This window comes from Podarcis raffonei, chromosome 3, assembly GCF_027172205.1.
Source record: "Podarcis raffonei isolate rPodRaf1 chromosome 3, rPodRaf1.pri, whole genome shotgun sequence".
NCBI lineage: Eukaryota > Metazoa > Chordata > Lepidosauria > Squamata > Lacertidae > Podarcis > Podarcis raffonei.
In genome coordinates, this window is record NC_070604.1 from 8533029 (window position 1) to 8604818 (window position 71790).

Sequence of the window (71790 nt, forward strand, 5' to 3'; positions counted from 1 at the left end):
ATCTGACTTTTGGCAATTCACTCAAAAATGGTGATAAACGGTTGCAAATGCTCCCATGAAAGCTTTGGCGGTCGAAACAGAAGGCTTTTTATCACAGGACAAGAAATCAGCCCTCGACAACTTAAGCGGCGGAAAAAGATTTTTTGAAAAAATCCCTAAGCCCCGGGGTCACAATTTCAGCAAAAATCTGACTTTTGGCAATTCACTCAAAAATGATGCCAAACTGTTGCAAATGCTCCCCTGAAAGCTTTTGCGAAGGAAACAGAAGGCTTTTTATCACAGGAGAAGAAATCAGCCCTCGACCACTTAAGCAGCGGAAAAATATTTTTTTGAAAAAATCCCTAAGCCCCGGGGTCACAATTTCAGCAAAAATCTGACTTTTGGCAATTCACTCAAAAATGGTGCTAAACGGTTGCAAATGCTCCCCTGAAAGCTTTTGCGAAGGAAACAGAAGGCTTTTTATCACAGGAGAAGAAATCAGCCCTCGACAACTAAACCGGCAGAAAAATATTTTTTGAAAAAATCCCTAAGCCCCGGGGTCACAATTTCTGAAAAAATCTGACTTTTGGGAATTCACTCAAAAATGGTGCTAAACGTTTGCAAATGCTCCCGTGAAAGGTTTGGCGGTCGAAACGGAAGGCTTTTTATCACAGGAGAAGAAATCAGCCCTCGAAAACTTAATCGACGAAAAAAGATTTTTTGAAAAAATCCCTAAGCTCCGGGGTCTCAATTTCTGAAAAAATCTGACTTTTGGCAATTCACTCAAAAATGGTGCTAAACTGTTGCAAATGCTCCCCTGAAAGCTTTTGCGAAGGAAACAGAAGGCTTTTTATCACAGGACAAGAAATCAGCCCTCGAAAACTTAAGCGGCGGAAAAATATTTTTTGAAAAAATCCCTAAGGCCCGGGGTCACAATTTCAGCAAAAATCTGACTTTTGGCAATTCACTCAAAAATGGTGCTAAACGGTTGCAAATGCTCCCCTGAAAGCTTTTGCGAAGGAAACAGAAGGCTTTTTATCAAAGGAGAAAAAATCAGCCCTCGACAACTTTACTGGCGGAAAAAGATTTTTTGAAAAAATCCCTAAGCCCCGGGGTCTCAATTTCTGAAAAAATCTGACTTTTGTTAATTCACTCAAAAATGGTGCTAAACGGTTGCAAATGCTCCCGTGAAACGTTTGGCGGTCGAAACAGAAGGCTTTTTATCACAGGAGAAGAAATCAGCCCTCGAGAACTTAACCGGCGGAAAAAGATTTTTTGAAAAAATCCCCAAGCCCCGGGGTCACAATTTCTGAAAACATCTGACTTTTGGCAATTCACTCAAAAATGATGCCAAACTGTTGCAAATGCTCCCCTGAAAGCTTTTGCGAAGGAAACAGAAGGCTTTTTATCACAGGAGAAGAAATCAGCCCTCGACAACTAAACCGGCGGAAAAAGTTTTTTTGAAAAAATCCCTAAGCTCCGGGGTCTCAATTTCTGAAAAAATCTGACTTTTGGCAATTCACTCAAAAATGTTGCTAAACGGTTGCAAATGCTCCCGTGAAAGGTTTGGTGGTCGAAACAGAAGGCTTTTTATCACAGGAGAAGAAATCAGCCCTCAACAACTTGACCGGCGGAAAAAGATTTTTTGAAAAAATCCCTAAGCCCCGGGGTCACAATTTCAGCAAAAATCTGACTTTCGGCAATTCACTCAAAAATGATGCCAAACTGTTGCAAATGCTCCCCTGAAAGCTTTTGCGAAGGAAACATAAGGCTTTTTATCACAGGAGAAGAAATCAGCCCTCGACAACTAAACCGGCAGAAAAATATTTTTTGAAAAAATCCCTAAGCCCCGGGGTCACAATTTCAGCAAAAATCTGACTTTTGGCAATTCACTCAAAAATGGTGATAAACGGTTGCAAATGCTCCCATGAAAGCTTTGGCGGTCGAAACAGAAGGCTTTTTATCACAGGACAAGAAATCAGCCCTCGACAACTTAAGCGGCGGAAAAAGATTTTTTGAAAAAATCCCTAAGCCCCGGGGTCACAATTTCAGCAAAAATCTGACTTTTGGCAATTCACTCAAAAATGATGCCAAACTATTGCAAATGCTCCCCTTAAAACTTTTGCGAAGGAAACAGAAGGCTTTTTATCACAGGAGAAGAAATCAGCCCTCGACAACTTAAGCAGCGGAAAAATATTTTTTTGAAAAAATCCCTAAGCCCAGGGGTCACAATTTCAGCAAAAATCTGACTTTTGGCAATTCACTCAAAAATGGTGCTAAACGGTTGCAAATGCTCCCGTGAAAGGTTTGGCGGTTGAAACAGAAGGCTTTTTATCACAGGAGAAGAAATCAGCCCTCGACAACTTAAGCAGCGGAAAAAGATTTTTTGAAAAAATCCCTAAGCCCCGGGGTCACAATTTCAGCAAAAATCTGACTTTTGGCAATTCACTCAAAAATGATGCCAAACTGTTGCAAATGCTCCCCTGAAAGCTTTTGCGAAGGAAACAGAAGGCTTTTTATCACAGGAGAAGAAATCAGCCCTCGACAACTAAACGGGCAGAAAAATATTTTTTGAAAAAATCCCTAAGCTCCGGGGTCACAATTTCTGAAAAAATCTGACTTTTGGAAATTCACTCAAAAATGGTGCTAAACGGTTGCAAATGCTCCCGTGACAGGTTTGGCGGTCGAAACAGAAGGCTTTTTATCACAGGACAAGAAATCAGCCCTCAACAACTTAAGCGGCGGAAAAAGATTTTTTGAAAAAATCCCTAAGCCCCGGGGTCACAATTTCTGAAAAAAACCTGACTTTTGGCAATTCACTCAAAAATGGTGCTAAGCGGTTGCAAATGCTCCCGTGAAAGGTTTGGCGGTCGAAACAGAAGGCTTTTTATCACAGGAGAAGAAATCAGCCCTCGACAATTAAACCGGCAGAAAAATATTTTTTGAAAAAATCCCTAAGCCCCGGGGTCACAATTTCAGCAAAAATCTGACTTTTGGCAATTCACTCAAAAATGATGCCAAACTGTTGCAAATGCTCCCCTGAAAGCTTTTGCGAAGGAAACATAAGGCTTTTTATCACAGGAGAAGAAATCAGCCCTCGACAACTTAACCGGCGGAAAAATATTTTTTGAAAAAATCCCTAAGCCCCGGGGTCACAATTTCAGCAAAAATCTGACTTTTGGCAATTCACTCAAAAATGGTGCTAAACGGTTGCAAATGGTCCCCTGAAAGGTTTGGCGGTCGAAACAGAAGGCTTTTTATCACAGGACAAGAAATTAGCCCTTGAAAACTTAAGCGGCAGAAAAATATTTTTTGAAAAAATCCCTAAGCCCCGGAGTCACAATTTCAGCAAAAATCTGACTTTTGGCAATTCACTCAAAAATGGTGCTAAACGGTTGCAAATGCTCCCGTGAAAGGTTTGGCGGTCGAAACAGAAGGCTTTTTATCACAGGAGAAGAAATCAGCCCTCGACAACTTAACCGGCGGAAAAAGATTTTTTGTAAAAATCCCTAAGCTCCGGGGTCACAATTTCTGAAAAAATCTGACTTTTGGAAATTCACTCAAAAATGGTGCTAAACGGTTGCAAATGCTCCCGTGAAAGGTTTGGCGGTCGAAACAGAAGGCTTTTTATCACAGGACAATAAATCAGCCCTCGACAACTTAACCGGCGGAAAAATATTTTTTGAAAAAATCCCTAAGCCCCGGGGTCACAATTTCAGCAAAAATCTGACTTTTGGCAATTCACTCAAAAATGGTGCTAAACGGTTGCAAATGCTCCCCTGAAAGCTTTTGCGAAGGAAACAGAAGGCTTTTTATCACAGGACAAGAAATCAGCCCTCGAAAACTTAAGCGGAGGAAAAATATTTTTTGAAAAAATCCCTAAGCCCCGGGGTCACAATTTCAGCAAAAATCTGACTTTTGGCAATTCACTCAAAAATGATGCCAAACTGTTGCAAATGCTCCCCTGAAAGCTTTTGCGAAGGAAACAGAAGGCTTTTTATCACAGGAGAAGAAATCAGCCCTCGACAAATAAACCGGCAGAAAAATATTTTTTGAAAAAATCCCTAAGCCCCGGGGTCACAATTTCTGAAAAAATCTGACTTTTGGCAATTCACTCAAAAATGGTGCTAAACGTTTGCAAATGCTCCCGTGAAAGGTTTGGCGGTCGAAACAGAAGGCTTTTTATCACAGGAGAAGAAATCAGCCCTCGACAACTTAACCGGCGGAAAAAGATTTTTTGAAAAAATCCCTAAGCCCCGGGGTCACAATTTCTGAAAAAATCTGACTTTTGGCAATTCACTCAAAAATGGTGCTAAACGGTTGCAAATGCTCCCGTGAAACGTTTGGCGGTCGAAACGGAAGGCTTTTTATCACAGGAGAAGAAATCAGCCCTCGAAAACTTAATCGACGAAAAAAGATTTTTTGAAAAAATCCCTAAGCTCCGGGGTCTCAATTTCTGAAAAAATCTGACTTTTGGCAATTCACTCAAAAATGGTGCTAAACTGTTGCAAATGCTCCCCTGAAAGCTTTTGCGAAGGAAACAGAAGGCTTTTTATCACAGGACAAGAAATCAGCCCTCGAAAACTTAAGCGGCGGAAAAATATTTTTTGAAAAAATCCCTAAGGCCCGGGGTCACAATTTCAGCAAAAATCTGACTTTTGGCAATTCACTCAAAAATGATGCCAAACTGTTGCAAATGCTCCCCTGAAAGCTTTTGCGAAGGAAACAGAAGGCTTTTTATCACAGGAGAAGAAATCAGCCCTCGACAACTAAACCGGCAGAAAAATATTTTTTGAAAAAATCCCTAAGCCCCGGGGTCACAATTTCTGAAAAAATCTGACTTTTGGCAATTCACTCAAAAATGGTGCTAAACGTTTGCAAATGCTCCCCTGAAAGGTTTGGCGGTCGAAATAGAAGGCTTTTTATCACAGGAGAAGAAATCAGCCCTCGACAACTTAACCGGCGGAAAAAGATTTTTTGAAAAAATCCCCAAGCCCCAGGGTCACAATTTCTGAAAACATCTGACTTTTGGCAATTCACTCAAAAATGATGCCAAACTGTTGCAAATGCTCCCCTGAAAGCTTTTGCGAAGGAAACAGAAGGCTTTTTATCACAGGAGAAGAAATCAGCCCTCGACAACTAAACCGGCGGAAAAAGTTTTTTTGAAAAAATGGCTAAGCTCCGGGGTCTCAATTTCTGAAAAAATCTGACTTTTGGCAATTCACTCAAAAATGGTGCTAAACGGTTGCAAATGCTCCCGTGAAAGGTTTGGCGGTCGAAACAGAAGGCTTTTTATCACAGGAGAAGAAATCAGCCCTCAACAACTTGACCGGCGGAAAAAGATTTTTTGAAAAAATCCCTAAGCCCCGGGGTCACAATTTCAGCAAAAATCTGACTTTTGGCAATTCACTCAAAAATGGTGCTAAACGGTTGCAAATGCTCCCGTGAAAGGTTTGGCGGTCGAAACAGAAGGCTTTTTATCACAGGACAAGAAATTAGCCCTTGAAAACTTAAGCAGTAGAAAAATATTTTTTGAAAAAATCCCTAAGCCCCGGAGTCACAATTTCAGCAAAAATCTGACTTTTGGCAATTCACTCAAAAATGATGCCAAACTGTTGCAAATGCTCCCCTGAAAGCTTTTGCGAAGGAAACAGAAGGCTTTTTATCACAGGAGAAGAAATCAGCCCTCGACAACTAAACCGGCAGAAAAATATTTTTTGAAAAAATTTCACAATTTCAGCAAAAATCTGACTTTTGGCAATTCACAAAAAAATGGTGCAAAAATGTTGCAAATGCTCCCGTGAAAGGTTTGGCGGTCGAAACAGAAGGCTTTTTATCACAGGAGAAGAAATCAGCCCTCGAAAACTTAAGCGGCGGAAAAAGATTTTTTGAAAAAATCCCTAAGCCCCGGGGTCACAATTTCAGCAAAAATCTGACTTTTGGCAATTCACTCAAAGATGATGCCAAACTGTTGCAAATGCTCCCCTGAAAGCTTTTGCGAAGGAAACAGAAGGCTTTTTATCACAGGAGAAGAAATCAGCCCTCGACAACTAAACCGGCAGAAAAATATTTTTTGAAAAAATCCCTAAGCTCCGGGGTCACAATTTCAGCAAAAATCTGACTTTTGGCAATTCACTCAAAAATGGTGATAAACGGTTGCAAATGCTCCCATGAAAGCTTTGGCGGTCGAAACAGAAGGCTTTTTATCACAGGACAAGAAATCAGCCCTCGACAACTTAAGCGGCGGAAAAATATTTTTTGAAAAAATCCCTAAGCCCCGGGGTCACAATTTCAGCAAAAATCTGACTTTTGGCAATTCACTCAAAAATGATGCCAAACTGTTGCAAATGCTCCCCTGAAAGCTTTTGCGAAGGAAACAGAAGGCTTTTTATCACAGGAGAAGAAATCAGCCCTCGACAACTTAAGCAGCGGAAAAATATTTTTTTGAAAAAATCCCTAAGCCCCGGGGACACAATTTCAGCAAAAATCTGACTTTTGGCAATTCACTCAAAAATGGTGCTAAACGGTTGCAAATGCTCCCGTGAAAGGTTTGGCGGTTGAAACAGAAGGCTTTTTATCACAGGAGAAGAAATCAGCCCTCGACAACTTAAGCAGCGGAAAAAGATTTTTTGAAAAAATCCCTAAGCCCCGGGGTCACAATTTCAGCAAAAATCTGACTTTTGGCAATTCACTCAAAAATGATGCCAAACTGTTGCAAATGCTCCCCTGAAAGCTTTTGCGAAGGAAACAGAAGGCTTTTTATCACAGGAGAAGAAATCAGCCCTCGACAACTAAACGGGCAGAAAAATATTTTTTGAAAAAATCCCTAAGCTCCGGGGTCACAATTTCTGAAAAAATCTGACTTTTGGAAATTCACTCAAAAATGGTGCTAAACGGTTGCAAATGCTCCCGTGACAGGTTTGGCGGTGGAAACAGAAGGCTTTTTATCACAGGAGAAGAAATCAGCCCTCGACAACTAAACCGGGAGAAAAAGATTTTTTGAAAAAATCCCTAAGCCCCGGGGTCACAATTTCAGCAAAAATCTGACTTTTGGCAATTCACTCAAAAATGGTGCTAAACGGTTGCAAATGCTCCCCTGAAAGCTTTTGCGAAGGAAACAGAAGGCTTTTTATCACAGGAGAAAAAATCAGCCCTCGACAACTTAACCGGCGGAAAAAGATTTTTTGAAAAAATCCCTAAGCCCCGGGGTCTCAATTTCTGAAAAAATCTGACTTTTGTTAATTCACTCAAAAATGGTGCCAAACGCTTGCAAATGCTCCCGTGAAACGTTTGGCGGTCGAAACAGAAGGCTTTTTATCACAGGAGAAGAAATCAGCCCTCGAGAACTTAACCGACGGAAAAAGATTTTTTGAAAAAATCCCTAAGCTCCGGGGTCACAATTTCTGAAAAAACCTGACTTTTGGCAATTCACTCAAAAATGGTGCTAAACGGTTGCAAATGCTCCCGTGAAAGGTTTGGCGGTCGAAACAGAAGGCTTTTTATCACAGGAGAAGAAATCAGCCCTCGACAACTTAAGCGCCGGAAAAATATTTTTTGAAAAATTCCCTAAGCCCCGGGGTCACAATTTCAGCAAAAATCTGACTTTTGGCAATTCACTCAAAAATGGTGCTAAACGGTTGCAAATGCTCCCGTGAAAGGTTTGGCGGTCGAAACAGAAGGCTTTTTATCACAGGAGAAGAAATCAGCCCTCGACAACTAAACCGGCGGAAAAATATTTTTTGAAAAAATCCCTAAGCTCCGGGGTCACAATTTCAGCAAAAATCTGACTTTTGGCAATTCACTCAAAAATGATGCCAAACTGTTGCAAATGCTCCCCTGAAAGCTTTTGCGAAGGAAACAGAAGGCTTTTTATCACAGGAGAAGAAATCAGCCCTCGACAACTAAACCGGCAGAAAAATATTTTTTGAAAAAATCCCTAAGCCCCGGGGTCACAATTTCAGCAAAAATCTGACTTTTGGCAATTCACTCAAAAATGATGCCAAACTGTTGCAAATGCTCCCCTGAAAGCTTTTGCGAAGGAAACAGAAGGCTTTTTATCACAGGAGAAGAAATCAGCCCTCGACAACTAAACCGGCGGAAAAAGATTTTTTGAAAAAATCCTTAAGCTCCGGGGTCACAATTTCAGCAAAAATCTGACTTTTGGAAATTCACTCAAAAATGGTGCTAAACGGTTGCAAATGCTCCCGTGAAAGGTTTGGTGGTCGAAACAGAAGGCTTTTTATTACAGGAGAAGAAATCAGCCCTCGAAAACTTAAGCGGCGGAAAAAGATTTTTTGAAAAAATCCCTAAGCCCCGGGGTCACAATTTCAGCAAAAATCTGACTTTTGGCAATTCACTCAAAGATGATGCCAAACTGTTGCAAATGCTCCCCTGAAAGCTTTTGCGAAGGAAACAGAAGGCTTTTTATCACAGGAGAAGAAATCAGCCCTCGACAACTAAACCGGCAGAAAAATATTTTTTGAAAAAATCCCTAAGCTCCGGGGTCACAATTTCAGCAAAAATCTGACTTTTGGCAATTCACTCAAAAATGGTGATAAACGGTTGCAAATGCTCCCATGAAAGCTTTGGCGGTCGAAACAGAAGGCTTTTTATCACAGGACAAGAAATCAGCCCTCGACAACTTAAGCGGCGGAAAAATATTTTTTGAAAAAATCCCTAAGCCCCGGGGTCACAATTTCAGCAAAAATCTGACTTTTGGCAATTCACTCAAAAATGATGCCAAACTGTTGCAAATGCTCCCCTGAAAGCTTTTGCGAAGGAAACAGAAGGCTTTTTATCACAGGAGAAGAAATCAGCCCTCGACAACTTAAGCAGCGGAAAAATATTTTTTTGAAAAAATCCCTAAGCCCCGGGGACACAATTTCAGCAAAAATCTGACTTTTGGCAATTCACTCAAAAATGGTGCTAAACGGTTGCAAATGCTCCCGTGAAAGGTTTGGCGGTTGAAACAGAAGGCTTTTTATCACAGGAGAAGAAATCAGCCCTCGACAACTTAAGCAGCGGAAAAAGATTTTTTGAAAAAATCCCTAAGCCCCGGGGTCACAATTTCAGCAAAAATCTGACTTTTGGCAATTCACTCAAAAATGATGCCAAACTGTTGCAAATGCTCCCCTGAAAGCTTTTGCGAAGGAAACAGAAGGCTTTTTATCACAGGAGAAGAAATCAGCCCTCGACAACTAAACGGGCAGAAAAATATTTTTTGAAAAAATCCCTAAGCTCCGGGGTCACAATTTCTGAAAAAATCTGACTTTTGGAAATTCACTCAAAAATGGTGCTAAACGGTTGCAAATGCTCCCGTGACAGGTTTGGCGGTGGAAACAGAAGGCTTTTTATCACAGGAGAAGAAATCAGCCCTCGACAACTAAACCGGGAGAAAAAGATTTTTTGAAAAAATCCCTAAGCCCCGGGGTCACAATTTCAGCAAAAATCTGACTTTTGGCAATTCACTCAAAAATGGTGCTAAACGGTTGCAAATGCTCCCCTGAAAGCTTTTGCGAAGGAAACAGAAGGCTTTTTATCACAGGAGAAAAAATCAGCCCTCGACAACTTAACCGGCGGAAAAAGATTTTTTGAAAAAATCCCTAAGCCCCGGGGTCTCAATTTCTGAAAAAATCTGACTTTTGTTAATTCACTCAAAAATGGTGCCAAACGCTTGCAAATGCTCCCGTGAAACGTTTGGCGGTCGAAACAGAAGGCTTTTTATCACAGGAGAAGAAATCAGCCCTCAAGAACTTAACCGACGGAAAAAGATTTTTTGAAAAAATCCCTAAGCTCCGGGGTCACAATTTCTGAAAAAACCTGACTTTTGGCAATTCACTCAAAAATGGTGCTAAACGGTTGCAAATGCTCCCGTGAAAGGTTTGGCGGTCGAAACAGAAGGCTTTTTATCACAGGAGAAGAAATCAGCCCTCGACAACTTAAGCGCCGGAAAAATATTTTTTGAAAAATTCCCTAAGCCCCGGGGTCACAATTTCAGCAAAAATCTGACTTTTGGCAATTCACTCAAAAATGGTGCTAAACGGTTGCAAATGCTCCCGTGAAAGGTTTGGCGGTCGAAACAGAAGGCTTTTTATCACAGGAGAAGAAATCAGCCCTCGACAACTAAACCGGCGGAAAAATATTTTTTGAAAAAATCCCTAAGCTCCGGGGTCACAATTTCAGCAAAAATCTGACTTTTGGCAATTCACTCAAAAATGATGCCAAACTGTTGCAAATGCTCCCCTGAAAGCTTTTGCGAAGGAAACAGAAGGCTTTTTATCACAGGAGAAGAAATCAGCCCTCGACAACTAAACCGGCAGAAAAATATTTTTTGAAAAAATCCCTAAGCCCCGGGGTCACAATTTCAGCAAAAATCTGACTTTTGGCAATTCACTCAAAAATGATGCCAAACTGTTGCAAATGCTCCCCTGAAAGCTTTTGCGAAGGAAACAGAAGGCTTTTTATCACAGGAGAAGAAATCAGCCCTCGACAACTAAACCGGCGGAAAAAGATTTTTTGAAAAAATCCTTAAGCTCCGGGGTCACAATTTCAGCAAAAATCTGACTTTTGGAAATTCACTCAAAAATGGTGCTAAACGGTTGCAAATGCTCCCGTGAAAGGTTTGGTGGTCGAAACAGAAGGCTTTTTATTACAGGAGAAGAAATCAGCCCTCGAAAACTTAAGCGGCGGAAAAAGATTTTTTGAAAAAATCCCTAAGCCCCGGGGTCACAATTTCAGCAAAAATCTGACTTTTGGCAATTCACTCAAAAATGGTGCTAAACGGTTGCAAATGGTCCCCTGAAAGGTTTGGCGGTCGAAACAGAAGGCTTTTTATCACAGGAGAAGAAATCAGCCCTCAACAACTTAACCGGCGGAAAAAGATTTTTTGAAAAAATCCTTAAGCTCTGGGGTCACAATTTCAGCAAAAATCTGACTTGTGGAAATTCACTGAAAAATGGTGCTAAACGGTTGCAAATGCTCCCGTGAAAGCTTTTGCGAATTAAACAGAAGGCTTTTTATCACAGGAGAAGAAATCAGCCCTCGACAACTAAACCGCCAGAAAAATATTTTTTGAAAAAATCCCTAAGCCCCGGGGTCACAATTTCAGCAAAAATCTGACTTTTGGCAATTCACTCAAAAATGGTGCTAAACGGTTGCAATTGCTCCCGTGAAAGGTTTGGCGGTCGAAACAGAAGGCTTTTTATCACAGGAGAAGAAATCAGCCCTCGACAACTAAACCGGGAGAAAAAGATTTTTTGAAAAAATCCCTAAGGCCCGGGGTCACAATTTCAGCAAAAATCTGACTTTTGGCAATTCACTCAAAAATGATGCCAAACTGTTGCAAATGCTCCCCTGAAAGCTTTTGCGAAGGAAACAGAAGGCTTTTTATCACAGGAGAAGAAATCAGCCCTCGACAACTAAACCGGCAGAAAAATATTTTTTGAAAAAATCCCTAAGCCCCGGGGTCACAATTTCTGAAAAAATCTGACTTTTGGCAATTCACTCAAAAATGGTGCTAAACGTTTGCAAATGCTCCCCTGAAAGGTTTGGCGGTCGAAATAGAAGGCTTTTTATCACAGGAGAAGAAATCAGCCCTCGACAACTTAACCGGCGGAAAAAGATTTTTTGAAAAAATCCCCAAGCCCCAGGGTCACAATTTCTGAAAACATCTGACTTTTGGCAATTCACTCAAAAATGATGCCAAACTGTTGCAAATGCTCCCCTGAAAGCTTTTGCGAAGGAAACAGAAGGCTTTTTATCACAGGAGAAGAAATCAGCCCTCGACAACTAAACCGGCGGAAAAAGTTTTTTTGAAAAAATCCCTAAGCTCCGGGGTCTCAATTTCTGAAAAAATCTGACTTTTGGCAATTCACTCAAAAATGGTGCTAAACGGTTGCAAATGCTCCCGTGAAAGGTTTGGCGGTCGAAACAGAAGGCTTTTTATCACAGGAGAAGAAATCAGCCCTCAACAACTTGACCGGCGGAAAAAGATTTTTTGAAAAAATCCCTAAGCCCCGGGGTCACAATTTCAGCAAAAATCTGACTTTTGGCAATTCACTCAAAAATGGTGCTAAACGGTTGCAAATGCTCCCGTGAAAGGTTTGGCGGTCGAAACAGAAGGCTTTTTATCACAGGACAAGAAATTAGCCCTTGAAAACTTAAGCAGTAGAAAAATATTTTTTGAAAAAATCCCTAAGCCCCGGAGTCACAATTTCAGCAAAAATCTGACTTTTGGCAATTCACTCAAAAATGATGCCAAACTGTTGCAAATGCTCCCCTGAAAGCTTTTGCGAAGGAAACAGAAGGCTTTTTATCACAGGAGAAGAAATCAGCCCTCGACAACTAAACCGGCAGAAAAATATTTTTTGAAAAAATTTCACAATTTCAGCAAAAATCTGACTTTTGGCAATTCACAAAAAAATGGTGCAAAAATGTTGCAAATGCTCCCGTGAAAGGTTTGGCGGTCGAAACAGAAGGCTTTTTATCACAGGAGAAGAAATCAGCCCTCGAAAACTTAAGCGGCGGAAAAAGATTTTTTGAAAAAATCCCTAAGCCCCGGGGTCACAATTTCAGCAAAAATCTGACTTTTGGCAATTCACTCAAAGATGATGCCAAACTGTTGCAAATGCTCCCCTGAAAGCTTTTGCGAAGGAAACAGAAGGCTTTTTATCACAGGAGAAGAAATCAGCCCTCGACAACTAAACCGGCAGAAAAAGATTTTTTGAAAAAATCCCTAAGCGCCGGGGTCACAATTTCAGCAAAAATCTGACTTTTGGCAATTCACTCAAAAATGGTGCTAAACGGTTGCAAATGCTCCCGTGAAAGGTTTGGCGGTTGAAACAGAAGGCTTTTTATCACAGGAGAAGAAATCAGCCCTCGACAACTTAAGCTCTCTCTTATTCAAACCTTTATTAGGCATTATACAAATAAAACGATAAAAGAGAAAGTAACATATAAAAGCCTTGAGATGTATACAGAAAGGCAGCAGTTGGCTACATACATATATATATATATACATATAAAATCAGTGGTTTTCCTTGCTAACCCACTCCTTGGAGGGCTACTACCAAAAACTCGGCTACCCCCGCCGTTACCCTTTGGTCAACGTCGGATAGGCAGAATCCCACACATTCACCTTGTTGGGGCTCCAGACCACCCAAAAGAGGGGACAGCACGCGTTGACGGAGCGTACTGTACAATGGGCACTGAAAGAGAATGTGCTCTACCGTGTCCGGGACATTCATAAAACATCTGCAGAATCTCTTGTTTCTGGGGATGTTTTGATATCTTCCCCTGACAAATGCTGAGGGAAAAACATTCAAACGGGCCAGCATAAAGGCCCTACGTTGGGCTGGAATTATTAATTTGGTGACGTAATTGGCTCTGCTATCTAAGATATTTAAATCATAGAATATGGGCGAACAAATTTTGTTTACAGCTGCCATAATATTTTGCCTCTCGACATCCTCTAGTCTAGTTAGGATATTATGGAAAATGTATTGCTCATTAGAATTGTACAGGGGCTCCAGCTCGATGCCTAAAGATTCAATCTTTTTTTCGAGGTACTGATACCATCTTGATTTGTAGGAGTCTTTGAGCAAATCAGCGAGCAGACTTGATGGAGGGCAGCGAAAATGGCAGCGTAACCAGTACTTTATTGAGGTGGACCAGGCCCAATATTCCATTGTGTGTATGCCTATTTCTGCACACATTGTTTCATATTTGATCACAGTTGGGAGTCCAAGAATACGTCTCAGAAAGCTGGAGTGAATCTTTTTTAGATCACTATTATATGCTTGGACCCATAGCGGGATTCCATAGAATATCTGGGATTGCACTTTTGTTTGGAATATCTGATTGGCCGCAGGAATAAATTGATTGCCTTTCTGATAATAAAAACGGGCAACAGCTGATGAGGTGCACTTTGCCTGTTTTATGGCATTTGTGCGATGATTTGCCCACCCTAAATTGCTCTGGAATAAGATTCCCAGATACCTATAGATTTTCACTTGTTGGATTTCCTGCCCTCTTATTTTCCATTTCTCTAATTTCCAACCATTCGAGAAGACCAAAATTTTTGTCTTCTCATAATTTATAGAGAGCTTGTTACATTCGCAGTAAAGGATCAGAGAAGATATAAGACGTTTCAGACCCAAGCTCGTTAATGATAGTAGAACAGCATCGTCTGCGTATAATAACAGAGAAACTGGTTTCTGATTAAGTTTAGGGGCATGTGATTCTATTTTTTGAAGGTGATCTGGCAAGTCTGATAAAAATAAATTAAATAGGAAGGGGGCAAGAATACACCCTTGTTTTACCCCTTTCGAGTTTGGGATGTCTGGTGAGAGGTGACCTTTGGTGTTAAGTTTGACTTGACAGATATTGGAAGAGTATAAATTTTTTATTAGGATCAATAAGCGCTGATCAATTTTTAATTCTGTGAGTTTCCTCCACAGCTTTGGGCGGTCAATTGAATCAAATGCACCACGAAAATCTACAAAAGCAGCATATATCTTAGATTGCCTTTGAGATCTGTATTTTTCAACCAAGTGCATAAGTATAAGGCAGTGGTCTAATGTAGAGCAACCTTTGGAGAAACCTATTTGTTCTTTCCCTGGTAAATTTAGATTTTTCATCCAGGTAAGGAGTTTAGATAAAAGGTGCTTAGCGTAGATTTTCCCTATCACTGATAATAGGCTTATCGGTCTATAATTCCTTGGTTCTTTTGGGTCGCCACTTTTAAAGATTGGGATAATTATTGATCTTAACCATATCTCAGGTATGATCCCATATTTATCTATGAGAGTAAACAATTGAGCTAAGGGTTCTGCCCACCAATCTATATAGGTCTTGAATAATTCTATTGGTAGACCGTCTGGCCCAGGAGATTTCCCCGATTTGAAATTTTTAACTATCTCTCTAATTTCCTCTTCTTCTACCCTTGGCCACTCCTGGAGTTTATTGATTTTATTTTTAGTGGTTTCATTTCCTTTAAGCTCACTGTGTAGATTGTTAAATACCGATGTAAAATATTGGGACCATTTGGATTCTGCAATTGGTGGTAGAGTTAGTTGATTTTCGGCTTTCAATCCTCCGTACACTAGGTTCCAGAACGCTTTGTTATTTTTACTCTGAATTGAGTCGAGTAATTGTAGCCATTTTTGGGTTGCATATTTCTGTTTCTTTTCGGCCAGAATGTAATGATATTTTCTTTTTTCATCAAGATAAGAGGGCTCTAGTTTAGTACGATTATTTTTAAATGTTTGGCGCAGTTTTCTTTTTAGCTGGAAACATTCATCGTCAAACCAAGGGCTAGCGCTATGTTTAAGTACCCAAACTTTAGGTGGAGTACTAAGTTCTACGAACATTTGGAAGATTTCATTATAAATTTTCGGAATATCGCTGTAGGAATTAGTGGTCTTTAAGTTGGATAATACTTGTTTTCTCAGGTTGGCTGTAAGTTTTTGCCCCACTACTGCACTCATTTCCTGGGACCATTTTAATTGGGTCATTTGTTTGTATTGAGAGGGTTCTATAATATTGTGCTTGGTTATTTTGGTTTCGTCCTTTAAGTTAATAGACAACAATAATGGCTGATGGTCGCTTTCAGTACGCGTTCCAATTTTGAGGTCCATGATCGAATTTATAATATTATAAGGGACAAGAATATAGTCGATGACACTGCATCCTCGGGGGGAGAAGTATGTAAACTCCCCGCTTCTATCGCCTTTTGTTGAACCGTTCACAATCTGCAAATTAAAGTTGTTACATAATTCAAGTAGGCGTAAGCCTTCGGTGTTTACAACCCTATCTCTGGAGAATCGTCCTATTTTCAGGGCATGTGCGATATCATTATCAGTATTCCAATTTAGTTTGCTACATAGTTGTTCATTGTTGGTTCCCACTCTGGCATTAAAATCACCTGCTATTATCAATGAGGTGTTTGGGTATTTATCGGTCAAATTTTCTATATAAAAGGTTAGTTGTGACCAATTTTCACTGTTGCTGTTGTTTTTGGATGGGGGGATATAGACATTTACAAGTAGCAAAGTATCGTCTTTTTGGGTTAAAAGTAGGGCTTGTGCAAGTGGCAAGCATTTTTCTAACTGCTTGATTTCAAACCCTAAGTTGTCTTTGATCATACAACAGAACCCTGCTTTCGGCCGGCCCTTCGTGTTCGTTTTCAATGCGGGTTTCATATAGGAGGAGAATCCATTGATTTTAATATCTCTAGTTGACCATGTTTCCTGTAGAAGTATTAATTCAAAATCTTTGAAGAAGTTCATTAGGTCTGGGTCTCCGTCTTTGTTTCCCCACCCTGCAATATTCCAGGACAGCAAGCGTAGGATCCGTTTTTGAGTTGGTGGCTGGTTGACAGCTTTTAGTCATTCTAATTCTGTTATTGAGTCCAGCGAGGGATTTTGTCTTGTGCCGATACAGCCATTTGTCGCTACTTTCGGTGGGGAACATAATGATGGATCTTTTAGATTCTTTTTTAAAGTGCGGGAAATTAGAATTTCCTCCCTTTCTTGATATTCTTCCTTAGCTGTTCCTTGCTCCTGAGAAATTTCTGTAGTTGGTGGACTATTATGGACAGTAGGATTGTTTTCGGTCTCTACTTCCATTTCTTTGATTTCATTTGATGTTGAGCTCAGTGTGTCAGGTCTGTTGGAGGTCATCTTTTGTTCGGCAATGTTAGAACCCTTTGTAGTACTTAAATAAGGGGTACCTATTTCGTTTGGAGCTAGTATTTGATATCTCAGCCAGGAATTTGTGGTCTCATTGCTGGAGTTTTTCCTTGTCATTTCATATTTTAAAGGAGGCTGGATTTGGAGCTCTGCATCTATACATTTGAAAGTTCCATTAGTAGCTCTCTTTTTGACTATGCATTTTGGGGAGAGGGCTGGTAGGTGTGAAGTTTGATTGTGTATTGTTTCTACTGCATTTTGTTGACCTTGTTGGTGAATTTCGGTCAATCTGGCCTGTAGTTTCGTCAGTTTACTGAGTATGCTTATTTGTTCTTTATCTGGTAAGTTGGTAAAGTTACTCAGCAGATCTTCTTCTTCTGGGACTGTCCAGTCTGTTGTGTCAAGGGCGAGGCTGTTGATTGATGCTACAATCGCATGGTTTGGGAACTTGGGTTTTTCTTGCGTGATTTCCGGGGTAGCTGGCAGCGATTTCTCCCATCTACTGGGTTCTTCCACGGGAGTAGGGCAGATATCGGCTTCTGTTGGAATGGCCTTGTTCATCTTGTTCTGTCTTTTAGATGCGATCAGTGGTCTGAGTGATATATCTTCAAAGTGTCGATGTGGAATAATTCCTTTCTGGGCTAAATGAGCCTTTTCCCTTAAGATTTTGGTTGGGATTCTATGACTACCAAATCTTAGTAGTACTTTTTTGGAATATCCATCGTTAGTGAGCCTCTTGGCTGCTTTTAAGTCAATCCTTCCCCCCTCAAGGCCTAGGAGCAGATCTAGATGGTGTCTGGCCCAGAAGGCTGACTCCCAGTAAGGTAGAGGCCCTCTGTATGGAAAAATGTGGAGAACAATCTCACATGGCCTCAGTATCAAGTTAACTGAGTGAGGGGGGCTTCCTCTGGTTTTTAGCTGGTTTAGAGGTATAAATTTGTATTTGTTCTGTTTATCTCCAGGGCTTGTTAAGGATGGCAAAAAGGGAGTGAGTTGCCTCCTTTCATCTGGGTTATCCAGCTTCTTGAAGATGTTTTGTAATTGTTCAAAGATTTTTTGAACTGTTTGAGCAGTCAGTAGGCAGCATTCCTCCAGCAGCTCCACCTTTCTATCAATTAGTACTTGTGCCTCGGTTATGGGAGTAGTGGCCTTGTCCTCATTTATTCCTAGGGATATCTCTTCAACTGTCTTTCCATGTAAAGAGTTGAGGGAGTTTTTGGGAGGAGATATATGCTGTTTTTGAGGTAGCAGATACTTATCTAGATTACTCTGTTTGAAACCAGAGGGCTCTGCGTCAGTTTCTGTGTCAAGACACCTGAGTCTTTTGGCTCTTCTCATTGCAGATTCTTCTTAAATCAATGAGATCAGACTTCTAAACAGAGTGATTAAGTATTAAAGTATTAAAGTTCTCAGGTCGCAATCTCGTTCAATTTTCGTTCCGTCCTAGGTGGGCTGCTGCGAGGAGTTTAAAAACTGGGTCCAATTAGAGCACTCCTTTGCAGTATCCCCCCCCCTTCTTCTCAGTTTGTTAAAAACAGCTGAGATGTTTGGGGGTCCACGAAATTGGAGGTGGTGGGAGGAATTTGTGGTTTTATAAATTTGTAGTTTTTAGGGTTAAGAGCCCATTAGAAGTCCTTCAAAATCCTTGGAGTAAGTTTGTCACGCGGAGTCAACGAGAAACTGGGAGGGAGTGCCTTAAAGCCCGGGAGGGAATGAGCTAGCAGCAATTATAAAAAGCTTCAAAGACTGAGTGGGTCAGTTAAGATAAAATATAGAGGATTAAAAGAAGATTAAAAGAAATCTGAAGAGCACCGGTAAGCGTGTCTTACCTCGGCGCCATGTTGAAAACTTAAGCAGCGGAAAAAGATTTTTTGAAAAAATCCCTAAGCCCCGGGGTCACAATTTCAGCAAAAATCTGACTTTTGGCAATTCACTCAAAAATGATGCCAAACTGTTGCAAATGCTCCCCTGAAAGCTTTTGCGAAGGAAACAGAAGGCTTTTTATCACAGGAGAAGAAATCAGCCCTCGACAACTAAACGGGCAGAAAAATATTTTTTGAAAAAATCCCTAAGCTCCGGGGTCACAATTTCTGAAAAAATCTGACTTTTGGAAATTCACTCAAAAATGGTGCTAAACGGTTGCAAATGCTCCCGTGACAGGTTTGGCGGTGGAAACAGAAGGCTTTTTATCACAGGAGAAGAAATCAGCCCTCGACAACTAAACCGGGAGAAAAAGATTTTTTGAAAAAATCCCTAAGCCCCGGGGTCACAATTTCAGCAAAAATCTGACTTTTGGCAATTCACTCAAAAATGGTGCTAAACGGTTGCAAATGCTCCCCTGAAAGCTTTTGCGAAGGAAACAGAAGGCTTTTTATCACAGGAGAAAAAATCAGCCCTCGACAACTTAACCGGCGGAAAAAGATTTTTTGAAAAAATCCCTAAGCCCCGGGGTCTCAATTTCTGAAAAAATCTGACTTTTGTTAATTCACTCAAAAATGGTGCTAAACGGTTGCAAATGCTCCCGTGAAACGTTTGGCGGTCGAAACAGAAGGCTTTTTATCACAGGAGAAGAAATCAGCCCTCGAGAACTTAACCGACGGAAAAAGATTTTTTGAAAAAATCCCTAAGCTCCGGGGTCACAATTTCTGAAAAAACCTGACTTTTGGCAATTCACTCAAAAATGGTGCTAAACGGTTGCAAATGCTCCCGTGAAAGGTTTGGCGGTCGAAACAGAAGGCTTTTTATCACAGGAGAAGAAATCAGCCCTCGACAACTTAAGCGCCGGAAAAATATTTTTTGAAAAATTCCCTAAGCCCCGGGGTCACAATTTCAGCAAAAATCTGACTTTTGGCAATTCACTCAAAAATGGTGCTAAACGGTTGCAAATGCTCCCGTGAAAGGTTTGGCGGTCGAAACAGAAGGCTTTTTATCACAGGAGAAGAAATCAGCCCTCGACAACTAAACCGGCGGAAAAATATTTTTTGAAAAAATCCCTAAGCTCCGGGGTCACAATTTCAGCAAAAATCTGACTTTTGGCAATTCACTCAAAAATGATGCCAAACTGTTGCAAATGCTCCCCTGAAAGCTTTTGCGAAGGAAACAGAAGGCTTTTTATCACAGGAGAAGAAATCAGCCCTCGACAACTAAACCGGCGGAAAAAGATTTTTTGAAAAAATCCTTAAGCTCCAGGGTCACAATTTCAGCAAAAATCTGACTTTTGGAAATTCACTCAAAAATGGTGCTAAACGGTTGCAAATGCTCCCGTGAAAGGTTTGGTGGTCGAAACAGAAGGCTTTTTATTACAGGAGAAGAAATCAGCCCTCGAAAACTTAAGCGGCGGAAAAAGATTTTTTGAAAAAATCCCTAAGCCCCGGGGTCACAATTTCAGCAAAAATCTGACTTTTGGCAATTCACTCAAAAATGGTGCTAAACGGTTGCAAATGCTCCCGTGAAAGGTTTGGCGGTCGAAACAGAAGGCTTTTTATCACAGGAGAAGAAATCAGCCCTCAACAACTTAACCGGCGGAAAAAGATTTTTTGAAAAAATCCTTAAGCTCTGGGGTCACAATTTCAGCAAAAATCTGACTTGTGGAAATTCACTGAAAAATGGTGCTAAACGGTTGCAAATGCTCCCGTGAAAGCTTTTGCGAATTAAACAGAAGGCTTTTTATCACAGGAGAAGAAATCAGCCCTCGACAACTAAACCGCCAGAAAAATATTTTTTGAAAAAATCCCTAAGCCCCGGGGTCACAATTTCAGCAAAAATCTGACTTTTGGCAATTCACTCAAAAATGGTGCTAAACGGTTGCAATTGCTCCCGTGAAAGGTTTGGCGGTCGAAACAGAAGGCTTTTTATCACAGGAGAAGAAATCAGCCCTCGACAACTAAACCGGGAGAAAAAGATTTTTTGAAAAAATCCCTAAGCCCCGGGGTCACAATTTCAGCAAAAATCTGACTTTTGGCAATTCACTCAAAAATGGTGCTAAACGGTTGCAAATGCTCCCCTGAAAGCTTTTGCGAAGGAAACAGAAGGCTTTTTATCAAAGGAGAAAAAATCAGCCCTCGACAACTTTACTGGCGGAAAAAGATTTTTTGAAAAAATCCCTAAGCCCCGGGGTCTCAATTTCTGAAAAAATCTGACTTTTGTTAATTCACTCAAAAATGGTGCTAAACGGTTGCAAATGCTCCCGTGAAACGTTTGGCGGTCGAAACAGAAGGCTTTTTATCACAGGAGAAGAAATCAGCCCTCGACAACTTTACTGGCGGAAAAAGATTTTTTGAAAAAATCCCTAAGCCCCGGGGTCTCAATTTCTGAAAAAATCTGACTTTTGTTAATTCACTCAAAAATGGTGCTAAACGGTTGCAAATGCTCCCGTGAAACGTTTGGCGGTCGAAACAGAAGGCTTTTTATCACAGGAGAAGAAATCAGCCCTCAACAACTTAACCGGCGGAAAAATATTTTTTGAAAAAATCCCTAAGCTCCGGGGTCACAATTTCTGAAAAAACCTGACTTTTGGCAATTCATTCAAAAATGGTGCTAAACGGTTGCAAATGCTCCCGTGAAAGGTTTGGCGGTCGAAACAGAAGGCTTTTTATCACAGGAGAAGAAATCAGCCCTCAACAACTTAAGCGGCGGAAAAATATTTTTTGAAAAAATCCCTAAGCTCCGGGGTCACAATTTCTGAAAAAATCTGAATTTTGGAAATTCAATCAAAAATGGTGCTAAACGGTTGCAAATGCTCCCGTGAAAGGTTTGGCAGTCGAAACAGAAGGCTTTTTATCACAGGAGAAGAAATTAGCCCTCGACAACTAAACCGGCAGAAAAAGATTTTTTGAAAAAATCCCTAAGCCCCGGGGTCACAATTTCTGAAAAAATCTGACTTTTGGCAATTCACTCAAAAATGGTGCTAAACGGTTGCAAATGCTCCCGTGAAAGGTTTGGTGGTCGAAACAGAAGGCTTTTTATTACAGGAGAAGAAATCAGCCCTCGAAAACTTAAGCGGCGGAAAAAGATTTTTTGAAAAAATCCCTAAGCCCCGGGGTCACAATTTCAGCAAAAATCTGACTTTTGGCAATTCACTCAAAAATGGTGCTAAACGGTTGCAAATGGTCCCCTGAAAGGTTTGGCGGTCGAAACAGAAGGCTTTTTATCACAGGAGAAGAAATCAGCCCTCGACAACTTAACCGGCGGAAAAAGATTTTTTGAAAAAATCCTTAAGCTCCGGGGTCACAATTTCAGCAAAAATCTGACTTTTGGAAATTCACAAAAAAATGGTGCTAAACGGTTGCAAATGCTCCCGTGAAAGGTTTGGCGGTTGAAACAGAAGGCTTTTTATCACAGGAGAAGAAATCAGCCCTCGACAACTTAAGCAGCGGAAAAAGATTTTTTGAAAAAATCCCTAAGCCCCGGGGTCACAATTTCAGCAAAAATCTGACTTTTGGCAATTCACTCAAAAATGATGCCAAACTGTTGCAAATGCTCCCCTGAAAGCTTTTGCGAAGGAAACAGAAGGCTTTTTATCACAGGAGAAGAAATCAGCCCTCGACAACTAAACGGGCAGAAAAATATTTTTTGAAAAAATCCCTAAGCTCCGGGGTCACAATTTCAGCAAAAATCTGACTTTTGGCAATTCACTCAAAAATGGTGCTAAACGGTTGCAAATGCTCCCGTGAAAGGTTTGGCGGTCGAAACAGAAGGCTTTTTATCACAGGAGAAGAAATCAGCCCTCGACAAATAAACCGGGAGAAAAAGATTTTTTGCAAAAATCCCTAAGCCCCGGGGTCACAATTTCAGCAAAAATCTGACTTTTGGCAATTCACTCAAAAATGGTGCTAAACGGTTGCAAATGCTCCCCTGAAAGCTTTTGCGAAGGAAACAGAAGGCTTTTTATCACAGGAGAAAAAATCAGCCCTCGACAACTTAACCGGCGGAAAAAGATTTTTTGAAAAAATCCCTAAGCCCCGGGGTCTCAATTTCTGAAAAAATCTGACTTTTGTTAATTCACTCAAAAATGGTGCTAAACGGTTGCAAATGCTCCCGTGAAACGTTTGGCGGTCGAAACAGAAGGCTTTTTATCACAGGAGAAGAAATCAGCCCTCGAGAACTTAACCGACGGAAAAAGATTTTTTGAAAAAATCCCTAAGCTCCGGGGTCTCAATTTCTGAAAAAATCTGACTTTTGGCAATTCACTCAAACATGGTGCTAAACGTTTGCAAATGCTCCCGTGAAAGGTTTGGCGGTTGAAACAGAAGGCTTTTTATCACAGGAGAAGAAATCAGCCCTCGACAACTTAACCGGCGGAAAAATATTTTTTGAAAAAATCCTTAAGCTCTGGGGTCACAATTTCAGCAAAAATCTGACTTGTGGAAATTCACTGAAAAATGGTGCTAAACGGTTGCAAATGCTCCCGTGAAAGCTTTTGCGAATTAAACAGAAGGCTTTTTATCACAGGAGAAGAAATCAGCCCTCGACAACTAAACCGCCAGAAAAATATTTTTTGAAAAAATCCCTAAGCCCCGGGGTCACAATTTCAGCAAAAATATGACTTTTGGCAATTCACTCAAAAATGATGCCAAACTGTTGCAAATGCTCCCCTGAAAGCTTTTGCGAAGGAAACATAAGGCTTTTTATCACAGGATAAGAAATCAGCCCTCGACAACTTAACCGGCTGAAATTTTTTTTTTGAAAAAATCCCTAAGCCCCGGGGTCACAATTTCAGCAAAAATCTGACTTTTGGCAATTCACTCAAAAATGGTGCTAAACGGTTGCAAATGCTCCCGTGAAAGGTTTGGCGGTCGAAACAGAAGGCTTTTTATCACAGGAGAAGAAATCAGCCCTCGACAACTAAACCGGGAGAAAAAGATTTTTTGAAAAAATCCCTAAGCCCCGGGGTCACAATTTCAGCAAAAATCTGACTTTTGGCAATTCACTCAAAAATGGTGCTAAACGGTTGCAAATGCTCCCCTGAAAGCTTTTGCGAAGGAAACAGAAGGCTTTTTATCACAGGAGAAAAAATCAGCCCTCGACAACTTAACCGGCGGAAAAAGATTTTTTGAAAAAATCCCTAAGCCCCGGGGTCTCAATTTCTGAAAAAATCTGACTTTTGTTAATTCACTCAAAAATGGTGCTAAACGGTTGCAAATGCTCCCGTGAAACGTTTGGCGGTCGAAACAGAAGGCTTTTTATCACAGGAGAAGAAATCAGCCCTCGAGAACTTAACCGACGGAAAAAGATTTTTTGAAAAAATCCCTAAGCTCCGGGGTCTCAATTTCTGAAAAAATCTGACTTTTGGCAATTCACTCAAAAATGGTGCTAAACGTTTGCAAATGCTCCCGTGAAAGGTTTGGCGGTCGAAACAGAAGGCTTTTTATCACAGGAGAAGAAATCAGCCCTCGACAACTTAACCGGCGGAAAAAGATTTTTTGAAAAAATCCTTAAGCTCTGGGGTCACAATTTCAGCAAAAATCTGACTTGTGGAAATTCACTGAAAAATGGTGCTAAACGGTTGCAAATGCTCCCGTGAAAGCTTTTGCGAATTAAACAGAAGGCTTTTTATCACAGGAGAAGAAATCAGCCCTCGACAACTAAACCGCCAGAAAAATATTTTTTGAAAAAATCCCTAAGCCCCGGGGTCACAATTTCAGCAAAAATATGACTTTTGGCAATTCACTCAAAAATGATGCCAAACTGTTGCAAATGCTCCCCTGAAAGCTTTTGCGAAGGAAACATAAGGCTTTTTATCACAGGATAAGAAATCAGCCCTCGACAACTTAACCGGCTGAAATTTTTTTTTTGAAAAAATCCCTAAGCCCCGGGGTCACAATTTCAGCAAAAATCTGACTTTTGGCAATTCACTCAAAAATGGTGCTAAACGGTTGCAAATGCTCCCGTGAAAGGTTTGGCGGTCGAAACAGAAGGCTTTTTATCACAGGAGAAGAAATCAGCCCTCGACAACTAAACCGGGAGAAAAAGATTTTTTGAAAAAATCCCTAAGCCCCGGGGTCACAATTTCAGCAAAAATCTGACTTTTGGCAATTCACTCAAAAATGGTGCTAAACGGTTGCAAATGCTCCCCTGAAAGCTTTTGCGAAGGAAACAGAAGGCTTTTTATCACAGGAGAAAAAATCAGCCCTCGACAACTTAACCGGCGGAAAAAGATTTTTTGAAAAAATCCCTAAGCCCCGGGGTCTCAATTTCTGAAAAAATCTGACTTTTGTTAATTCACTCAAAAATGGTGCTAAACGGTTGCAAATGCTCCCGTGAAACGTTTGGCGGTCGAAACAGAAGGCTTTTTATCACAGGAGAAGAAATCAGCCCTCGAGAACTTAACCGGCGGAAAAATATTTTTTGAAAAAATCCCTAAGCTCCGGGGTCACAATTTCTGAAAAAACCTGACTTTTGGCAATTCACTCAAAAATGGTGCTAAACGGTTGCAAATGCTCCCGTGAAAGGTTTGGCGGTCGAAACAGAAGGCTTTTTATCACAGGACAAGAAATCAGCCCTCGACAACTTAAGCGGCGGAAAAATATTTTTTGAAAAAATCCCTAAGCTCCGGGGTCACAATTTCTGAAAAAATCTGACTTTTGGAAATTCAATCAAAAATGGTGCTAAACGGTTGCAAATGCTCCCGTGAAAGGTTTGGCAGTCGAAACAGAAGGCTTTTTATCACAGGAGATGAAATCAGCCCTCGACAACTTAAGCAGCAGAAAAATATTTTTTGAAAAAATCCCTAAGCCCCGGGGTCACAATTTCTGAAAAAATCCGACTTTTGGCAATTCACTCAAAAATGATGCCAAACTGTTGCAAATGCTCCCCTGAAAGCTTTTGCGAAGGAAACAGAAGGCTTTTTATCACAGGAGAAGAAATCAGCCCTCGACAACTAAACCGGCAGAAAAAGATTTTTTGAAAAAAATCCCTAAGCCCCGGGGTCACAATTTCAGCATAAATCTGACTTTTGGCAATTCACTCAAAAATGGTGCTAAACGGTTGCAAATGCTCCCCTGAAAGCTTTTGCGAAGGAAACAGAAGGCATTTTATCACAGGAGAAGAAATCAGCCCTCGACAACTTAACCGGCGGAAAAAGATTTTTTGAAAAAATCCCTAAGCTCCGGGGTCTCAATTTCTGAAAAAATCTGACTTTTGGCAATTCACTCAAAAATGGTGCTAAACGGTTGCAAATGCTCCCGTGAAAGCTTTTGCGAATTAAACAGAAGGCTTTTTATCACAGGAGAAGAAATCAGCCCTCGACAACTAAACCGCCAGAAAAATATTTTTTGAAAAAATCCCTAAGCCCCGGGGTCACAATTTCAGCAAAAATCTGACTTTTGGCAATTCACTCAAAAATGGTGCTAAACGGTTGCAAATGGTCCCCTGAAAGGTTTGGCGGTCGAAACAGAAGGCTTTTTATCACAGGAGAAGAAATCAGCCCTCAACAACTTAACCGGCGGAAAAATATTTTTTGAAAAAAATCCCTAAGCTACGGGGTCACAATTTCTGAAAAAACCTGACTTTTGGCAATTCACTCAAAAATGATGCCAAACTGTTGCAAATGCTCCCCTGAAAGCTTTTGCGAAGGAAACATAAGGCTTTTTATCACAGGAGAAGAAATCAGCCCTCGACAACTTAAGCGCCGGAAAAATATTTTTTGAAAAAATCCCTAAGCCCCGGGGTCACAATTTCAGCAAAAATCTGACTTTTGGCAATTCACTCAAAAATGATGCCAAACTGTTGCAAATGCTCCCGTGAAAGGTTTGGCGGTCGAAACAGAAGGCTTTTTATCACAGGACAAGAAATCAGCCCTCGACAACTTAAGCGGCGGAAAAATATTTTTTGAAAAAATCCCTAAGCTCCGGGGTCACAATTTCTGAAAAAATCTGACTTTTGGAAATTCACTCAAAAATGGTGCTAAACGGTTGCAAATGCTCCCGTGAAAGGTTTGGCGGTCGAAACAGAAGGCTTTTTATCACAGGACAAGAAATCAGCCCTCGACAACTTAAGCAGCGGAAAAATATTTTTTGAAAAAATCCCTAAGCTACGGGGTCACAATTTCTGAAACAACCTGACTTTTGGCAATTCACTCAAAAATGGTGCTAAACGGTTGCAAATGCTCCCGTGAAAGGTTTGGCGGTCGAAACAGAAGGCTTTTTATCACAGGACAAGAAATCAGCCCTCGACAACTTAAGCGGCGGAAAAATATTTTTTGAAAAAATCCCTAAGCTCCGGGGTCACAATTTCTGAAAAAATCTGACTTTTGGAAATTCAATCAAAAATGGTGCTAAACGGTTGCAAATGCTCCCGTGAAAGGTTTGGCAGTCGAAACAGAAGGCTTTTTATCACAGGAGATGAAATCAGCCCTCGACAACTTAAGCAGCAGAAAAATATTTTTTGAAAAAATCCCTAAGCCCCGGGGTCACAATTTCTGAAAAAATCCGACTTTTGGCAATTCACTCAAAAATGATGCCAAACTGTTGCAAATGCTCCCCTGAAAGCTTTTGCGAAGGAAACAGAAGGCTTTTTATCACAGGAGAAGAAATCAGCCCTCGACAACTAAACCGGCAGAAAAAGATTTTTTGAAAAAAATCCCTAAGCCCCGGGGTCACAATTTCAGCATAAATCTGACTTTTGGCAATTCACTCAAAAATGGTGCTAAACGGTTGCAAATGCTCCCCTGAAAGCTTTTGCGAAGGAAACAGAAGGCATTTTATCACAGGAGAAGAAATCAGCCCTCGACAACTTAACCGGCGGAAAAAGATTTTTTGAAAAAATCCCTAAGCTCCGGGGTCTCAATTTCTGAAAAAATCTGACTTTTGGCAATTCACTCAAAAATGGTGCTAAACGGTTGCAAATGCTCCCGTGAAAGCTTTTGCGAATTAAACAGAAGGCTTTTTATCACAGGAGAAGAAATCAGCCCTCGACAACTAAACCGCCAGAAAAAGATTTTTTGAAAAAATCCCTAAGCCCCGGGGTCACAATTTCAGCAAAAATCTGACTTTTGGCAATTCACTCAAAAATGGTGCTAAACAGTTGCAAATGGTCCCCTGAAAGGTTTGGCGGTCGAAACAGAAGGCTTTTTATCACAGGAGAAGAAATCAGCCCTCAACAACTTAACCGGCGGAAAAATATTTTTTGAAAAAAATCCCTAAGCTACGGGGTCACAATTTCTGAAAAAACCTGACTTTTGGCAATTCACTCAAAAATGATGCCAAACTGTTGCAAATGCTCCCCTGAAAGCTTTTGCGAAGGAAACATAAGGCTTTTTATCACAGGAGAAGAAATCAGCCCTCGACAACTTAAGCGCCGGAAAAAGATTTTTTGAAAAAATCCCTAAGCCCCGGGGTCACTATTTCAGCAAAAATCTGACTTTTGGCAATTCACTCAAAAATGGTGCTAAACGGTTGCAAATGCTCCCGTGAAAGGTTTGGCGGTCGAAACAGAAGGCTTTTTATCACAGGACAAGAAATCAGCCCTCGACAACTTAAGCGGCGGAAAAATATTTTTTGAAAAAATCCCTAAGCTCCGGGGTCACAATTTCTGAAAAAATCTGACTTTTGGAAATTCAATCAAAAATGGTGCTAAACGGTTGCAAATGCTCCCGTGAAAGGTTTGGCAGTCGAAACAGAAGGCTTTTTATCACAGGAGAAGAAATCAGCCCTCGACAACTTAAGCAGCAAAAAAATATTTTTTGAAAAAATCCCTAAGCCCCGGGGTCACAATTTCTGAAAAAATCCGACTTTTGGCAATTCACTCAAAAATGATGCCAAATTGTTGCAAATGCTCCCCTGAAAGCTTTTGCGAAGGAAACAGAAGGCTTTTTATCACAGGAGAAGAAATCAGCCCTCGACAACTAAACCGGCAGAAAAAGATTTTTTGAAAAAATCCCTAAGCCCCGGGGTCACAATTTCTGAAAAAATCTGACTTTTGGCAATTCACTCAAAAATGGTGCTAAACGGTTGCAAATGCTCCCGTGAAAGGTTTGGTGGTCGAAACAGAAGGCTTTTTATTACAGGAGAAGAAATCAGCCCTCGAAAACTTAAGCGGCGGAAAAAGATTTTTTGAAAAAATCCCTAAGCCCCGGGGTCACAATTTCAGCAAAAATCTGACTTTTGGAAATTCACTCAAAAATGGTGCTAAACGGTTGCAAATGCTCCCGTGAAAGCTTTTGCGAATTAAACAGAAGGCTTTTTATCACAGGAGAAGAAATCAGCCCTCGACAACTAAACCGCCAGAAAAATATTTTTTGAAAAAATCCCTAAGCCCCGGGGTCACTATTTCAGCAAAAATCTGACTTTTGGCAATTCACTCAAAAATGGTGCTAAACGGTTGCAAATGCTCCCGTGAAAGGTTTGGCTGTCGAAACAAAAGGCTTTTTATCACAGGACAAGAAATCAGCCTTCGACAACTTAAGCGGCGGAAAAATATTTTTTGAAAAAATCCCTAAGCTCCGGGGTCACAATTTCTGAAAAAATCTGACTTTTGGAAATTCAATCAAAAATGGTGCTAAACGGTTGCAAATGCTCCCGTGAAAGGTTTGGCAGTCGAAACAGAAGGCTTTTTATCACAGGAGATGAAATCAGCCCTCGACAACTTAAGCAGCAGAAAAATATTTTTTGAAAAAATCCCTAAGCCCCGGGGTCACAATTTCTGAAAAAATCCGACTTTGGGCAATTCACTCAAAAATGATGCCAAACTGTTGCAAATGCTCCCCTGAAAGCTTTTGCAAAGGAAACAGAAGGCTTTTTATCACAGGAGAAGAAATCAGCCCTCGACAACTAAACCGGCAGAAAAAGATTTTTTGAAAAAAATCCCTAAGCCCCGGGGTCACAATTTCAGCATAAATCTGACTTTTGGCAATTCACTCAAAAATGGTGCTAAACGGTTGCAAATGCTCCCCTGAAAGCTTTTGCGAAGGAAACAGAAGGCATTTTATCACAGGAGAAGAAATCAGCCCTCGACAACTTAACCGGCGGAAAAAGATTTTTTGAAAAAATCCCTAAGCTCCGGGGTCTCAATTTCTGAAAAAATCTGACTTTTGGCAATTCACTCAAAAATGGTGCTAAACGGTTGCAAATGCTCCCGTGAAAGCTTTTGCGAATTAAACAGAAGGCTTTTTATCACAGGAGAAGAAATCAGCCCTCGACAACTAAACCGCCAGAAAAAGATTTTTTGAAAAAATCCCTAAGCCCCGGGGTCACAATTTCAGCAAAAATCTGACTTTTGGCAATTCACTCAAAAATGGTGCTAAACAGTTGCAAATGGTCCCCTGAAAGGTTTGGCGGTCGAAACAGAAGGCTTTTTATCACAGGAGAAGAAATCAGCCCTCAACAACTTAACCGGCGGAAAAATATTTTTTGAAAAAAATCCCTAAGCTACGGGGTCACAATTTCTGAAAAAACCTGACTTTTGGCAATTCACTCAAAAATGATGCCAAACTGTTGCAAATGCTCCCCTGAAAGCTTTTGCGAAGGAAACATAAGGCTTTTTATCACAGGAGAAGAAATCAGCCCTCGACAACTTAAGCGCCGGAAAAAGATTTTTTGAAAAAATCCCTAAGCCCCGGGGTCACTATTTCAGTAAAAATCTGACTTTTGGCAATTCACTCAAAAATGGTGCTAAACGGTTGCAAATGCTCCCGTGAAAGGTTTGGCGGTCGAAACAGAAGGCTTTTTATCACAGGACAAGAAATCAGCCCTCGACAACTTAAGCGGCGGAAAAATATTTTTTGAAAAAATCCCTAAGCTCCGGGGTCACAATTTCTGAAAAAATCTGACTTTTGGAAATTCAATCAAAAATGGTGCTAAACGGTTGCAAATGCTCCCGTGAAAGGTTTGGCAGTCGAAACAGAAGGCTTTTTATCACAGGAGAAGAAATCAGCCCTCGACAACTTAAGCAGCAAAAAAATATTTTTTGAAAAAATCCCTAAGCCCCGGGGTCACAATTTCTGAAAAAATCCGACTTTTGGCAATTCACTCAAAAATGATGCCAAACTGTTGCAAATGCTCCCCTGAAAGCTTTTGCGAAGGAAACAGAAGGCTTTTTATCACAGGAGAAGAAATCAGCCCTCGACAACTAAACCGGCAGAAAAAGATTTTTTGAAAAAATCCCTAAGCCCCGGGGTCACAATTTCTGAAAAAATCTGACTTTTGGCAATTCACTCAAAAATGGTGCTAAACGGTTGCAAATGCTCCCGTGAAAGGTTTGGTGGTCGAAACAGAAGGCTTTTTATTACAGGAGAAGAAATCAGCCCTCGAAAACTTAAGCGGCGGAAAAAGATTTTTTGAAAAAATCCCTAAGCCCCGGGGTCACAATTTCAGCAAAAATCTGACTTTTTGCAATTCACTCAAAAATGGTGCTAAACGGTTGCAAATGCTCCCGTGAAAGCTTTTGCGAATTAAACAGAAGGCTTTTTATCACAGGAGAAGAAATCAGCCCTCGACAACTAAACCGCCAGAAAAATATTTTTTGAAAAAATCCCTAAGCCCCGGGGTCACTATTTCAGCAAAAATCTGACTTTTGGCAATTCACTCAAAAATGGTGCTAAACGGTTGCAAATGCTCCCGTGAAAGGTTTGGCTGTCGAAACAGAAGGCTTTTTATCACACGACAAGAAATCAGCCCTCGACAACTTAAGCGGCGGAAAAATATTTTTTGAAAAAATCCCTAAGCTCCGGGGTCACAATTTCTGAAAAAATCTGACTTTTGGAAATTCAATCAAAAATGGTGCTAAACGGTTGCAAATGCTCCCGTGAAAGGTTTGGCAGTCGAAACAGAAGGCTTTTTATCACAGGAGAAGAAATCAGCCCTCGACAACTTAAGCAGCAAAAAAATATTTTTTAAAAAAATCCCTAAGCCCCGGGGTCACAATTTCTGAAAAAATCCGACTTTTGGCAATTCACTCAAAAATGATGCCAAACTGTTGCAAATGCTCCCCTGAAAGCTTTTGCGAAGGAAACAGAAGGCTTTTTATCACAGGAGAAGAAATCAGCCCTCGACAACTAAACCGGCAGAAAAAGATTTTTTGAAAAAATCCCTAAGCCCCGGGGTCACAATTTCTCAAAAAATCTGACTTTTGGCAATTCACTCAAAAATGGTGCTAAACGGTTGCAAATGCTCCCGTGAAAGGTTTGGTGGTCGAAACAGAAGGCTTTTTATTACAGGAGAAGAAATCAGCCCTCGAAAACTTAAGCGGCGGAAAAAGATTTTTTGAAAAAATCCCTAAGCCCTGGGGTCACAATTTCAGCAAAAATCTGACTTTTGGAAATTCACTCAAAAATGGTGCTAAACGGTTGCAAATGCTCCCGTGAAAGCTTTTGCGAATTAAACAGAAGGCTTTTTATCACAGGAGAAGAAATCAGCCCTCGACAACTAAACCGCCAGAAAAATATTTTTTGAAAAAATCCCTAAGCCCCGGGGTCACAATTTCAGCAAAAATCTGACTTTTGGCAATTCACTCAAAAATGGTGCTAAACGGTTGCAAATGCTCCCGTGAAAGGTTTGGCGGTCGAAACAGAAGGCTTTTTATCACAGGAGAAGAAATCGGCCCTCGACAACTAAACCGGGAGAAAAAGATTTTTTGAAAAAATCCCTAAGCCCCGGGGTCACAATTTCAGCAAAAATCTGACTTTTGGCAATTCACTCAAAAATGGTGCTAAACGGTTGCAAATGCTCCCCTGAAAGCTTTTGTGAAGGAAACAGAAGGCTTTTTATCACAGGAGAAAAAATCAGCCCTCGACAACTTAACCGGCGGAAAAAGATTTTTTGAAAAAATCCCTAAGCTCCGGGGTCTCAATTTCTGAAAAAATCTGACATTTGGCAATTCACTCAAAAATGGTGCTAAACGGTTGCAAATGCTCCCGTGAAAGGTTTGGCGGTCGAAACAGAAGGCTTTTTATCATAGGAGAAGAAATCAGCCCTCAACAACTTGACCGGCGGAAAAATATTTTTTGAAAAAATCCCTAAGCCCCGGGGTCACAATTTCAGCAAAAATCTGACTTTTGGCAATTCACTCAAAAATGATGCCAAACTGTTGCAAATGCTCCCCTGAAAGCTTTTGCGAATTAAACAGAAGGCTTTTTATCACAGGAGAAGAAATCAGCCCTCGACAACTAAACTGGCAGAAAAATATTTTTTGAAAAAATCCCTAAGCCCCAGGGTCAAAATTTCGGCAAAAATCTGACTTTTGGCAATTCACTCAAAAATGGTGCTAAACGGTTGCAAATGCTCCCGTGAAAGATTTGGCGGTTGAAACAGAAGGCTTTTTATCAGAGGAGAAGAAATCAGCCCTCGACAACTAAACCGGCAGAAAAATATTTTTTGAAAAAATCCCTAAGCCCCGGGGTCACAATTTCTGAAAAAATCTGACTTTTGGCAATTCACTCAAAAATGGTGCTAAACGGTTGCAAATGCTCCCGTGAAAGATTTGGCGGTTGAAACAGAAGGCTTTTTATCAGAGGAGAAGAAATCAGCCCTCGACAACTAAACCGGCAGAAAAATATTTTTTGAAAAAATCCCTAAGCCCCGGGGTCACAATTTCAGCAAAAATCTGACTTTTGTCAATTCACTCAAAAATGATGCCAAGCTGTTTTAAATGCTCCCCTGAAAGCTTTTGCGAAGGAAACAGAAGGCTTTTTATCAGAGGAGAAGAAATCAGCCCTCGACAACTAAACCGGCAGAAAAAGATTTTTTTAAAAAATCCCTAAGCCCCGGGGTCACAATTTCAGCAAAAATCTGACTTTTGGCAATTCACTCAAAAATGGTGCTAAACGATTGCAAATGCTCCCGGGAAAGGTTTGGCGGTCGAAACAGAAGGCTTTTTATCACAGGAGAAGAAATCAGCCCTCGACAACTAAACCGGCGGAAAAAGATTTTTTGAAAAAATCCCTAAGCCCCGAGGTCACAATTTCAGCAAAAATCTGACTTTTGGCAATTCACTCAAAAATGATGCCAAACTGTTGCAAATGCTCCCGTGAAAGGTTTGGCGGTCGAAACAGAAGGCTTTTTATCACAGGAGAAGAAATCAGCCCTCGACAACTAAACCGGCGGAAAAAGATTTTTTGAAAAAATCCCTAAGCTCCGGGGTCACAATTTCAGCAAAAATCTGACTTTTGGCAATTCACTCAAAAATGGTGCTAAACGGTTGCAAATGCTCCCCTGAAAGCTTTTGCGAAGGAAACAGAAGGCTTTTTATCACAGGACAAGAAATCAGCGCTCGACAAGTTAACCGGCGGAAAAAGATTTTTTGAAAAAATCCCTAAGCCCCGGGGTCACAATTTCTGAAAAAATCTGACTTTTGGCAATTCACTCAAAAATGATGCCAAACTGTTGCAAATGCTCCCCTGAAAGCTTTTGCGAAGGAAACAGAAGGCTTTTTATCACAGGAGAAGAAATCAGCCCTCGACAACTAAACCGGCAGAAAAAGATTTTTTTAAAAAATCCCTAAGCCCCGGGGTCACAATTTCTGAAAAAATCTGACTTTTGGGTATTCACTGAAAAATGGTGCTAAACGATTGCAAATGCTCCCGTGAAAGGTTTGGAGGTTGAAACAGAAGGCTTTTTATCACAGGAGAAGAAATCAGCCCTCGACAACTTAACCGGCGGAAAAAGATTTTTTGAAAAAATCCCTAAGCTCCGGGGTTTCAATTTCTGAAAAAATCTGACTTTTGGTAATTCACTCAAAAATTTTGCCAAACTGTTGCAAATGCTCCCGTGAAAGCTTTTGCGAAGGAAACAGAAGGCTTTTTATCACAGGAGAAGAAATCAGCCCTCGACAACTAAACCGGCAGAAAAATATTTTTTGAAAAAATCCCTAAGCCCCGGGGTCACAATTTCAGCAAAAATCTGACTTTTGGCAATTCACTCAAAAATGGTGCTAAACGGTTGCAAATGCTCCCATGAAAGGTTTGTCGGTCGAAACAGAAGGCTTTTTATCACAGGACAAGAAATCAGCCCTCGACAACTTAACCGGCGGAAAAAGATTTTTTGAAAAAATCCCTAAGCCCCGGGGTCACAATTTCAGCAAAAATCTGACTTTTGGCAATTCACTCAAAAATGATGCCAAACTGTTGTAAATGCTCCCCTGAAAGCTTTTGCGAAGGAAACAGAAGGCTTTTTATCAGAGGAGAAGAAATCAGCCCTCGACAACTAAACCGGCAGAAAAATATTTTTTGAAAAAATCCCTCAGCCCCGGGGTCACAATTTCAGCAAAAATCTGACTTTTGGCAATTCACTCAAAAATGGTGCTAAACGGTTGCAAATGCTCCCGTGAAAGGTTTGGCGGTCGAAACAGAAGGCTTTTTATCACAGGAGAAGAAATCGGCCCTCGACAACTAAACCGGGAGAAAAAGATTTTTTGAAAAAATCCCTAAGCCCCGGGGTCACAATTTCAGCAAAAATCTGACTTTTGGCAATTCACTCAAAAATGGTGCTAAACGGTTGCAAATGCTCCCCTGAAAGCTTTTGTGAAGGAAACAGAAGGCTTTTTATCACAGGAGAAAAAATCAGCCCTCGACAACTTAACCGGCGGAAAAAGATTTTTTGAAAAAATCCCTAAGCTCCGGGGTCTCAATTTCTGAAAAAATCTGACATTTGGCAATTCACTCAAAAATGGTGCTAAACGGTTGCAAATGCTCCCGTGAAAGGTTTGGCGGTCGAAACAGAAGGCTTTTTATCATAGGAGAAGAAATCAGCCCTCAACAACTTGACCGGCGGAAAAATATTTTTTGAAAAAATCCCTAAGCCCCGGGGTCACAATTTCAGCAAAAATCTGACTTTTGGCAATTCACTCAAAAATGATGCCAAACTGTTGCAAATGCTCCCCTGAAAGCTTTTGCGAATTAAACAGAAGGCTTTTTATCACAGGAGAAGAAATCAGCCCTCGACAACTAAACTGGCAGAAAAATATTTTTTGAAAAAATCCCTAAGCCCCAGGGTCAAAATTTCGGCAAAAATCTGACTTTTGGCAATTCACTCAAAAATGGTGCTAAACGGTTGCAAATGCTCCCGTGAAAGATTTGGCGGTTGAAACAGAAGGCTTTTTATCAGAGGAGAAGAAATCAGCCCTCGACAACTAAACCGGCAGAAAAATATTTTTTGAAAAAATCCCTAAGCCCCGGGGTCACAATTTCTGAAAAAATCTGACTTTTGGCAATTCACTCAAAAATGGTGCTAAACGGTTGCAAATGCTCCCGTGAAAGATTTGGCGGTTGAAACAGAAGGCTTTTTATCAGAGGAGAAGAAATCAGCCCTCGACAACTAAACCGGCAGAAAAATATTTTTTGAAAAAATCCCTAAGCCCCGGGGTCACAATTTCAGCAAAAATCTGACTTTTGTCAATTCACTCAAAAATGATGCCAAGCTGTTTTAAATGCTCCCCTGAAAGCTTTTGCGAAGGAAACAGAAGGCTTTTTATCAGAGGAGAAGAAATCAGCCCTCGACAACTAAACCGGCAGAAAAAGATTTTTTTAAAAAATCCCTAAGCCCCGGGGTCACAATTTCAGCAAAAATCTGACTTTTGGCAATTCACTCAAAAATGGTGCTAAACGATTGCAAATGCTCCCGGGAAAGGTTTGGCGGTCGAAACAGAAGGCTTTTTATCACAGGAGAAGAAATCAGCCCTCGACAACTAAACCGGCGGAAAAAGATTTTTTGAAAAAATCCCTAAGCCCCGAGGTCACAATTTCAGCAAAAATCTGACTTTTGGCAATTCACTCAAAAATGATGCCAAACTGTTGCAAATGCTCCCGTGAAAGGTTTGGCGGTCGAAACAGAAGGCTTTTTATCACAGGAGAAGAAATCAGCCCTCGACAACTAAACCGGCGGAAAAAGATTTTTTGAAAAAATCCCTAAGCTCCGGGGTCACAATTTCAGCAAAAATCTGACTTTTGGCAATTCACTCAAAAATGGTGCTAAACGGTTGCAAATGCTCCCCTGAAAGCTTTTGCGAAGGAAACAGAAGGCTTTTTATCACAGGACAAGAAATCAGCGCTCGACAAGTTAACCGGCGGAAAAAGATTTTTTGAAAAAATCCCTAAGCCCCGGGGTCACAATTTCTGAAAAAATCTGACTTTTGGCAATTCACTCAAAAATGATGCCAAACTGTTGCAAATGCTCCCCTGAAAGCTTTTGCGAAGGAAACAGAAGGCTTTTTATCACAGGAGAAGAAATCAGCCCTCGACAACTAAACCGGCAGAAAAAGATTTTTTTAAAAAATCCCTAAGCCCCGGGGTCACAATTTCTGAAAAAATCTGACTTTTGGGTATTCACTGAAAAATGGTGCTAAACGATTGCAAATGCTCCCGTGAAAGGTTTGGAGGTTGAAACAGAAGGCTTTTTATCACAGGAGAAGAAATCAGCCCTCGACAACTTAACCGGCGGAAAAAGATTTTTTGAAAAAATCCCTAAGCTCCGGGGTTTCAATTTCTGAAAAAATCTGACTTTTGGTAATTCACTCAAAAATTTTGCCAAACTGTTGCAAATGCTCCCGTGAAAGCTTTTGCGAAGGAAACAGAAGGCTTTTTATCACAGGAGAAGAAATCAGCCCTCGACAACTAAACCGGCAGAAAAAGATTTTTTGAAAAAATCCCTAAGCCCCGGGGTCACAATTTCAGCAAAAATCTGACTTTTGGCAATTCACTCAAAAATGGTGCTAAACGGTTGCAAATGCTCCCATGAAAGGTTTGTCGGTCGAAACAGAAGGCTTTTTATCACAGGACAAGAAATCAGCCCTCGACAACTTAACCGGCGGAAAAAGATTTTTTGAAAAAATCCCTAAGCCCCGGGGTCACAATTTCAGCAAAAATCTGACTTTTGGCAATTCACTCAAAAATGATGCCAAACTGTTGTAAATGCTCCCCTGAAAGCTTTTGCGAAGGAAACAGAAGGCTTTTTATCAGAGGAGAAGAAATCAGCCCTCGACAACTAAACCGGCAGAAAAATATTTTTTGAAAAAATCCCTCAGCCCCGGGGTCACAATTTCAGCAAAAATCTGACTTTTGGCAATTCACTCAAAAATGATGCCAAACTGTTGCAAATGCTCCCCTGAAAGCTTTTGCGAAGGAAACAGAAGGCTTTTTATCACAGGACAAGAAATCAGCGCTCGACAAGTTAACCGGCGGAAAAAGATTTTTTGAAAAAATCCCTAAGCTCCGGGGTCACAATTTCTGAAAAAATCTGACTTTTGGCAATTCACTCAAAAATGGTGCTAAACGTTCGCAAATGCTCCCGTGAAAGGTTTGGCGGTCGAAAGAGAAGGCTTTTTATAACAGGACAAGAAATCAGCGCTCGACAACTTAAGTGACGGAAAAATATTTTTTGAAAAAATCCCTAAGCCCCGGGGTCACAATTTCTGAAAAAATCTGACTTTTGGCAATTCACTAAAAATGGTGCTAAACGGTTGCAAATGCTCCCGTGAAAAGTTTGGCGGTCGAAACAGAAGGCTTTTTATCACAGGAGAAGAAATCAGCCCTCGAGAACTTAACCGACGGAAAAATATTTTTTGAAAAAATCCCTAAGCTCCGGGGTCACAATTTCAGCAAAAATCTGACTTTTGGCAATTCACTCAAAAATGGTGCTAAACGCTTGCAAATGCTCCCGTGAAAGGTTTGGTGGTCGAAACAGAAGGCTTTTTATCACAGGAGAAGAAATCAGCCCTCGAAAACTTAAGCGGCGGAAAAATATTTTTTGAAAAAATCCCTAAGCCCCGGGGTCACAATTTCAGCAAAAATCTGACTTTTGGCAATTCACTCAAAAATGATGCCAAACTGTTGCAAATGCTCCCCTGAAAGCTTTTGCGAAGGAAACAGAAGGCTTTTTATCACAGGAGAAGAAATCAGCCCTCGACAACTAAACCGGCAGAAAAATATTTTTTGAAAAAATTTCACAATTTCAGCAAAAATCTGACTTTTGGCAATTCACAAAAAAATGGTGCAAAACGGTTGCAAATGCTCCCGTGAAAGGTTTGGCGGTCGAAACAGAAGGCTTTTTATCACAGGAGAAGAAATCAGCCCTCGAAAACTTAAGCGGCGGAAAAATATTTTTTGAAAAAATCCCTAAGCCCCGGGGTCACAATTTCAGCAAAAATCTGACTTTTGGCAATTCACTCAAAGATGATGCCAAACTGTTGCAAATGCTCCCCTGAAAGCTTTTGCGAAGGAAACAGAAGGCTTTTTATCACAGGAGAAGAAATCAGCCCTCGACAACTTAAGCAGCGGAAAAATATTTTTTTGAAAAAATCCCTAAGCCCCGGGGTCACAATTTCAGCAAAAATCTGACTTTTGGCAATTCACTCAAAAATGGTGCTAAACGGTTGCAAATGCTCCCGTGAAAGGTTTGGCGGTTGAAACAGAAGGCTTTTTATCACAGGAGAAGAAATCAGCCCTCGACAACTTACGCGGCGGAAAAAGATTTTTTGAAAAAATCCCTAAGCCCCGGGGTCACAATTTCAGCAAAAATCTGACTTTTGGCAATTCACTCAAAAATGATGCCAAACTGTTGCAAATGCTCCCCTGAAAGCTTTTGCGAAGGAAACAGAAGGCTTTTTATCACAGGAGAAGAAATCAGCCCTCGACAACTAAACGGGCAGAAAAATATTTTTTGAAAAAATCCCTAAGCTCCGGGGTCACAATTTCTGAAAAAATCTGACTTTTGGAAATTCACTCAAAAATGGTGCTAAACGGTTGCAAATGCTCCCGTGACAGGTTTGGCGGTCGAAACAGAAGGCTTTTTATCACAGGAGAAGAAATCAGCCCTCGACAACTAAACCGGGAGAAAAAGATTTTTTGAAAAAATCCCTAAGCCCCGGGGTCACAATTTCAGCAAAAATCTGACTTTTGGCAATTCACTCAAAAATGGTGCTAAACGGTTGCAAATGCTCCCCTGAAAGCTTTTGCGAAGGAAACAGAAGGCTTTTTATCACAGGAGAAGAAATCAGCCCTCGACAACTTAACCGGCGGAAAAAGATTTTTTGAAAAAATCCCTAAGCCCCGGGGTCTCAATTTCTGAAAAAATCTGACTTTTGTTAATTCACTCAAAAATGGTGCTAAACGGTTGCAAATGCTCCCGTGAAACGTTTGGCGGTCGAAACAGAAGGCTTTTTATCACACGACAAGAAATCAGCCCTCGACAACTTAAGCGGCGGAAAAATATTTTTTGAAAAAATCCTTAAGCCCCGGGGTCACAATTTCAGCAAAAATCTGACTTTTGGCAATTCACTCAAAAATGATGCCAAACTGTTGCCAATGCTCCCCTGAAAGCTTTTGCGAAGGAAACAGTAGGCTTTTTATCACAGGAGAAGAAATCAGCCCTCGACAACTAAACCGGCGGAAAAAGATTTTTTGAAAAAATCCTTAAGCTCCGGGGTCACAATTTCAGCAAAAATCTGACTTTTGGAAATTCACTCAAAAATGGTGCTAAACGGTTGCAAATGCTCCCGTGAAAGGTTTGGTGGTCGAAACAGAAGGCTTTTTATTACAGGAGAAGAAATCAGCCCTCGAAAACTTAAGCGGCGGAAAAAGATTTTTTGAAAAAATCCCTAAGCCCCGGGGTCACAATTTCAGCAAAAATCTGACTTTTGGCAATTCACTCAAAAATGGTGCTAAACGGTTGCAAATGGTCCCCTGAAAGGTTTGGCGGTCGAAACAGAAGGCTTTTTATCAAAGGAGAAGAAATCAGCCCTCAACAACTTAACCGGCGGAAAAAGATTTTTTGAAAAAATCCTTAAGCTCTGGGGTCACAATTTCAGCAAAAATCTGACTTTTGGAAATTCACTGAAAAATGGTCCTAAACGGTTGCAAATGCTCCCGTGAAAGCTTTTGCGAATTAAACAGAAGGCTTTTTATCACAGGAGAAGAAATCAGCCCTCGACAACTAAACCGCCAGAAAAATATTTTTTGAAAAAATCCCTAAGCCGCGGGGTCACAATTTCAGCAAAAATCTGACTTTTGGCAATTCACTCAAAAATGGTGCTAAACGGTTGCAATTGCTCCCGTGAAAGGTTTGGCGGTCGAAACAGAAGGCTTTTTATCACAGGAGAAGAAATCAGCCCTCGACAACTAAACCGGGAGAAAAAGATTTTTTGAAAATATCCCTAAGCCCCGGGGTCACAATTTCAGCAAAAATCTGACTTTTGGCAATTCACTCAAAAATGGTGCTAAACGGTTGCAAATGCTCCCCTGAAAGCTTTTGCGAAGGAAACAGAAGGCTTTTTATCAAAGGAGAAAAAATCAGCCCTCGACAACTTTACTGGCGGAAAAAGATTTTTTGAAAAAATCCCTAAGCCCCGGGGTCTCAATTTCTGAAAAAATCTGACTTTTGTTAATTCACTCAAAAATGGTGCTAAACGGTTGCAAATGCTCCCGTGAAACGTTTGGCGGTCGAAACAGAAGGCTTTTTATCACAGGAGAAGAAATCAGCCCTCGAGAACTTAACCGACGGAAAAAGATTTTTTGAAAAAATCCCTAAGCTCCGGGGTCTCAATTTCTGAAAAAATCTGACTTTTGGCAATTCACTCAAAAATGGTGCTAAACGTTTGCAAATGCTCCCGTGAAAGGTTTGGCGGTCGAAACAGAAGGCTTTTTATCACAGGAGAAGAAATCAGCCCTCAACAACTTAACCGGCGGAAAAATATTTTTTGAAAAAATCCCTAAGCTCCGGGGTCACAATTTCTGAAAAAATCTGACTTTTGGCAATTCATTCAAAAATGGTGCTAAACGGTTGCAAATGCTCCCGTGAAAGGTTTGGCGGTCGAAACAGAAGGCTTTTTATCACAGGAGAAGAAATCAGCCCTCGACAACTTAAGCGGCGGAAAAATATTTTTTGAAAAAATCCCTAAGCTCCGGGGTCACAATTTCTGAAAAAATCTGACTTTTGGAAATTCAATCAAAAATGGTGCTAAACGGTTGCAAATGCTCCCGTGAAAGGTTTGGCAGTAGAAACAGAAGGCTTTTTATCACAGGAGAAGAAATCAGCCCTCGACAACTAAACCGGCAGAATAAGATTTTTTGAAAAAATCCCTAAGCCCCGGGGTCACAATTTCTGAAAAAATCTGACTTTTGGCAATTCACTCAAAAATGGTGCTAAACGGTTGCAAATGCTCCCGTGAAAGGTTTGGTGGTCGAAACAGAAGGCTTTTTATTACAGGAGAAGAAATCAGCCCTCGAAAACTTAAGCGGCGGAAAAAGATTTTTTGAAAAAATCCCTAAGCCCCGGGGTCACAATTTCAGCAAAAATCTGACTTTTGGCAATTCACTCAAAAATGGTGCTAAACGGTTGCAAATGGTCCCCTGAAAGGTTTGGCGGTCGAAACAGAAGGCTTTTTATCACAGGAGAAGAAATCAGCCCTCGAAAACTTACGCGGCGGAAAAAGATTTTTTGAAAAAATCCCTAAGCCCCGGGGTCACAATTTCAGCAAAAATCTGACTTTTGGCAATTCACTCAAAAATGATGCCAAACTGTTGCAAATGCTCCCCTGAAAGCTTTTGCGAAGGAAACAGAAGGCTTTTTATCACAGGAGAAGAAATCAGCCCTCGACAACTAAACGGGCAGAAAAATATTTTTTGAAAAAATCCCTAAGCTCCGGGGTCACAATTTCTGAAAAAATCTGACTTTTGGAAATTCACTCAAAAATGGTGCTAAACGGTTGCAAATGCTCCCGTGACAGGTTTGGCGGTCGAAACAGAAGGCTTTTTATCACAGGAGAAGAAATCAGCCCTCGACAACTAAACCGGGAGAAAAAGATTTTTTGAAAAAATCCCTAAGCCCCGGGGTCACAATTTCAGCAAAAATCTGACTTTTGGCAATTCACTCAAAAATGGTGCTAAACGGTTGCAAATGCTCCCCTGAAAGCTTTTGCGAAGGAAACAGAAGGCTTTTTATCACAGGAGAAGAAATCAGCCCTCGACAACTTAACCGGCGGAAAAAGATTTTTTGAAAAAATCCCTAAGCCCCGGGGTCTCAATTTCTGAAAAAATCTGACTTTTGTTAATTCACTCAAAAATGGTGCTAAACGGTTGCAAATGCTCCCGTGAAACGTTTGGCGGTCGAAACAGAAGGCTTTTTATCACACGACAAGAAATCAGCCCTCGACAACTTAAGCGGCGGAAAAATATTTTTTGAAAAAATCCCTAAGCTCCGGGGTCACAATTTCTGAAAAAATCTGACTTTTGGAAATTCAATCAAAAATGCTGCTAAACGGTTGCAAATGCTCCCGTGAAAGGTTTGGCAGTCGAAACAGAAGGCTTTTTATCACAGGAGAAGAAATCAGCCCTCGACAACTTAAGCGGCGGAAAAATATTTTTTGAAAAAATCCTTAAGCCCCGGGGTCACAATTTCAGCAAAAATCTGACTTTTGGCAATTCACTCAAAAATGATGCCAAACTGTTGCCAATGCTCCCCTGAAAGCTTTTGCGAAGGAAACAGTAGGCTTTTTATCACAGGAGAAGAAATCAGCCCTCGACAACTAAACCGGCGGAAAAAGATTTTTTGAAAAAATCCTTAAGCTCCGGGGTCACAATTTCAGCAAAAATCTGACTTTTGGAAATTCACTCAAAAATGGTGCTAAACGGTTGCAAATGCTCCCGTGAAAGGTTTGGTGGTCGAAACAGAAGGCTTTTTATTACAGGAGAAGAAATCAGCCCTCGAAAACTTAAGCGGCGGAAAAAGATTTTTTGAAAAAATCCCTAAGCCCCGGGGTCACAATTTCAGCAAAAATCTGACTTTTGGCAATTCACTCAAAAATGGTGCTAAACGGTTGCAAATGGTCCCCTGAAAGGTTTGGCGGTCGAAACAGAAGGCTTTTTATCAAAGGAGAAGAAATCAGCCCTCAACAACTTAACCGGCGGAAAAAGATTTTTTGAAAAAATCCTTAAGCTCTGGGGTCACAATTTCAGCAAAAATCTGACTTTTGGAAATTCACTGAAAAATGGTCCTAAACGGTTGCAAATGCTCCCGTGAAAGCTTTTGCGAATTAAACAGAAGGCTTTTTATCACAGGAGAAGAAATCAGCCCTCGACAACTAAACCGCCAGAAAAATATTTTTTGAAAAAATCCCTAAGCCGCGGGGTCACAATTTCAGCAAAAATCTGACTTTTGGCAATTCACTCAAAAATGGTGCTAAACGGTTGCAATTGCTCCCGTGAAAGGTTTGGCGGTCGAAACAGAAGGCTTTTTATCACAGGAGAAGAAATCAGCCCTCGACAACTAAACCGGGAGAAAAAGATTTTTTGAAAAAATCCCTAAGCCCCGGGGTCACAATTTCAGCAAAAATCTGACTTTTGGCAATTCACTCAAAAATGGTGCTAAACGGTTGCAAATGCTCCCCTGAAAGCTTTTGCGAAGGAAACAGAAGGCTTTTTATCAAAGGAGAAAAAATCAGCCCTCGACAACTTTACTGGCGGAAAAAGATTTTTTGAAAAAATCCCTAAGCCCCGGGGTCTCAATTTCTGAAAAAATCTGACTTTTGTTAATTCACTCAAAAATGGTGCTAAACGGTTGCAAATGCTCCCGTGAAACGTTTGGCGGTCGAAACAGAAGGCTTTTTATCACAGGAGAAGAAATCAGCCCTCGAGAACTTAACCGACGGAAAAAGATTTTTTGAAAAAATCCCTAAGCTCCGGGGTCTCAATTTCTGAAAAAATCTGACTTTTGGCAATTCACTCAAAAATGGTGCTAAACGTTTGCAAATGCTCCCGTGAAAGGTTTGGCGGTCGAAACAGAAGGCTTTTTATCACAGGAGAAGAAATCAGCCCTCAACAACTTAACCGGCGGAAAAATATTTTTTGAAAAAATCCCTAAGCTCCGGGGTCACAATTTCTGAAAAAACCTGACTTTTGGCAATTCATTCAAAAATGGTGCTAAACGGTTGCAAATGCTCCCGTGAAAGGTTTGGCGGTCGAAACAGAAGGCTTTTTATCACAGGAGAAGAAATCAGCCCTCGACAACTTAAGCGGCGGAAAAATATTTTTTGAAAAAATCCCTAAGCTCCGGGGTCACAATTTCTGAAAAAATCTGACTTTTGGAAATTCAATCAAAAATGGTGCTAAACGGTTGCAAATGCTCCCGTGAAAGGTTTGGCAGTAGAAACAGAAGGCTTTTTATCACAGGAGAAGAAATCAGCCCTCGACAACTAAACCGGCAGAATAAGATTTTTTGAAAAAATCCCTAAGCCCCGGGGTCACAATTTCTGAAAAAATCTGACTTTTGGCAATTCACTCAAAAATGGTGCTAAACGGTTGCAAATGCTCCCGTGAAAGGTTTGGTGGTCGAAACAGAAGGCTTTTTATTACAGGAGAAGAAATCAGCCCTCGAAAACTTAAGCGGCGGAAAAAGATTTTTTGAAAAAATCCCTAAGCCCCGGGGTCACAATTTCAGCAAAAATCTGACTTTTGGCAATTCACTCAAAAATGGTGCTAAACGGTTGCAAATGGTCCCCTGAAAGGTTTGGCGGTCGAAACAGAAGGCTTTTTATCACAGGAGAAGAAATCAGCCCTCGACAACTTAACCGGCGGAAAAAGATTTTTTGAAAAAATCCTTAAGCTCCGGGGTCACAATTTCAGCAAAAATCTGACTTTTGGAAATTCACTGAAAAATGGTGTTAAACGGTTGCAAATGCTCCCGTGAAAGCTTTTGCGAATTAAACAGAAGGCTTTTTATCACAGGAGAAGAAATCAGCCCTCGACAACTAAACCGCCAGAAAAATATTTTTTGAAAATATCCCTAAGCCCCGGGGTCACAATTTCAGCAAAAATATGACTTTTGGCAATTCACTCAAAAATGATGCCAAACTGTTGCAAATGCTCCCCTGAAAGCTTTTGCGAAGGAAACATAAGGCTTTTTATCACAGGAGAAGAAATCAGCCCTCGACAACTTAACCGGCTGAAATTTTTTTTTTGAAAAAATCCCTAAGCCCCGGGGTCACAATTTCAGCAAAAATCTGACTTTTGGCAATTCACTCAAAAATGGTGCTAAACGGTTGCAAATGCTCCCGTGAAAGGTTTGGCGGTCGAAACAGAAGGCTTTTTATCACAGGAGAAGAAATCAGCCCTCGACAAATAAACCGGGAGAAAAAGATTTTTTGCAAAAATCCCTAAGCCCCGGGGTCACAATTTCAGCAAAAATCTGACTTTTGGCAATTCACTCAAAAATGGTGCTAAACGGTTGCCAATGCTCCCCTGAAAGCTTTTGCGAAGGAAACAGAAGGCTTTTTATCACAGGAGAAAAAATCAGCCCTCGACAACTTAACCGGCGGAAAAAGATTTTTTGAAAAAATCCCTAAGCCCCGGGGTCTCAATTTCTGAAAAAATCTGACTTTTGTTAATTCACTCAAAAATGGTGCTAAACGGTTGCAAATGCTCCCGTGAAAGGTTTGGCGGTCGAAACAGAAGGCTTTTTATCACAGGAGAAGAAATCAGCCCTCGAGAACTTAACCGACGGAAAAAGATTTTTTGAAAAAATCCCTAAGCTCCGGGGTCTCAATTTCTGAAAAAATCTGACTTTTGGCAATTCACTCAAAAATGGTGCTAAACGTTTGCAAATGCTCCCGTGAAAGGTTTGGCGGTTGAAACAGAAGGCTTTTTATCACAGGAGAAGAAATCAGCCCTCGACAACTTAACCGGCGGAAAAATATTTTTTGAAAAAATCCCTAAGCTCCGGGGTCACAATTTCTGAAAAAACCTGACTTTTGGCAATTCACTCAAAAATGGTGCTAAACGGTTGCAAATGCTCCCGTGAAAGGTTTGGCGGTCGAAACAGAAGGCTTTTTATCACAGGAGAAGAAATCAGCCCTCGACAACTTAAGCGGCGGAAAAATATTTTTTGAAAAAATCCCTAAGCCCCGGGGTCACTATTTCAGCAAAAATCTGACTTTTGGCAATTCACTCAAAAATGGTGCTAAACGGTTGCAAATGCTCCCGTGAAAGGTTTGGCGGTCGAAACAGAAGGCTTTTTATCACAGGACAAGAAATCAGCCCTCGACAACTTAAGCGGCGGAAAAATATTTTTTGAAAAAATCCCTAAGCTCCGGGGTCACAATTTCTGAAAAAATCTGACTTTTGGAAATTCAATCAAAAATGGTGCTAAACGGTTGCAAATGCTCCCGTGAAAGGTTTGGCAGTCGAAACAGAAGGCTTTTTATCACAGGAGAAGAAATCAGCCCTCGACAACTTAAGCAGCGGAAAAATATTTTTTGAAAAAATCCCTAAGCTACGGGGTCACAATTTCTGAAAAAAACTGACTTTTGGCAATTCACTCGAAAATGGTGCTAAACGGTTGCAAATGCTCCCGTAAAAGGTTTGGCGGTCGAAACAGAAGGCTTTTTATCACAGGACAAGAAATCAGCCCTCGACAACTTAAGCGGCGGAAAAATATTTTTTGAAAAAATCCCTAAGCTCCGGGGTCACAATTTCTGAAAAAATCTGACTTTTGGAAATTCAATCAAAAATGGTGCTAAACGGTTGCAAATGCTCCCGTGAAAGGTTTGGCAGTCGAAACAGAAGGCTTTTTATCACAGGAGAAGAAATCAGCCCTCGACAACTTAAGCAGCAGAAAAATATTTTTTGAAAAAATCCCTAAGCCCCGGGGTCACAATTTCTGAAAAAATCCGACTTTTGGCAATTCACTCAAAAATGATGCCAAACTGTTGCAAATGCTCCCCTGAAAGCTTTTGCGAAGGAAACAGAAGGCTTTTTATCACAGGAGAAGAAATCAGCCCTCGACAACTAAACCGGCAGAAAAAGATTTTTTGAAAAAAATCCCTAAGCCCCGGGTTCACAATTTCAGCATAAATCTGACTTTTGGCAATTCACTCAAAAATGGTGCTAAACGGTTGCAAATGCTCCCCTGAAAGCTTTTGCGAAGGAAACAGAAGGCTTTTTATCACAGGAGAAGAAATCAGCCCTCGACAACTTAACCGGCGGAAAAAGATTTTTTGAAAAAATCCCTAAGCTCCGGGGTCTCAATTTCTGAAAAAATCTGACTTTTGGCAATTCACTCAAAAATGGTGCTAAACGGTTGCAAATGCTCCCGTGAAAGCTTTTGCGAATTAAACAGAAGGCTTTTTATCACAGGAGAAGAAATCAGCCCTCGACAACTAAACCGCCAGAAAAATATTTTTTGAAAAAATCCCTAAGCTCCGGGGTCACAATTTCTGAAAAAATCTGACTTTTGGAAATTCAATCAAAAATGGTGCTAAACGGTTGCAAATGCTCCCGTGAAAGGTTTGGCAGTCGAAACAGAAGGCTTTTTATCACAGGAGAAGAAATCAGCCCTCGACAACTTAAGCAGCAAAAAAATATTTTTTGAAAAAATCCCTAAGCCCCGGGGTCACAATTTCTGAAAAAATCCGACTTTTGGCAATTCACTCAAAAATGATGCCAAACTGTTGCAAATGCTCCCCTGAAAGCTTTTGCGAAGGAAACAGAAGGCTTTTTATCACAGGAGAAGAAATCAGCCCTCAACAACTAAACCGGCAGAAAAAGATTTTTTGAAAAAATCCCTAATCCCCGGGGTCACAATTTCTGAAAAAATCTGACTTTTGGCAATTCACTCAAAAATGGTGCTAAACGGTTGCAAATGCTCCCGTGAAAGGTTTGGTGGTCGAAACAGAAGGCTTTTTATTACAGGAGAAGAAATCAGCCCTCGAAAACTTAAGCGGCGGAAAAAGATTTTTTGAAAAAATCCCTAAGCCCCGGGGTCACAATTTCAGCAAAAATCTGACTTTTGGAAATTCAATCAAAAATGCTGCTAAACGGTTGCAAATGCTCCCGTGAAAGCTTTTGCGAATTAAACAGAAGGCTTTTTATCACAGGAGAAGAAATCAGCCCTCGACAACTAAACCGCCAGAAAAATATTTTTTGAAAAAATCCCTAAGCCCCGGGGTCACAATTTCAGCAAAAATCTGACTTTTGGCAATTCACTCAAAAATGGTGCTAAACGGTTGCAAATGCTCCCGTGAAAGGTTTGGCGGTCGAAACAGAAGGCTTTTTATCACAGGAGAAGAAATCAGCCCTCGACAACTAAACCGGGAGAAAAAGATTTTTTGAAAAAATCCCTAAGCCCCGGGGTCACAATTTCTGAAAAAATCTGACTTTTGGCAATTCACTCAAAAATGGTGCTAAACGGTTGCAAATGCTCCCGTGAAAGGTTTGGTGGTCGAAACAGAAGGCTTTTTATTACAGGAGAAGAAATCAGCCCTCGAAAACTTAAGCGGCGGAAAAAGATTTTTTGAAAAAATCCCTAAGCCCCGGGGTCACAATTTCAGCAAAAATCTGACTTTTGGCAATTCACTCAAAAATGGTGCTAAACGGTTGCAAATGGTCCCCTGAAAGGTTTGGCGGTCGAAACAGAAGGCTTTTTATCACAGGAGAAGAAATCAGCCCTCGACAACTTAACCGGCGGAAAAAGATTTTTTGAAAAAATCCTTAAGCTCCGGGGTCACAATTTCAGCAAAAATCTGACTTTTGGAAATTCACTCAAAAATGGTGCTAAACGGTTGCAAATGCTCCCGTGACAGCTTTAGCGAATTAAACAGAAGGCTTTTTATCACAGGAGAAGAAATCAGCCCTCGACAAGTTAACCGGCGGAAAAATATTTTTTGAAAACATCCCTAAGCCCCGGGGGTCACAATTTCAGCAAAAATCTGACTTTTGGCAATTCACTCAAAAATGGTGATAAACGGTTGCAAATGCTCACGTGAAAGGTTTGGCGATCGAAACAAAAGGCTTTTTATCACAGGAGAAGAAATCAGCCCTCGAGAACTTCACCGACGGAAAAAGATTTTTTGAAAAAATCCCTAAGGCCCGGGGTCTCAATTTCAGCAAAAATCTGACTTTTGGCAATTCACTCAAAAATGGTGCTAAACGGTTGCAAATGCTCCCGTGAATGGTTTGGAGGTCGAAACAGAAGGCTTTTTATCACAGGACAAGAAATCAGCCCTCAACAACTTGACCGGCGGAAAAAGATTTTTTAAAAAATCCCTTAGCCCCCGGGTCACAATTTCAGCAAAAATCTGACTTTTGGCAATTCACTCAAAAATGGTGCTAAACGGTTGCAAATGCTCCCGTGAAAGGTTTGGCGGTCGAAACAGAAGGCTTTTTATCACAGGAGAAGAAATCAGCCCTCGAAAACTTAAGTGGCGGAAAAATATTTTTTGAAAAAATCCCTAAGCCCCGGGGTCACAATTTCAGCAAAAATCTGACTTTTGGCAATTCACTCAAAAATGGTGCTAAACGGTTGCAAATGCTCCCCTGAAAGCTTTTGCGAAGGAAACAGAAGGCTTTTTATCACAGGAGAAAAAATCAGCCCTCGACAACTTAAACGGCGGAAAAAGATTTTTTGAAAAAATCCCTAAGCCCCGGGGTCACAATTTCAGCAAAAATCTGACTTTTGGCAATTCACTCAAAAATGATGCCAAACTGTTGTAAATGCTCCCCTGAAAGCTTTTGCGAAGGAAACAGAAGGCTTTTTATCACAGGAGAAGAAATCAGCCTTCGAAAACTTAAGCGGAGGAAAAAGATTTTTTGAAAAAATCCCTAAGCCCCGGGGTCACAATTTCAGCAAAAATCTGACTTTTGGCAATTCACTCAAAAATGGTGCTAAACGGTTGCAAATGCTCCCGTGACAGGTTTGGCGGTCGAAACAGAAGGCTTTTTATCACAGGACAAGAAATCAGCCCTCAACAACTTAAGCGGCGGAAAAAGATTTTTTGAAAAAATCCCTAAGCTCCGGGGTCACAATTTCAGCAAAAATCTGACTTTTGGCAATTCACTCAAAAATGGTGCTAAACGGTTGCAAATGCTCCCGTGAAAGGTTTGGCGGTCGAAACAGAAGGCTTTTTATCACAGGAGAAGAAATCAGCCCTCAACAACTTGACCGGCGGAAAAAGATTTTTTGAAAAAATCCCTAAGCCCCCGGGTCACAATTTCAGCAAAAATCTGACTTTTGGCAATTCACTCAAAAATGGTGCTAAACGGTTGCAAATGCTCCCGTGAAAGGTTTGGCGGTCGAAACAGAAGGCTTTTTATCACAGGAGAAGAAATCAGCCCTCGAAAACTTAAGCGGCGGAAAAATATTTTTTGAAAAAATCCCTAAGCCCCGGGGTCACAATTTCAGCAAAAATCTGACTTTTGGCAATTCACTCAAAAATCTTGCCAAACTGTTGCAAATGCTCCCGTGAAAGCTTTTGCGAAGGAAACAGAAGGCTTTTTATCAGAGGAGAAGAAATCAGCCCTCGACAACTAAACCGGCAGAAAAATATTTTTTGAAAAAATCCGTAAGCCCCGGGGTCACAATTTCTGAAAAAATCTGACTTTTGGCAATTCACTCAAAAATGATGCCAAACTGTTGCAAATGCTCCCCTGAAAGCTTTTGCGAAGGAAACAGAAGGCTTTTTATCACAGGAGAAGAAATCAGCCCTCGACAACTAAACCGGCAGAAAAATATTTTTTGAAAAAATCCCTAAGCCCCGGGGTCACAATTTCAGCAAAAGTCTGACTTTTGGCAATTCACTCAAAAATGGTGCTAAATGGTTGCAAATGCTCCCGTGAAAGGTTTGGCGGTCGAAACCGAAGGCTTTTTATCACAGGAGAAGAAATCAGCCCTCGAAAACTTAAGCGGCGGAAAAATATTTTTTGAAAAAATCCCTAAGCCCCGGGGTCACAATTTCAGCAAAAATCTGACTTTTGGCAATTCACTCAAAAATGATGCCAAACGCTTGCAAATGCTCCCGTGAAAGGTTTGTCAGTCGAAACAGAAGGCTTTTTATCACAGGAGAAGAAATCAGCCCTCGACAACTAAACCGGCAGAAAAATATTTTTTGAAAAAATCCCCAAGCTCCGGGGTCACAATTTCAGCAAAAATCTGACTTTTGGCAATTCACTCAAAAATGGTGCTAAACGGTTGCAAATGCTCCCGTGAAAGGTTTGGCGGTCGAAACAGAAGGCTTTTTATCACAGGAGAAGAAATCAGCCCTCGAAAACTTAAGCGGCGGAAAAATATTTTTTGAAAAAATCCCTAAGCCCCGGGGTCACAATTTCTGAAAAAATCTGACTTTTGGCAATTCACTCAAAAATGGTGCTAAACGGTTGCAAATGCTCCCGTGAAAGCTTTTGCGAATTAAACAGAAGGCTTTTTATCAGAGGAGAAGAAATCAGCCCTCGACAACTAAACCGCCAGAAAAATATTTTTTGAAAAAATCCCTAAGCCCCGGGGTCACAATTTCAGCAAAAATCTGACTTTTGGCAATTCACTCAAAAATGGTGCAAAACGGTTGCAAATGCTCCCCTGAAAGCTTTTGCGAAGGAAACAGAAGGCTTTTTATCACAGGAGAAAAAATCAGCCCTCGACAACTTAAACGGCGGAAAAAGATTTTTTGAAAAAATCCCTAAGCCCCGGGGTCACAATTTCAGCAAAAATCTGACTTTTGGCAATTCACTCAAAAATGATGCCAAACTGTTGTAAATGCTCCCCTGAAAGCTTTTGCGAAGGAAACAGAAGGCTTTTTATCACAGGAGAAGAAATCAGCCTTCGAAAACTTAAGCAGAGGAAAAAGATTTTTTGAAAAAATCCCAAAGCCCCGGGGTCACAATTTCTGAAAAAATCTGACTTTTGGCAATTCACTCAAAAATGGTGCTAAACTGTTGCAAATGCTCCCGTGAAAGGTTTGGCGGTCGAAACAGAAGGCTTTTTATCACAGGAGAAGAAATCAGCCCTCGACAACTTAACCGGCGGAAAAAGATTTTTTGAAAAAATCCCTAAGCCCCGGGGTCACAATTTCAGCAAAAATCTGCCTTTTGGCAATTCACTCAAAAATGGTGCTAAACGGTTGCAAATGCTCCCGTGACAGGTTTGGCGGTCGAAACAGAAGGCTTTTTATCACAGGACAAGAAATCAGCCCTCAACAACTTAAGCGGCGGAAAAAGATTTTTTGAAAAAATCCCTAAGCCCCGGGGTCACAATTTCAGCAAAAATCTGACTTTTGGCAATTCACTCAAAAATGGTGCTAAATGGTTGCAAATGCTCCCGTGAAAGGTTTGGCGGTCGAAACCGAAGGCTTTTTATCACAGGAGAAGAAATCAGCCCTCGAAAACTTAAGCGGCGGAAAAATATTTTTTGAAAAAATCCCTAAGCCCCGGGGTCACAATTTCAGCAAAAATCTGACTTTTGGCAATTCACTCAAAAATGATGCCAAACGCTTGCAAATGCTCCCGTGAAAGGTTTGGCAGTCGAAACAGAAGGCTTTTTATCACAGGAGAAGAAATCAGCCCTCGACAACTAAACCGGCAGAAAAATATTTTTTGAAAAAATCCCCAAGCTCTGGGGTCACAATTTCAGCAAAAATCTGACTTTTGGCAATTCACTCAAAAATGGTGCTAAACGGTTGCAAATGCTCCCGTGAAAGGTTTGGCGGTCGAAACAGAAGGCTTTTTATCACAGGAGAAGAAATCAGCCCTCGAAAACTTAAGCGGCGGAAAAATATTTTTTGAAAAAATCCCTAAGCCCCGGGGTCACAATTTCAGCAAAAATCTGACTTTTGGCAATTCACTCAAAAATGATGCCAAACTGTTGCAAATGCTCCCGTGAACGCTTTTGCGAATTAAACAGAAGGCTTTTTATCACAGGAGAAGAAATCAGCCCTCTACAACTAAACCGGCAGAAAAATATTTTTTGAAAAAATCCCTAAGCCCCGGGGTCACAATTTCTGAAAAAATCTGACTTTTGGCAATTCACTCAAAAATGGTGCTAAACGGTTGCAAATGCTCCCGTGAAAGATTTGGCGGTTGAGACAGAAGGCTTTTTATCAGAGGAGAAGAAATCAGCCCTCGACAACTAAACCGGCAGAAAAATATTTTTTGAAAAAATCCCTAAGCCCCGGGGTCACAATTTCACCAAAAATCTGACTTTTGGCAATTCACTCAAAAATGGTGCAAAACGGTTGCAAATGCTCCCCTGAAAGCTTTTGCGAAGGAAACAGAAGGCTTTTTATCACAGGAGAAAAAATCAGCCCTCGACAACTTAAACGGCGGAAAAAGATTTTTTGAAAAAATCCCTAAGCCCCGGGGTCACAATTTCAGCAAAAATCTGACTTTTGGCAATTCACTCAAAAATGATGCCAAACTGTTGTAAATGCTCCCCTGAAAGCTTTTGCGAAGGAAACAGAAGGCTTTTTATCACAGGAGAAGAAATCAGCCTTCGAAAACTTAAGCGGAGGAAAAAGATTTTTTGAAAAAATCCCAAAGCCCCGGGGTCACAATTTCAGCAAAAATCTGACTTTTGGCAATTCACTCAAAAATGGTGCTAAACGGTTGCAAATGCTCCCGTGACAGGTTTCGCGGTTGAAACAGAAGGCTTTTTATCACAGGACAAGAAATCAGCCCTCAACAACTTAAGCGGCGGAAAAATATTTTTTGAAAAAATCCCTAAGCCCCGGGGTCACAATTTCAGCAAAAATCTGACTTTTGGCAATTCACTCAAAAATGGTGCTAAACGGTTGCAAATGCTCCCGTGAAAGGGTTGGCGGTCGAAACAGAAGGCTTTTTATCACAGGAGAAGAAATCAGCTCTCAACAACTTGACCGGCGGAACAAGATTTTTTGAAAAAATCCCTAAGCCCCCGGGTCACAATTTCAGCAAAAATCTGACTTTTGGCAATTCACTCAAAAATGGTGCTAAACGGTTGCAAATGCTCCCGTGAAAGGTTTGGCGGTCGAAACAGAAGGCTTTTTATCACAGGAGAAGAAATCAGCCCTCGAAAACTTAAGCGGCGGAAAAATATTTTTTGAAAACATCCCTAAGCCCCGGGGTCACAATTTCAGCAAAAATCTGACTTTTGGCAATTCACTCAAAAATGGTGCTAAACGGTTGCAAATGCTCCCGTGACAGGTTTCGCGGTTGAAACAGAAGGCTTTTTATCAGAGGAGAAGAAATCAGCCCTCGACAACTAAACCGGCAGAAAAATATTTTTTGAAAAAATCCGTAAGCCCCGGGGTCACAATTTCTGAAAAAATCTGACTTTTGGCAATTCACTCAAAAATGATGCCAAACTGTTGCAAATGCTCCCCTGAAAGCTTTTGCGAAGGAAACAGAAGGCTTTTTATCACAGGAGAAGAAATCAGCCCTCGACAACTAAACCGGCAGAAAAATATTTTTTGAAAAAATCCCTAAGCCCCGGGGTCACAATTTCAGCAAAAATCTGACTTTTGGCAATTCACTCAAAAATGGTGCTAAATGGTTGCAAATGCTCCCATGAAAGGTTTGGCGGTCGAAACAGAAGGCTTTTTATCACAGGAGAAGAAATCAGCCCTCGAAAACTTAAGCGGCGGAAAAATATTTTTTGAAAAAATCCCTAAGCCCCGGGGTCACAATTTCAGCAAAAATCTGACTTTTGGCAATTCACTCAAAAATGATGCCAAACTGTTGCAAATGCTCCCGTGAAAGGTTTGGCAGTCGAAACAGAAGGCTTTTTATCACAGGAGAAGAAATCAGCCCTCGACAACTAAACCGGCAGAAAAATATTTTTTGAAAAAATCCCCAAGCTCCGGGGTCACAATTTCAGCAAAAATCTGACTTTTGGCAATTCACTCAAAAATGGTGCTAAACGGTTGCAAATGCTCCCGTGAAAGGTTTGGCGGTCGAAACAGAAGGCTTTTTATCACAGGAGAAGAAATCAGCCCTCGAAAACTTAAGCGGCGGAAAAATATTTTTTGAAAAAATCCCTAAGCCCCGGGGTCACAATTTCAGCAAAAATCTGACTTGGCAATTCACTCAAAAATGATGCCAAACTGTTGCAAATGCTCCCGTGAACGCTTTTGCGAATTAAACAGAAGGCTTTTTATCACAGGAGAAGAAATCAGCCCTCTACAACTAAACCTGCAGAAAAATATTTTTTGAAAAAATCCCTAAGCCCCAGGGTCACAATTTCTGAAAAAATCTGACTTTTGGCAATTCACTCAAAAATGGTGCTAAACGGTTGCAAATGCTCCCCTGAAAGCTTTTGCGAAGGAAACAGAAGGCTTTTTATCAGAGGAGAAGAAATCAGCCCTCGACAACTAAACCGGCAGAAAAATATTTTTTGAAAAAATCCCTAAGCCCCGGGGTCACAATTTCAGCAAAAATCTGACTTTTGGCAATTCACTCAAAAATGGTGCTAAACGGTTGCAAATGCTCCCCTGAAAGCTTTTGCGAAGGAAACAGAAGGCTTTTTATCACAGGAGAAGAAATCAGCCTTCGAAAACTTAAGCGGAGGAAAAAGATTTTTTGAAAAAATCCCAAAGCCCCGGGGTCACAATTTCAGCAAAAATCTGACTTTTGGCAATTCACTCAAAAATGGTGCTAAACGGTTGCAAATGCTCCCGTGACAGGTTTCGCGGTTGAAACAGAAGGCTTTTTATCACAGGACAAGAAATCAGCCCTCAACAACTTAAGCGGCGGAAAAAGATTTTTTGAAAAAATCCCTAAGCCCCGGGGTCACAATTTCAGCAAAAATCTGACTTTTGGCAATTCACTCAAAAATGGTGCTAAACGGTTGCAAATGCTCCCGTGACAGGTTTGGCGGTCGAAACAGAAGGCTTTTTATCACAGGACAAGAAATCAGCCCTCAACAACTTAAGCGGCGGAAAAAGATTTTTTGAAAAAATCCCTAAGCCCCGGGGTCACAATTTCAGCAAAAATCTGACTTTTGGCAATTCACTCAAAAATGGTGCTAAATGGTTGCAAATGCTCCCTTGAAAGGTTTGGCGGTCGAAACAGAAGGCTTTTTATCACAGGAGAAGAAATCAGCCCTCGAAAACTTAAGCGGCGGAAAAATATTTTTTGAAAACATCCCTAAGCCCCGGGGTCACAATTTCAGCAAAAATCTGACTTTTGGCAATTCACTCAAAAATGGTGCTAAACGGTTGCAAATGCTCCCGTGACAGGTTTCGCGGTTGAAACAGAAGGCTTTTTATCAGAGGAGAAGAAATCAGCCCTCGACAACTAAACCGGCAGAAAAATATTTTTTGAAAAAATCCGTAAGCCCCGGGGTCACAATTTCTGAAAAAATCTGACTTTTGGCAATTCACTCAAAAATGATGCCAAACTGTTGCAAATGCTCCCCTGAAAGCTTTTGCGAAGGAAACAGAAGGCTTTTTATCACAGGAGAAGAAATCAGCCCTCGACAACTAAACCGGCAGAAAAATATTTTTTGAAAAAATCCCTAAGCCCCGGGGTCACAATTTCAGCAAAAATCTGACTTTTGGGAATTCACTCAAAAATGGTGCTAAACGTTTGCAAATGCTCCCGTGAAAGGTTTGGTGGTCAAATAGAAGGCTTTTTATCACAGGAGAAGAAATCAGCCATCGAAAACTTAAGCGGCGGAAAAATATTTTTGAAAAAATCCCTAAGCCCCGGGGTCACAATTTCAGCAAAAATCTGACTTTTGGCAATTCACTCAAAAATGATGCCAAACTGTTGCAAATGCTCCCGTGAAAGGTTTGGCAGTCGAAACAGAAGGCTTTTTATCACAGGAGAAGAAATCAGCCCTCGACAACTAAACCGGCAGAAAAATATTTTTTGAAAAAATCCCCAAGCTCCGGGGTCACAATTTCAGCAAAAATCTGACTTTTGGCAATTCACTCAAAAATGGTGCTAAACGGTTGCAAATGCTCCCGTGAAAGGTTTGGCGGTCGAAACAGAAGGCTTTTTATCACAGGAGAAGAAATCAGCCCTCGAAAACTTAAGCGGCGGAAAAATATTTTTTGAAAAAATCCCTAAGCCCCGGGGTCACAATTTCAGCAAAAATCTGACTTGGCAATTCACTCAAAAATGATGCCAAACTGTTGCAAATGCTCCCGTGAACGCTTTTGCGAATTAAACAGAAGGCTTTTTATCACAGGAGAAGAAATCAGCCCTCTACAACTAAACCTGCAGAAAAATATTTTTTGAAAAAATCCCTAAGCCCCAGGGTCACAATTTCTGAAAAAATCTGACTTTTGGCAATTCACTCAAAAATGGTGCTAAACGGTTGCAAATGCTCCCCTGAAAGCTTTTGCGAAGGAAACAGAAGGCTTTTTATCAGAGGAGAAGAAATCAGCCCTCGACAACTAAACCGGCAGAAAAATATTTTTTGAAAAAATCCCTAAGCCCCGGGGTCACAATTTCAGCAAAAATCTGACTTTTGGCAATTCACTCAAAAATGGTGCTAAACGGTTGCAAATGCTCCCCTGAAAGCTTTTGCGAAGGAAACAGAAGGCTTTTTATCACAGGAGAAGAAATCAGCCTTCGAAAACTTAAGCGGAGGAAAAAGATTTTTTGAAAAAATCCCAAAGCCCCGGGGTCACAATTTCAGCAAAAATCTGACTTTTGGCAATTCACTCAAAAATGGTGCTAAACGGTTGCAAATGCTCCCGTGACAGGTTTCGCGGTTGAAACAGAAGGCTTTTTATCACAGGACAAGAAATCAGCCCTCAACAACTTAAGCGGCGGAAAAAGATTTTTTGAAAAAATCCCTAAGCCCCGGGGTCACAATTTCAGCAAAAATCTGACTTTTGGCAATTCACTCAAAAATGGTGCTAAACGGTTGCAAATGCTCCCGTGACAGGTTTGGCGGTCGAAACAGAAGGCTTTTTATCACAGGACAAGAAATCAGCCCTCAACAACTTAAGCGGCGGAAAAAGATTTTTTGAAAAAATCCCTAAGCCCCGGGGTCACAATTTCAGCAAAAATCTGACTTTTGGCAATTCACTCAAAAATGGTGCTAAATGGTTGCAAATGCTCCCTTGAAAGGTTTGGCGGTCGAAACAGAAGGATTTTTATCACAGGAGAAGAAATCAGCCCTCGAAAACTTAAGCGGCGGAAAAATATTTTTTGAAAAAATCCCTAAGCCCCGGGGTCACAATTTCAGCAAAAATCTGACTTTTGGCAATTCACTCAAAAATGATGCCAAACGCTTGCAAATGCTCCCGTGAAAGGTTTGGCAGTCGAAACAGAAGGCTTTTTATCACAGGAGAAGAAATCAGCCCTCGACAACTAAACCGGCAGAAAAATATTTTTTGAAAAAATCCCCAAGCTCCGGGGTCACAATTTCAGCAAAAATCTGACTTTTGGCAATTCACTCAAAAATGGTGCTAAACGGTTGCAAATGCTCCCGTGAAAGGTTTGGCGGTCGAAACAGAAGGCTTTTTATCACAGGAGAAGAAATCAGCCCTCGAAAACTTAAGCGGCGGAAAAATATTTTTTGAAAAAATCCCTAAGCCCCGGGGTCACAATTTCAGCAAAAATCTGACTTTTGGCAATTCACTCAAAAATGATGCCAAACTGTTGCAAATGCTCCCGTGAACGCTTTTGCGAATTAAACAGAAGGCTTTTTATCACAGGAGAAGAAATCAGCCCTCTACAACTAAACCGGCAGAAAAATATTTTTTGAAAAAATCCCTAAGCCCCGGGGTCACAATTTCTGAAAAAATCTGACTTTTGGCAATTCACTCAAAAATGGTGCTAAACGGTTGCAAATGCTCCCGTGAAAGATTTGGCGGTTGAGACAGAAGGCTTTTTATCAGAGGAGAAGAAATCAGCCCTCGACAACTAAACCGGCAGAAAAATATTTTTTGAAAAAATCCCTAAGCCCCGGGGTCACAATTTCAGCAAAAATCTGACTTTTGGCAATTCACTCAAAAATGGTGCTAAATGGTTGCAAATGCTCCCATGAAAGGTTTGGCGGTCGAAACCGAAGGCTTTTTATCACAGGAGAAGAAATCAGCCCTCGAAAACTTAAGCGGCGGAAAAATATTTTTTGAAAAAATCCCTAAGCCCCGGGGTCACAATTTCAGCAAAAATCTGACTTTTGGCAATTCACTCAAAAATGATGCCAAACTGTTGCAAATGCTCCCGTGAAAGCTTTTGCGAATTAAACAGAAGGCTTTTTATCAGAGGAGAAGAAATCAGCCCTCGACAACTAAACCGGCAGAAAAATATTTTTTGAAAAAATCCCTAAGCCCCGGGGTCACAATTTCAGCAAAAATCTGACTTTTGGCAATTCACTCAAAAATGATGCCAAACGCTTGCAAATGCTCCCGTGAAAGGTTTGGCAGTCGAAACAGAAGGCTTTTTATCACAGGAGAAGAAATCAGCCCTCGACAACTAAACCGGCAGAAAAATATTTTTTGAAAAAATCCCCAAGCTCCGGGGTCACAATTTCAGCAAAAATCTGACTTTTGGCAATTCACTCAAAAATGGTGCTAAACGGTTGCAAATGCTCCCGTGAAAGGTTTGGCGGTCGAAACAGAAGGCTTTTTATCACAGGAGAAGAAATCAGCCCTCGAAAACTTAAGCGGCGGAAAAATATTTTTTGAAAAAATCCCTAAGCCCCGGGGTCACAATTTCAGCAAAAATCTGACTTTTGGCAATTCACTCAAAAATGATGCCAAACTGTTGCAAATGCTCCCGTGAACGCTTTTGCGAATTAAACAGAAGGCTTTTTATCACAGGAGAAGAAATCAGCCCTCTACAACTAAACCTGCAGAAAAATATTTTTTGAAAAAATCCCTAAGCCCCAGGGTCACAATTTCTGAAAAAATCTGACTTTTGGCAATTCACTCAAAAATGGTGCTAAACGGTTGCAAATGCTCCCCTGAAAGCTTTTGCGAAGGAAACAGAAGGCTTTTTATCAGAGGAGAAGAAATCAGCCCTCGACAACTAAACCGGCAGAAAAATATTTTTTGAAAAAATCCCTAAGCCCCGGGGTCACAATTTCAGCAAAAATCTGACTTTTGGCAATTCACTCAAAAATGGTGCTAAACGGTTGCAAATGCTCCCCTGAAAGATTTTGCGAAGGAAACAGAAGGCTTTTTATCACAGGAGAAGAAATCAGCCCTCGACAACTTAAACGGCAGAAAAATATTTTTTGAAAAAATCCCTAAGCCCCGGGGTCACAATTTCAGCAAAAATCTGACTTTTGGCAATTCACTCAAAAATGGTGCTAAACGGTTGCAAATGCTCCCGTGACAGGTTTGGCGGTCGAAACAGAAGGCTTTTTATCACAGGACAAGAAATCAGCCCTCAACAATTTAAGCGGCGGAAAAAGATTTTTTGAAAAAATCCCTAAGCTCCGGGGTCACAATTTCAGCAAAAATCTGACTTTTGGCAATTCACTCAAAAATGGTGCTAAACGGTTGCAAATGCTCCCCTGAAAGGTTTGGCGGTCGAAACAGAAGGCTTTTTATCACAGGAGAAGAAATCAGCGCTCGACAAGATAACCGGCGGAAAAAGATTTTTTGAAAAAATCCCTAAGCCCCGGGGTCACAATTTCAGCAAAAATCTGACTTTTGGCAATTCACTCAAAAATGGTGCTAAACGGTTGCAAATGCTCCCGTGAAAGGTTTGGCGGTCGAAACAGAAGGCTTTTTATCACAGGACAAGAAATCAGCCCTCAAAAACTTAACCGACGAAAAAAGATTTTTTGAAAAAATCCCTAAGCTCCGGGGTCTCAATTTCTGAAAAAATCTGACTTTTGGCAATTCACTCAAAAATGGTGCTAAACGGTTGCAAATGCTCCCGTGAAAGGTTTGGCGGTCGAAACAGAAGGCTTTTTATCACAGGACAAGAAATCAGCCCTCGAAAACTTAAGCGGCGGAAAAATATTTTTTGAAAAAATCCCTAAGCCCCGGGGTCACAATTTCAGCAAAAATCTGACTTTTGGCAATTCACTCAAAAATGATGCCAAACTATTGCAAATGCTCCCGTGAAAGGTTTGGCAGTCGAAACTAAAGGCTTTTTATCACAGGAGAAGAAATCAGCCCTCAACAACTTGACCGGCGGAAAAAGATTTTTTGTAAAAATCCCTAAGCCCCGGGGTCACAATTTCAGCAAAAATCTGACTTTTGGCAATTCACTCAAAAATGGTGCTAAACGGTTGCAAATGCTCCCGTGAAAGATTTGGCGGTTGAGACAGAAGGCTTTTTATCACAGGAGAAGAAATCAGCCCTCGACAACTAAACCGGCGGAAAAAGATTTTTTGAAAAAATCCCTAAGCCCCGGGGTCACAATTTCAGCAAAAATCTGACTTTTGGCAATTCACTCAAAAATAATGCCAAATTGTTGCAAATGCTCCCCTGAAAGCTTTTGCGAAGGAAACTGAAGGCTTTTTATCACAGGAGAAGAAATCAGCCCTCGACAACTAAACCGGCAGAAAAATATTTTTTGAAAAAATCCCTAAGCCCCGGGGTCACAATTTCTGAAAAAATCTGACTTTTGGCAATTCACTCAAAAATGGTGCTAAACGGTTGCAAATGCTCCCGTGTCAGGTTTGGCGGTCGAAACAGAAGGCTTTTTATCACAGGACAAGAAATCAGCCCTCGACAACTAAACCGGCGGAAAAAGATTTTTTGAAAAAATCCCTAAGCTCCGGGGTCTCAATTTCTGAAAAAATCTGACTTTTGGCAATTCACTCAAAAATGGTGCTAAACGTTTGCAAATGCTCCCGTGAAAGGTTTGGCGGTCGAAATAGAAGGCTTTTTATCACAGGAGAAGAAATCAGCGATCGACAACTTAACCGGCGGAAAAAGATTTTTTGAAAAAATCCCTAAGCCCCGGGGTCACAATTTCTGAAAAAATATGACTTTTGGCAATTCGATAAAAAATGGTGCTAAATGATTGCAAATGCTCCCGTGAAAGGTTTGGCGGTCGAAACAGAAGGCTTTTTATCACAGGACAAGAAATCAGCCCTCGACAACTAAACCGGCGGAAAAAGATTTTTTGAAAAAATCCCTAAGCCCCGGGGTCACAGTTTCTGAAAACATCTGACTTTTGGCAATTCACTCAAAAATGATGCCAAACTGTTGCAAATGCTCCCCTGAAAGCTTTTGCGAAGGAAACAGAAGGCTTTTTATCACAGGAGAAGAAATCAGCCCTCGACAACTAAACCGGCGGAAAAAGATTTTTTGAAAAAATCCCTAAGCCCCGGGGTCACAATTTCAGCAAAAATCTGACTTTTGGCAATTTACTCAAAAATGGTGCTAAACGGTTGCAAATGCTCCCCTGAAAGGTTTGGCGGTCGAAATAGAAGGCTTTTTATCACAGGAGAAGAAATCAGCCATCGACAACTTAACCGGAGGAAAAAGATTTTTTGAAAAAATCCCTAAGCCCCGGGGTCACAATTTCTGAAAAAAATGACTTTTGGCAATTCAATCAAAAATGGTGCTAAACGATTGCAAATGCTCCCGTGAAAGGTTTGGCGGTCGAAACAGAAGGCTTTTTATCACAGGAGAAGAAATCAGCCCTCAAAAACTTAAGCGGCGGAAAAATATTTTTTGAAAAAATCCCTAAGCCCCGGGGTCACAGTTTCAGCAAAAATCTGACTTTTGGCAATTCACTCAAAAATGATGCCAAACTGTTGCAAATGCTCCCCTGAAAGCTTTTGCGAAGGAAACCGAAGGCTTTTTATCACAGGAGAAGAAATCAGCCCTCGACAACTAAACCGGCAGAAGAAGATTTTTTGAAAAAATCCCTAAGCCCCGGGGTCACAATTTCAGCAAAAATCTGACTTTTGGCAATTCACTCAAAAATGGTGCTAAACGGTTGCAAATGCTCCCCTGAAAGGTTTGGCGGTCGAAACAGAAGGCTTTTTATCACAGGAGAAGAAATCAGCCATCGACAACTTAACGGGCGGAAAAAGATTTTTTGAAAAAATCCCTAAGCCCCGGGGTCACAATTTCAGCAAAAATCTGACTTTTGGCAATTCACTCAAAAATGGTTCTAAACGGTTGCAAATGCTCCCGTGAAAGGTTTGGCGGTCGAAACAGAAGGCTTTTTATCACAGGACAAGAAATCAGCCCTCGAAAACTTAACCGGCGGAAAAAGATTTTTTGAAAAAATCCCTAAGCTCCGGGGTCACAATTTCAGCAAAAATCTGACTTTTGGCAATTCACTCAAAAATGGTGCTAAACGTTTGCAAATGCTCCCGTGAAAGGTTTGGCGGTCGAAATAGAAGGCTTTTTATCACAGGAGAAGAAATCAGCGATCGACAACTTAACCGGCGGAAAAAGATTTTTTGAAAAAATCCCTAAGCCCCGGGGTCACAATTTCTGAAAAAATATGACTTTTGGCAATTCGATAAAAAATGGTGCTAAACGATTGCAAATGCTCCCGTGAAAGGTTTGGCGGTCGAAACAGAAGGCTTTTTATCACAGGACAAGAAATCAGCCCTCGACAACTAAACCGGCGGAAAAAGATTTTTTGAAAAAATCCCTAAGCCCCGGGGTCACAGTTTCTGAAAACATCTGACTTTTGGCAATTTACTCAAAAATGATGCCAAACTGTTGCAAATGCTCCCCTGAAAGCTTTTGCGAAGGAAACAGAAGGCTTTTTATCACAGGAGAAGAAATCAGCCCTCGACAACTAAACCGGCGGAAAAAGATTTTTTGAAAAAATCCCTAAGCCCCGGGGTCACAATTTCAGCAAAAATCTGACTTTTGGCAATTTACTCAAAAATGGTGCTAAACGGTTGCAAATGCTCCCCTGAAAGGTTTGGCGGTCGAAATAGAAGGCTTTTTATCACAGGAGAAGAAATCAGCCATCGACAACTTAACCGGAGGAAAAAGATTTTTTGAAAAAATCCCTAAGCCCCGGGGTCACAATTTCTGAAAAAAATGACTTTTGGCAATTCAATCAAAAATGGTGCTAAACGATTGCAAATGCTCCCGTGAAAGGTTTGGCGGTCGAAACAGAAGGCTTTTTATCACAGGAGAAGAAATCAGCCCTCAAAAACTTAAGCGGCGGAAAAATATTTTTTGAAAAAATCCCTAAGCCCCGGGGTCACAGTTTCAGCAAAAATCTGACTTTTGGCAATTCACTCAAAAATGATGCCAAACTGTTGCAAATGCTCCCCTGAAAGCTTTTGCGAAGGAAACCGAAGGCTTTTTATCACAGGAGAAGAAATCAGCCCTCGACAACTAAACCGGCAGAAGAAGATTTTTTGAAAAAATCCCTAAGCCCCGGGGTCACAATTTCAGCAAAAATCTGACTTTTGGCAATTCACTCAAAAATGGTGCTAAACGGTTGCAAATGCTCCCCTGAAAGGTTTGGCGGTCGAAACAGAAGGCTTTTTATCACAGGAGAAGAAATCAGCCATCGACAACTTAACGGGCGGAAAAAGATTTTTTGAAAAAATCCCTAAGCCCCGGGGTCACAATTTCAGCAAAAATCTGACTTTTGGCAATTCACTCAAAAATGGTGCTAAACGGTTGCAAATGCTCCCGTGAAAGGTTTGGCGGTCGAAACAGAAGGCTTTTTATCACAGGACAAGAAATCAGCCCTCGAAAACTTAACCGGCGGAAAAAGATTTTTTGAAAAAATCCCTAAGCTCCGGGGTCACAATTTCAGCAAAAATCTGACTTTTGGCAATTCACTCAAAAATGGTGCTAAACGGTTGCAAATGCTCCCGTGAAAGGTTTGGCGGTCGAAACAGAAGGCTTTTTATCACAGGAGAAGAAATCAGCCCTCAACAACTTTACCGGCGTTAAAAGATTTTTTGTAAAAATCCCTAAGCCCCGGGGTCACAATTTCAGCAAAAATCTGACTTTTGGCAATTCACTCAAAAATGGTGCTAAACGGTTGCAAATGCTCCCGTGAAAGGTTTGGCGGTCGAAACAGAAGGCTTTTTATCACAGGAGAAGAAATCAGCCCTCAAAAACTTAAGCGGCGGAAAAATATTTTTTGAAAAAATCCCTAAGCCCCGGGGTCACAATTTCAGCAAAAATCTGACTTTTGGCAATTCACTCAAAAATGATGCCAAACTGTTGCAAATGCTCCCCTGAAAGCTTTTGCGAAGGAAACAGAAGGCTTTTTATCACAGGAGAAGAAATCAGCCCTCGACAACTAAACCGGCAGAAAAATATTTTTTGAAAAAATCCCTAAGCCCCGGGGTCACAATTTCTGAAAAAATCTGACTTTTGGCAATTTACTCAAAAATGGTGCTAAACGGTTGCAAATGCTCCCCTGAAAGGTTTGGCGGTCGAAATAGAAGGCTTTTTATCACAGGAGAAGAAATCAGCCATCGACAACTTAACCGGAGGAAAAAGATTTTTTGAAAAAATCCCTAAGCCCCAGGGTCACAATTTCTGAAAAAAATGACTTTTGGCAATTCAATCAAAAATGGTGCTAAACGATTGCAAATGCTCCCGTGAAAGGTTTGGCGGTCGAAACAGAAGGCTTTTTATCACAGGAGAAGAAATCAGCCCTCAAAAACTTAAGCGGCGGAAAAATATTTTTTGAAAAAATCCCTAAGCCCCGGGGTCACAGTTTCAGCAAAAATCTGACTTTTGGCAATTCACTCAAAAATGATGCCAAACTGTTGCAAATGCTCCCCTGAAAGCTTTTGCGAAGGAAACCGAAGGCTTTTTATCACAGGAGAAGAAATCAGCCCTCGACAACTAAACCGGCAGAAGAAGATTTTTTGAAAAAATCCCTAAGCCCCGGGGTCACAATTTCAGCAAAAATCTGACTTTTGGCAATTCACTCAAAAATGGTGCTAAACGGTTGCAAATGCTCCCCTGAAAGGTTTGGCGGTCGAAACAGAAGGCTTTTTATCACAGGAGAAGAAATCAGCCATCGACAACTTAACGGGCGGAAAAAGATTTTTTGAAAAAATCCCTAAGCCCCGGGGTCACAATTTCAGCAAAAATCTGACTTTTGGCAATTCACTCAAAAATGGTGCTAAACGGTTGCAAATGCTCCCCTGAAAGCTTTTGCGAAGGAAACAGAAGGCTTTTTATCACAGGACAAGAAATCAGCCCTCGACAACTTAAGCGGCGTTAAAAGATTTTTTGTAAAAATCCCTAAGCCCCGGGGTCACAATTTCAGCAAAAATCTGACTTTTGGCAATTCACTCAAAAATGGTGCTAAACGGTTGCAAATGCTCCCGTGAAAGGTTTGGCGGTCGAAACAGAAGGCTTTTTATCACAGGAGAAGAAATCAGCCCTCAAAAACTTAAGCGGCGGAAAAATATTTTTTGAAAAAATCCCTAAGCCCCGGGGTCACAATTTCAGCAAAAATCTGACTTTTGGCAATTCACTCAAAAATGATGCCAAACTGTTGCAAATGCTCCCCTGAAAGGTTTGGCGGTCGAAACAGAAGGCTTTTTATCACAGGAGAAGAAATCAGCCCTCAAAAACTTAAGCGGCGGAAAAATATTTTTTGAAAAAATCCCTAAGCCCCGGGGTCACAATTTCAGCAAAAATCTGACTTTTGGCAATTCACTCAAAAATGATGCCAAACTGTTGCAAATGCTCCCCTGAAAGCTTTTGCGAAGGAAACAGAAGGCTTTTTATCACAGGAGAAGAAATCAGCCCTCGACAACTAAACCGGCAGAAAAATATTTTTTGAAAAAATCCCTAAGCCCCGGGGTCACAATTTCTGAAAAAATCTGACTTTTGGCAATTCACTCAAAAATGGTGCTAAACGTTTGCAAATGCTCCCGTGAAAGGTTTGGCGGTCGAAATAGAAGGCTTTTTATCACAGGAGAAGAAATCAGCGATCGACAACTTAACCGGCGGAAAAAGATTTTTTGAAAAAATCCCTAAGCCCCGGGGTCACAATTTCTGAAAAAATATGACTTTTGGCAATTCGATAAAAAATGGTGCTAAACGATTGCAAATGCTCCCGTGAAAGGTTTGGCGGTCGAAACAGAAGGCTTTTTATCACAGGACAAGAAATCAGCCCTCGACAACTAAACCGGCGGAAAAAGATTTTTTGAAAAAATCCCTAAGCCCCGGGGTCACAGTTTCTGAAAACATCTGACTTTTGGCAATTCACTCAAAAATGATGCCAAACTGTTGCAAATGCTCCCCTGAAAGCTTTTGCGAAGGAAACAGAAGGCTTTTTATCACAGGAGAAGAAATCAGCCCTCGACAACTAAACCGGCGGAAAAAGATTTTTTGAAAAAATCCCTAAGCCCCGGGGTCACAATTTCAGCAAAAATCTGACTTTTGGCAATTTACTCAAAAATGGTGCTAAACGGTTGCAAATGCTCCCCTGAAAGGTTTGGCGGTCGAAATAGAAGGCTTTTTATCACAGGAGAAGAAATCAGCCCTCAAAAACTTAAGCGGCGGAAAAATATTTTTTGAAAAAATCCCTAAGCCCCGGGGTCACAATTTCAGCAAAAATCTGACTTTTGGCAATTCACTCAAAAATGATGCCAAACTGTTGCAAATGCTCCCCTGAAAGCTTTTGCGAAGGAAACAGAAGGCTTTTTATCACAGGAGAAGAAATCAGCCCTCGACAACTAAACCGGCAGAAAAATATTTTTTGAAAAAATCCCTAAGCCCCGGGGTCACAATTTCTGAAAAAATCTGACTTTTGGCAATTCACTCAAAAATGGTGCTAAACGTTTGCAAATGCTCCCGTGAAAGGTTTGGCGGTCGAAATAGAAGGCTTTTTATCACAGGAGAAGAAATCAGCGATCGACAACTTAACCGGCGGAAAAAGATTTTTTGAAAAAATCCCTAAGCCCCGGGGTCACAATTTCTGAAAAAATATGACTTTTGGCAATTCGATAAAAAATGGTGCTAAACGATTGCAAATGCTCCCGTGAAAGGTTTGGCGGTCGAAACAGAAGGCTTTTTATCACAGGACAAGAAATCAGCCCTCGACAACTAAACCGGCGGAAAAAGATTTTTTGAAAAAATCCCTAAGCCCCGGGGTCACAGTTTCTGAAAACATCTGACTTTTGGCAATTCACTCAAAAATGATGCCAAACTGTTGCAAATGCTCCCCTGAAAGCTTTTGCGAAGGAAACAGAAGGCTTTTTATCACAGGAGAAGAAATCAGCCCTCGACAACTAAACCGGCGGAAAAAGATTTTTTGAAAAAATCCCTAAGCCCCGGGGTCACAATTTCAGCAAAAATCTGACTTTTGGCAATTTACTCAAAAATGGTGCTAAACGGTTGCAAATGCTCCCCTGAAAGGTTTGGCGGTCGAAATAGAAGGCTTTTTATCACAGGAGAAGAAATCAGCCATCGACAACTTAACCGGAGGAAAAAGATTTTTTGAAAAAATCCCTAAGCCCCGGGGTCACAATTTCTGAAAAAAATGACTTTTGGCAATTCAATCAAAAATGGTGCTAAACGATTGCAAATGCTCCCGTGAAAGGTTTGGCGGTCGAAACAGAAGGCTTTTTATCACAGGAGAAGAAATCAGCCCTCAAAAACTTAAGCGGCGGAAAAATATTTTTTGAAAAAATCCCTAAGCCCCGGGGTCACAGTTTCAGCAAAAATCTGACTTTTGGCAATTCACTCAAAAATGGTGCTAAACGGTTGCAAATGCTCCCCTGAAAGGTTTGGCGGTCGAAACAGAAGGCTTTTTATCACAGGAGAAGAAATCAGCCATCGACAACTTAACGGGCGGAAAAAGATTTTTTGAAAAAATCCCTAAGCCCCGGGGTCACAATTTCAGCAAAAATCTGACTTTTGGCAATTCACTCAAAAATGGTGCTAAACGGTTGCAAATGCTCCCCTGAAAGGTTTGGCGGTCGAAACAGAAGGCTTTTTATCACAGGAGAAGAAATCAGCCATCGACAACTTAACGGGCGGAAAAAGATTTTTTGAAAAAATCCCTAAGCCCCGGGGTCACAATTTCAGCAAAAATCTGACTTTTGGCAATTCACTCAAAAATGGTGCTAAACGGTTGCAAATGCTCCCCTGAAAGGTTTGGCGGTCGAAACAGAAGGCTTTTTATCACAGGAGAAGAAATCAGCCATCGACAACTTAACGGGCGGAAAAAGATTTTTTGAAAAAATCCCTAAGCCCCGGGGTCACAATTTCAGCAAAAATCTGACTTTTGGCAATTCACTCAAAAATGGTGCTAAACGGTTGCAAATGCTCCCGTGAAAGGTTTGGCGGTCGAAACAGAAGGCTTTTTATCACAGGACAAGAAATCAGCCCTCGACAACTTAAGCGACGGAAAAAGATTTTTTGAAAAAATCCCTAAGCCCCGGGGTCACAATTTCAGGAAAAATCTGACTTTTGGCAATTCACTCAAAAATGATGCCAAACTGTTGCAAATGCTCCCCTGAAAGCTTTTGCGAAGGAAACAGAAGGCTTTTTATCACAAGAGAAGAAATCATCCCTCGACAACTAAACCGGCAGAAAAAGATTTTTTGAAAAAATCCCTAAGCCCCGGGGTCACAATTTCAGCAACAATCTGACTTTTGGCAATTCACTCAAAAATGGTGCTAAACGTTTGCCAATGCTCCCGTGAAAGGTTTGGCAGTCGAAATAGAAGGCTTTTTATCACAGGAGAAGAAATCAGCCCTCGACAACTTAACCAGCGGAAAAAGATTTTTTGAAAAAATCCCTAAGCCCCGGGGTCACAATTTCAGCAAAAATCTGACTTTTGGCAATTCACTCAAAAATGGTGCTAAACGGTTGCAAATGCTCCCGTGAAAGGTTTGGGGGTCGAAACAGAAGGCTTTTTATCACAGGACAAGAAATCAGCCCTCGACAACTTAAGCGGCGGAAAAATATTTTTTGAAAAAATCCCTAAGCCCCGGGGTCACAATTTCAGCAAAAATCTGACTTTTGGCAATTCACTCAAAAATGATGCCAAACTGTTGCAAATGCTCCCCTGAAAGCTTTTGCGAAGGAAACAGAAGGCTTTTTATCACAGGACAAGAAATCAGCCCTCGACAACTTAAGCGGCGGAAAAATATTTTTTGAAAAAATCCCTAAGCCCCGGGGTCACAATGTCAGCAAAAATCTGACTTTTGGCAATTCACTCAAAAATGATGCCAAACTGTTGAAAATGGTCCCCTGAAAGCTTTTGCGAAGGAAACAGAAGGCTTTTTATCACAGGAGAAGAAATCAGCCCTCGACAACTAAACCGGCGGAAAAATATTTTTTGATAAAATCCCTAAGCTCCGGGGTCACAATTTCAGCAAAAATCTGACTTTTGGCAATTCACTCAAAAATGATGCCAAACTGTTGCAAATGCTCCCCTGAAAGCTTTTGCGAAGGAAACAGAAGGCTTTTTATCACAGGAGAAGAAATCAGCCCTCGACAACTTAAGCGGCGGAAAAAGATTTTTTGAAAAAATCCCTAAGCCCCGGGGTCACAATGTCAGCAAAAATCTGACTTTTGGCAATTCACTCAAAAATGATGCCAAACTGTTGAAAATGGTCCCATGAAAGCTTTTGCGAAGGAAACAGAAGGCTTTTTATCACAGGAGAAGAAATCAGCCCTCGACAACTAAACCGGCAGAAAAATATTTTTTGAAAAAATCCCTAAGCCCCGGGGTCACAATTTCAGCAAAAATCTGACTTTTGGCAATTCACTCAAAAATGGTGCTAAACGGTTGCAAATGCTCCCCTGAAAGGTTTGGCGGTCGAAACAGAAGGCTTTTTATCACAGGAGAAGAAATCAGCCCTCGACAACTAAACCGGCGGAAAAATATTTTTTTAAAAATCCCTAAGCTCCGGGGTCACAATTTCAGCAAAAATCTGACTTTTGGCAATTCACTCAAAAATGGTGCTAAACGGTTGCAAATGCTCCCGTGAAAGGTTTGGCGGTCGAAACAGAAGGCTTTTTATCACAGGAGAAGAAATCAGCCCTCGACAACTAAACCGGCAGAAAAATATTTTTTGAAAAAATCCCTAAGCCCCGGGGTCACAATTTCAGCAAAAATCTGACTTTTGGCAATTCACTCAAAAATGATGCCAAACTGTTGCAAATGCTCCCCTGAAAGCTTTTGCGAAGGAAACAGAAGGCTTTTTATCACAGGAGAAGAAATCAGCCCTCGACAACTAAACCGGCGGAAAAAGATTTTTTGAAAAAATCCCTAAGCCCCGGGGTCACAATTTCAGCAACAATCTGACTTTTGGAAATTCACTCAAAAATGGTGCTAAACGGTTGCAAATGCTCCCGTGAAAGGTTTGGCAGTCGAAATAGAAGGCTTTTTATCACAGGAGAAGAAATCAGCCCTCGACAACTTAACCGGCGGAAAAAGATTTTTTGAAAAAATCCCTAAGCCCCGGGGTCACAATTTCAGCAAAAATCTGACTTTTGGCAATTGACTCAAAAATGGTGCTAAACGGTTGCAAATGCTCCCGTGAAAGGTTTGGCGGTCGAAACAGAAGGCTTTTTATCACAGGAGAAGAAATCAGCCCTCAAAAACTTAAGCGGCGGA